This window comes from Strongylocentrotus purpuratus, unplaced genomic scaffold, assembly GCF_000002235.5.
Source record: "Strongylocentrotus purpuratus isolate Spur 01 unplaced genomic scaffold, Spur_5.0 spur5_scaffold_5, whole genome shotgun sequence".
Classification (NCBI taxonomy): Eukaryota; Metazoa; Echinodermata; class Echinoidea; order Camarodonta; family Strongylocentrotidae; genus Strongylocentrotus; species Strongylocentrotus purpuratus.
Window position 1 is genome coordinate 30,937,419 of NW_022145611.1, and position 55,540 is coordinate 30,992,958.

Sequence of the window (55,540 nt, forward strand, 5' to 3'; positions counted from 1 at the left end):
ATCTGCTTGTGTAAAATAGAGGTGGGCATATGAAAAACAAGGAGATTATTTGAAATAAAATTTGGACTGTTTAATATATATTATGTATCACAGTATAAATACTAATATACAGAAAACATTGTTCTCAATATATTCATGTATGGATATACACTTTTATGTATACATACGTGTACATTTGTGTATGTGTATACGTATATACACATGTATATATAAACACGCACATAACGCTCACCCACCCTCATGCACACGCACACTTGTGCTCGTGTATTATGCGGGTGAGCATAATGAAAAACGAGTAAATTCTGGAATACAAATAACAAGCAATTGCATAATCTTAATGAGAGGAATTAGAAAAAGATTGACAGTTCCATATTTAGGCCATAAGCACATTGCCCTGTCTCATATTCCTAACTCTCACTTTTCTCGATTGCCAATTTGAAACGATTTTAATGTTAACCACTTATTTCACTCTCGGTAACAACAAGAAATCCTGTCGGCTCCAGAACATTTACCATACATCAAGGCAAGGAATTGCCATCATTAGTAAGATAAATAGATGCCTTATTAGAATTATTTACAAGATAAAGGAGGTAAGATTTGGGGCTCAACCATGTATTTTTTCCTCATGAGTGGGAAACTATTAAACTGCTTTGATAAAAATGCTTCAATTAATGAAAATTACATTAAATAGGTATTTGTTTCCAAAGGCTAATCATAGCAAAAAACGGGGAATACAAATCTCTTTCTTTAGAACGTATATCCATGTGAGAAAGATAATCCGTCACGATAAGCACTATTTGCAAGAAAAAAGGATGAACGGTGAATTGGGATATTACCTAATTTGGAAAGCGCATGCAAAATTATGAAAACATACATTTATGTCCCATGAGAGATATAAAGAGGGGGAGGGGACAGGAGGGAGAGAGAGAGAGAGAGAAAGAGAGAGAGAGAGAGACACACACACACAGAGAGCGAGAGAAAAAGAGAGGGAGGGAGATAAAGAGAGAGAGAGAGACAGAGAGAGAGAGAGAGAGAGAGTAAAGTAGATTTAAAATGAAATTGAGAGAGAGAGGGGTAAAAAGAAATCAATGAAAATAGAGCAGGAGAATGAGAGATAGAGATATATAACGAGAAAGAAAGATAGAAAGATAGAAAGAGAGAGAGAGAGAGAGAGAGAGAAAGAGATGAAAACAAAAGACAAGGGGGTGGGGTTGAGGCGCCGGGGTATGAAACAGGCTCCTAGTCTCTCTCTTAATCATTCATAAATATCGTTTCGTCTACTCAATATCTCTACTCTTTTAGCTCAATCCAAAAGATCATAATAACTACACTAACTAAGTAAATTGAAACATCCCTTTTAATGTTATTTCTCATGGATTTCAGTCTATCTGGTCGATGACACCAACCACAAAAAAAAAATGTTAACATCTTTTTGCCTGCTTAATTTAAGAGATGTGTGTCCATTATAATTTGTTATAGATATTTCTATGATTCTAATTACAAAACTTCACATTATGAAATAAATCAGAATTACAAAATATCCCAAATTTTTAATCAATTTTTATGAGTATTCATTACAATGTTAATCATGACGTGCTTGCTTAAAACCAAGCGAGCGAGCAAACTATGTGTGAATATGTAATCTTGATTTAAGAGATTTTCTCAGACCTTTACAGAGTCCTTACGCCATTACGCCATTATACGCACACCCACAAACGCCCATGGAACCACCCACGTAATCATGACTTAAATCGTCTGCTTCCTTTACAAAATATACAATTTTTTAAGAAGCTCATAGGGGGCCTGGAATATATAATCACTGTGGTATATATGAATAATCATGTCTCAGATAAAATATCAAAGAAACACCCTCAGAAACAAATCATGATTAATACTGAAATCAATCACCGATTATCCAGGCAAATGTCAAGTAAGACATTACTGAAGGTTGGGAAGAAGGAGAGGAGAACGGCGGCCCTCGAGGGCGGAGAGACAAAGAGCATTCGAATACGAGTCATGTCCTAAAACTAGGGAAAGCATCTTCTTCAGCTCAACCTGATTATTATAATGTTCGCAGTCTAAATCCCAACTTCTCGGCTGGATTGTGAGACAAACCTGGTGAGTGGATGGATGAAATGGAGTTCTTTGTAACGGACCAACATGGGCGAGAGGGAGATCAAGGAGGCTTTGAGGGCGATGCGTAGTATGTTTACATGGACGGTAGAAAAAGAAAGATGGATAGTAATCTTTTGAGTGGCTATGTTAACACGTTTTTCTCTACCGGCTACAATGGCACGGACAATACCTAATTTGAGACAATGTTGTAAGAAGACACAAATATGTATACACAGTAGAAATATTCAGAGAAAAGAGAGGCAAGGTAGACATAGAGAGTGTTAGGACGTTTTTTTCTTCTTCTTAATATGAAAATGGAATAATATTCATCAATAGGAAAGTTTTATATTGGAAATATTTCCCATATAGGAACCCTACGGGCAAATGTTATGTTCACATTATCTTCAAAACCCGATGTTTTAACTGTAAAACAAGAATATCGAATGCAGTAATTAGGTATGCATGAAAAGTTGTCATGGGGGTGGATGGAACATTCGGGGAAGATAAATCAAAGTTAGCACAAAACTCTTTTGAGTTAAGACATACCATAATAACTGTAAATATATCAGCGTTCATGATTACCTATTAAATGCATTGCTGTGTTGCCTCATGTTCTTGCTGATAATGATATATCAAATATGATTGCATTCTTTCCTTTATCTTAAGACTGGTTTTACGGCTAAAAATCTAAAAATGCACGAAATATCAAGAAAGCGAGTGTATTCTATGACGTAATCACTGCTAAACATCATTTTCAAATCTTCGATTCTCATGGCTTTATTCAACTTTATTTAACTTTTTACTGATAGGGGGCAGTCCAACCCTTATAATAAGTTTGTAAGAAAGCAGAAAAACCAGAGAAACAGAATGGCGAAAGTTTAAAATAAGTCATAAGAAAAAGAAAGTTATGAATGTTTAAAATATGAGATCATTATAGCTAGGCGAATCTCAAATTGTTGTCCGCCACTTTATCAGAGAGACATTACCGATTCAGTCATTTCGAGGAGCTTTTAAAATATCGTAACTTTCTCGTTTTTATGTCCGATTTCAATCAACCTTTCGCCAGTATGCTTCTTTGATTTTTCTGCGTTCTTCTAGTCTAAGAATAGTTTTCTATCAAGGTTGGATTTCCCTTGAATTAATGGATTCTTCATCCAAACAATCTTATCTACTTAAAAACCTTCAGTTGATTAGAATCATTGTACTCCATGAAAAAAGTCATTTCCCTACCTGGAGGCTAACATGATTACTGACGCGAAACTAGTCACTCTATGCCCAGTCTTTGCAATATTGACCAACTTTCTTCTCCCCTTTGAACCTGCAAAATGTCAAAAAATGTGTCTATTTTGATAAAATGATTACCTGAATAATTTAATAGAAATCGGAATTATTAGAACAGTTGTGATACACAAAGCCTAATAAAGACGAATCCAGGGCGTAACTATTCTTTCTCCGTCAACCCCTTAAAATCTGTCCCCAAATAACGCTTTGTTTGTTCCGAGGTTGTTGGCACTGACAAATCATTTTGATACATCATTGATTAAATACATTAAAATATTAGAAAAACCGTTGAAAATCAAAATAACTTTTGTTACGTCCATGTCATCATCTTACGTAATGAAGAATGAATTCGCAGTCTGACCTTAAAAACCCTATCTTACCGACATGCGATAATATACAATGGATTTTCAGGAGAACTCCTCAATATTATTACTTTACTAAACAAAAAGCAGCTTGATTTTATACCTATAGGAGGACATTTTGCAGGAACAAGTTGTTTCAGAGGATGTGACAGGAGCCAGACAAACTGAAAGTTGGATAGCTAAAATAGAATTAAGGGAATGTATAGAAACTAAAATATCATGATGGACAAAATAAATAGAAAGGTATGACTTAGCATTATAGCTTCGATTAAAGCTACAGGTCCCTTATATGTCACTCATGCACACCGGAATTAAAGATAATAAATTTGATGAGGTCTGCTAAGGAGGAAAGACTCACCCCCCATCAATTAGAAGTTGTTGTGGATGGAAAGCAGTGCATAAAAAGGTGTCTAAACTCGAGGTAGTATCCATAAAAAGACAGGACGACTTTCATAATCTCCTTTATTCCCAAGATATTTCTATCGTTAGAAAGCTAAAGGATGTGACGACATATACATATTTAAACCGTTCCGTGTGTCAACTTGTGGTAATTACTAATACGCACCGTGTACAGAAGTGATGCATCAGGGATCCCCTAAGGATTTTAAAGATAGTCAACATCAACCCCGGAGAGACATACTGGGGCAATCCCCTTGCTTATGTTTGTTTCGTTCAGTGAACTTGCATTGGATGAGACGAGGTTGAAGAAAATAGGGGTGCCATACTTTGCCACTGCCTTGTTTTTGAATATATTTGTAATCCCATTACTCTTTAACAAAAATGAAACATAGTAATAATGCTATCACGTGGGAATTTTAAATATATAATTCGTTTCCGTGTGTGAGATTCAAACATTCAAAGAGTATAAGTTACGATTGTTACAGTTCAATAGGAAAATGTGGAAAATTCCTTTTTTACAACTTAGAAAAATAAACTTTTGAACTTACTATCTTGGTCAATGAGTTGATTGAAAGACTGTACTCGCTTTCTTTGATGAAAAAAAATTGTTGTGCAAAAATGAATTGTTCAAGGACTGAGGTTAGTCAACATTTTATAACGTTTTCTGCGGGGTTCAGTAGCTAGGTCTCCGTGCAGAGATTTCACAAAGATTTGGTTACAACTATCGTCATCTAATGATCTTGTGTTGATCTTTAGTGGCGAACTACAGACGGAAAAGGGGCGTGTGCCTCCGATTGAATGTAAATAAAAACAGCGAGAGAGGGGGCAGGGAGAAAAGAGGGAAGAAGGGAGGGGGAGGGGAGAGAGAAAGCAACAAAATAGTAAATATAAGATGAGTGCACCCCTTTCCACACCCTCAACCCACTCGACGGGCTTGTTATGTCGCATTTCATTCGTCTAGTAAGACTAGTGGCCCCTCTCAACATCAGTGCCCCCTCCCCACCCTATCACTGGACCAACGATGCGTTATTGAAGATGTATAGTCCATTTATTCTCATCACGTACGTAGGGAAGTTGTATATTGAACATGACAGGCAAGGATGGTGAAACTAATACGCTGTCTATCATATTTCGTAACTATGTTGCTGCAGGGCTATTTCATGGAGGATGAGATATCGCTTACTGGCATTAATGTTCTTGCTTTACCTCTTCGATGTGACAGAAAGATTGATATTGGAGATTAATCAATGTTGGGACATGGCATCACCGGGCAGGGCTATACATCGTTTGTTGACTAGTGGTGGATTAAAAGGGGAGGCCCGTGCCCCCTTTTAAACATGTTATCTATTTTGCCATCTACCTTCCCCTACTTTTTCTATCAGCGTAGTGGGGGGGGGGGGGGTGGATGCGCCCGTGCCACCGTACTTACCCCCTCCTGTAGGCCACATTTTCGGGGAAACATGAGTTACTCCAAGCTATTCCAGTAATATAAATGTAATCTAAAATATCCTTAGGGGAGAGGTAACGATCAAAATGCAGCGTTTCAAACACTTTCAGGCAAGGCGTGAAGATACTCCATGAATATTGACAATGGACAAAAAAGGATTCATAGATGTGTCATGTATCCTACATTCCTACATTTTGTAATAGCTTCATCCCAGACAAACAATATTATTAACCTTTTCTGAATTTAAATTGATTGATGTGAAATTTCTGTGCCGATATGAAACCAGTTGATTTCGAACTGGTTTTCAATAAGCCTACAAGTCGGCCATTAAATCTGCAGTCACGAATAGCATCAGCAATAAAAATTGAAACTTGAAACATGCCTGCCAAAATAATTTTGCAAGACGTAAAACTTGGGAATATTTAAATGTCTACCTGAAGCGATTACGAATTACAGCAATTGAACCTACTCATTGGGTCATCCTAAATGATTTAAACTAAAGAGGTATTTCACTCCTAATTTCTTTTCAACCCAACTCAGGATTTTGTTTAAACGTCTATTGTATTCTGCACAATATTATAATTTTTACCGTTTGATCCAGATGATTGAAATGTCTGATAGCATTAAGCTACAGAAGATAAGATATAAGATTTAGCATTTTTAATTAATCTTGATAATTGGGTAAAGCCCATATCATCACATTGAGTAGAAAAAGCTTGATATGAAATATAATTCCCTGTGTCAATTCCATTTGTCAAGAGATACTTTGATTGCTACTAGACTAGATACATGTACAATAAACGCATATTTTAATATAACTATATGAAGCACAGTATCACAACAAAATAAAAAACAATATCTTAAAACCAGTTCTTAAGTAACATTCAAGTATTTATTTCTCTTATTAATTTTCCCAGACACGCAATATAATCATGTACACCAATTGTTTACATTTGTTCAAAGGTCTCCTCATTCACGATATAATACAAGCATCTTTGTAAGGTATATTAGTCATCATCTATAAAGACTACAGAGAATATCCCCTACACAATACAGGCATGGCTATATTCATTCGGTCTATACGATCAACTAACAGCCTATATCAACTAAATGAGACTTGATTAATACGATAAAAGCATTCGCAGGAATAAAACCCCTGATAGTAATATATCACATTATCAAGGGCAGGCTGTTTAGGATGTATAATCGACCTGACCGCTACACGACATGAAAATGAATTTTTTGACCTAGTACAGGTATACTACCATTAACGGTGAAATACACAGTTCAAAAACCTTCCAGAACTAAAACAAATAAAAATAGAGTTTAGCCTTTTTAGTTTTATTTTCCTTTCACAGAATTAATCAAAGAGTTTGATGTTTAGTACATAGGCTATATAAATTTACCAGTTGTTTTTCTTATCGTTTTACAATTTTGATACTTAAAAAAAAACCTCAAGATAATTGATCATTAGAAAATATTAGAAATATCCATATTCTTCCTTCAGAGTCATTCAAGGGTTAATTAAGTGCGATCTTGAAGTGGACACCTTGTGTTCCTGGCCTCTGCTAATTATTTGATAACCATCATAACCAATAACTATAATTATGACATAACTTACTGAAGTAATTATTTTAAATGACCTTCCCTTCCGCAATCAGTTATAGAACATACTTACCTCACTAAGGCAAGGTTCTCCTGATGGCATTGTCGATAAGGTTTGCCAGTAATGCCAGAAAACTACTTGTAATGCTTGTTACCTGATGTCAATTTGTGATAGCAAGGTGACATTTTCTTAATTTCTTTGATTATAGAAAGGACAGAAGTGCCAACGCCACCCACTTACAACACGGAGCATGATACAAAATCAACTGACACTTGTATCTGATTATCCAAGTCATTTTAGCGTTCAGTTCGGCTGGAAAGCATAATGTTTTATTGCTTCTTTTTCCCAGTTAGAATTAGACAGCAATACCATCAGCAAGCTCTAACTCATTCAAAATTCTGTTTTTAACTGAATCTAAATTAACAATAGAGACTGACAATAATCATGATAATTACAGCTTTCCCCAAATTGTATCTGTTCTTTCCTAGATTATATAACATATTACAATATATATATATATTATACTTGTACGTGTATAATAATGAAATGATGATATGAAATACAGTATATTTCAGGCTATGGGGTTTGGGTGGTACATACTCTTCCACACACTTCTGAGCATATGTATCCAGTATAAAACCTATTCTTTGATAGGTCACAGATTTATAATTGTTATATTATTATATCTGGAAACCTTTCAGATGAACCACCTTTGCCAAATCAAATTCTTTCATTACACCTGTAGGGTATATAAATATTCAATATAATACACTTTTACAATGTATGTAAATACATTTGACAGCCATTATTATAAATCATGTTTTCAATATCTCTTTCTAAATTAAACTTCGATTTTGGTAGCAAAGACTTGTTGTAATTCTATTTAAAATACAACCCTCATCATCTTACAAAAGAAGTTTATCATCAATTAAACTTTGATTTAGTAGCAAAGACTTGTTGTAATTCTATCTAAAATAACTACACTCATCATCTTACAAAAGAAGTTTATCATTAATTAGAGAAGATTCAACATGTTTATATACTAAGACCTGATAAGCATGAATCGCCAATCGAGATAAAGGAGTAATTAGCAGTACTCTCTATGTGTAGACTAAATCAAATCATATGCATGTCTACAATTCAGAGCTGATGAAAAACAAATGAAATTTAAGGCACCATTTGTTATGAAAAACAAAAATCAACCATATATTCATGTTTTCAGTACACATACTATATATTATTTATATTACATTTTAGTGGATTATTGATATCCAATCTACATGTACAAACATCAATTACAAGAAATATTTATTTCTCTAGGAATTCTTGTATGACTAACAATCAAACAGTATAATAAATCAACTTTGAAGAAAAAAACAAAAACAGAAGCAAAACAAAATCAAATAGAATCATATTTTATGTACAACATGAATCTTCAACCTAAAGTGATGATGAATCCTGATATACTTCTTGTCAAGATTGATGCCAACATGGTCATATAGCATTCAAAGAAAATGAAGACATAAAAAACACATTTAATTGAACAAGACACTTACAACAATTCATAAAATTTAAACGACAGATACATAAATATGGTGTACAACGAACGGAACAGACAGTGGGCCGCCACTATCGACCTTTGTCATACAGACAAAATGTATGCAAAATAAAGTGCCACTGTACTGCCACATAACAACACTGTGGCGGTCTCAGATTTGAACACAAAGTCAATAGAGAGATAACTTGTCTCTATCAACAAATGTATACCTTTCTAATATCCTCAAATTTTTTGGGGAAAATAGGTAAATTAACAAACCTTCATGGAACAAAAGTTAAAACTGTTGAAATAGATCATGGTTACAGAGCAACATTTTATTTAAAAAGTTCAGACAAATACACTACCTACAAATACATAATCTACACAAAAAGGGCTAAAATCTAGTCCTAAAAATGGAAAACTAAATGCTTTTTAAATCAAACTCTGTACTAAACATCAAGACAGAAGGGATCATGCAATCAAACCTTACAACCTGAAGTTTAACCTTGTGATTAATTGCAGCTGTAAGGTAGGCATCGCTAGAACTAGCCTCTAACTCTAATCAAAGAAAGCAATTTATTTCCCAGGTTTCATTCACTAAAACTGAAGGGTGTTTCTAAGTAATCTGTGGGGGCGGGAAGAGTTACACATATAACATAGCATGGTGGTAAAGCCGATAGGTGTTTCAGGGATATGAACATATCATTAAAAACCAAGAAATACTTCTTGGCCAATGAAGGGTGTGGTAAGGGGGGGGGGGGGTTACCTATTTTGGCACATGCACACATGAAGCTGTCCGCAACATTTTGTTTTTATTCATTTTTTTGTTTATAACAATGTTAGCTTAATGCTTCTCATTTCTGCATACCCAAAAAAATTGATAAGGAGTACACAAAGGACCTTTTTGCATGCAGCTACTTTGTTTTATCCCAATTTGCTATTCAACTTACAATTTTTTTTTTTTAAATGCCACAATGTTCCATCATGTGTGAATGCGTCATAACTTTCCACATAAAGCTTCCTTACAGAGACTTACATCCCAAGCATGATGTGGAGGCCTTATAAATTGTTATGATATGCCCATTTCAGTAATGACCAAGAGGTACTTCTTTGCCCAATGATAGAGAAGGGGATAGAAGAAAGGGGTTTGGTGGTGGGGGGGGGGGGGGGGTTGTTACACATAGTGCCTCCTCGCCAAGACCAACACCCCAAGCATGATGTTGAGGCCTAAGAGAGCTGTGATGATGTACACATCCCAGTACTGCCCAAAGAATGCATCCATGTCCAGCGTCTTCAAGACATCAGAGTTCTGCACGATACACAGAGAAAAGACAAGAAAATAAAAATACAAAATAAAATATATATACCAGAAACTTTGTGATGCTCTTTTTGAAACAAGTTCTCATAATTCTTGGATAGAACATAGGATGAGCTCTGGAGGAGAAGACTCAAATAAATGGAGGAAATTTCAAGTACACAGAAAAATAAAAAGTGTTTTGATATAAAGAAAATTAAATGAAAATCAAGGACATTTATGAATTCAGTCTAAACATGCTTGGAAAGAAAATTAATGGAAAGGAAGCATGGGTTCCTATGTCTACATAATTTCACTTCTACATGTATCATGTATGAACAGTGACTGATCATGTTGTGGACATTCAAATACTTCAAAATTATGAGTATGCTCTGGTATATTGAATTCATTGACTACACAAACACAAAGGCAAAAAATAGATAACTGCCTGCAGGACATATCGAATCAATAACTTATTTTCTCTCTATGATCCCAATCCAAGACACCAAATATATATATATCAACTGCATGATCTGTTGATTGAAAACTAATTAGCAACCATGAAGAATTCGTACGTTAGGCCTGGAGGGGCGAAAAAACTAGAGCAATAGAGAGGTATTAGTGATCGGTAGCCATCGGCATCTTGACACACATTACAGTGATTTGCATGTGGAGAAGTGTTACGTGGGCTATTCTGTTATGCCCTCGGAGGTAAAGGGTGACCGATATTCTTGCCTGGGTAAAGCACAGATTATTTCATATAAATGTAAATGACTTGGCAGGGGCTGGATAGAAGGCCAAGGCGAGTTCCCCTCTGAATCAAGGCTAAGGCAACCTGGATTCCTGTCACACGGCCTTAAATGTTTTTGATTTCATATCCCATTTCAAATGGTAGTCCATTAAAAGCTAATTTTATATCTTATTACATGAAACAACGCTACATTAGCTGCTTGTTTGCATAAATAATTGACAATTCTTCTACATTCCTGAGTTGAAGAGTTATTGTGAGGGTTTTGACTTTTTTTCTCTCGATGCTATGTGCCAAATCTACAACAAACAGAGTTGACATTTTTTCTAGAGTATATGGACAGACAAGAAAGTTAATATTGGGCACCATGAAATAATTTCTAATGTAAATTATTAAAATATGTCGCGAGATGAAATGTTTTTTTCTTTTTACATAGGGGAGATGAAGAGAACAGATGTGCTTTAATTGAAACTACTTTGCAGGCATCATCCAGGAAAAGAAAACTAAAAGTGACAGCCTATTTGGTTAATCGCTCATCGGGAAGCATTTAAACGAACACATGATGGCTTACGCAAGTCAGGAGGTGTTTTCCACCCTCTTCTTGTTAATGGGTACTGTTAATCATTCACTCATGTTAGAAGTCCATCTTCCATATGGCCATTTACCATTAGAAAGCATACAGGTAAATTAAAAAGAACATAAATCATCATTCAGATCCAGAAAGTTTTTCTTGACTTTCGGCCTTCTTTGATCTTGCTTTCATAATGATCACAAACAAGTTTGCAAGAAACACTGTACATATTGAACAAAAGTTATAATAACAGATACTTCAAGCTTTCTAGACAGCGTGTGACCGAAAAAACATGGTTTATGTTGTAGGGAGATAGGTAGTATACATAATACGTGGGAGTGTTCCATCACAAATTTTTTTTCTATGATAGAATCATCTTTATTCAATATTGCAAAAATATTGACATGAGTTCTTCAATAACAGAAAAATTGTCTGATCATAAATGGTATAAGCAACTTGTACGGAAGGAAAATGGGCAATGGAATATGTAGGAATATAGAAATCACATTATCACACGAGTACTAATGAAATGACATAGATTCATTTATTGCTGGACAACCTGTGACTTTTGACTCATTACTTTAAATCCAATGAGTTCATATCTAAATATGATAAAAGCTGGGGAGAGTGCATTGCAAGATGACTACAATTCTTCCATCTATTCTTGAATTGGAGTATTCTGACGGGCTAAGACGTTTGAAGTTGCCCACACTTGCGTACCGTCGTCACAGAGCCGATATGATACAAACATCTAGACTTTTTCTAAAGGATTGACCGCGGTGACCCTAACCAGTTCTTTCTAAGCCCTTAGAATGACAGAACATGTGGCCACAGCTTTAAACTATCAAACTATCAAAGTTAGAGCTTTCACTTCCATCCGAATGGGATCGTTCTCACAGCGAGTCGTCAATCTATGGAATGCGCTTCCAGCTTATGTCATTAAAAGCCCATCCTTAAACTAGTTCAAATCCAACCTAGATAAAGCATGGAGAGCTCAATATGACATGTTCAACCCAAATGAAATGTTTCTGTGCTATTGTATTGTCCGCTGCTCCAACAATCCCCAGTAGACACAGATCTTAATCCTGCTGCTGAGGGGCATATAGTAATTATACTTGAAGCCCAACATCAAGGTAAAAATCAAGGTAAATCAAGGTAAATCAAGATAATGCAAAATATATTCAAAATGAGTAATAAGATTTAATAAAACATGGCTACCAATTAGCAAAAACAGGGTTAATTGTAAGTTCTTTGTATGTTGTGGTGACTGGACTTTTGCAAATGTGTTTCTTCTGCAAGTTTACATAAATCCTTCAGAGTTCATCTCTCTAATAGCATACCTCCAGTAATGAAATGACACAGACCTAAATTTATGAAAACTGTAAGATGAACTAAAATATATTGCAGAGTCACAGCTCTAAAAAGGAACCACAGAATTTCTATGGGTCCAAAATTTATGTGAGGTTGTCTATTACTGGGAAAGTATATTTGAGTCCTGACAACTATTGAAGAGCGATAATTAGTTTGTGATGGTGGAAATCTCCATGGGGGGAAAACTGCCATATGTGAACCAAGTGTTCCCAATCATCAGCAAGACATGTTCTTTTGTCTGGTGACCTACAAATTCATCCCTTTTCCTGGAACCATCTTGACTCTCAGCTTATCAATGACCTCCTTTCAAGAAGTTCCTCTTTAAGAAAACCCCTAAATTCCCTGAACTATGCACTTCTCGACAGAAACAAATCTAAAGCAACATTCTATGTTGGAGTCCATCTTCAGCACATTATAGTGGATAAACAACACATTACCCCTGAGATATCTCTTATACCACCTGCCCAGACCGTCTGCAGACATGCGAAATTATTCCGCTCTAAAATTCTCCACAATGCCTTGGCCATTTATTAACCTTCCAGAATACTAACATCAGTGCCCCAATTTCCTCCCATTTCATGGTCTGAGTGCCTCACAGTTACAGACGAGACAAACTCTATTTTGACAAGATAATTATTTTGTTAAATAAGCATTACTAAGCAACAACTCATCTTTTCCCCCTTCCTCTCTCTCTCTCTCTCTCTCTCTCTCTGTCTCTCTTCCCTTGAAAATATGTAAAACAGAACAGAATGGTGACCATAAAGTGTTAAAGTATGCAATAACTTTAAAGTGATATCTGTACTATTAGAAAACTAATTTCAATTGCACAGATAACATGATCTGGAGAAGAAAAGGGAGAGTACATTTCATGCAGCCTGGTTCAATATGATGAATGCAAAAATCAAACAACTTCCAGAAATTATGTCAATTTGTTGATGATAGCGGCAGTATTACATTTTTTTTTTTTACTGTTTTACTCCTATTCCAAAGCAATGATTATAATCATGTTTTTTTGTTTCTATAAACAGAATAATCTATTATTTCAAGAAATAATCTTTGATTTTACTACCTGAGAGAAGACAGCGAAAAGTAAATATCTAGTAAATTATAACTTTTAAAAGAAAGAATTTGCAAATAAATCAAGGCAATTTTGTATCAATGTGCATTACAAAAAAACACAACCAAGGAAAAATTAAAACAAAAACAAATATGCTTTAAAAAAAAAATACTTGTAGTAACCAAAAGTACACATTACTTGAAACTTTCTGACATTATTAACCAAACATTTTAACCCATCGTCTATGGGACAAGGTCGCTACTGCATCAAAGTCTACGAGAATGAGGGTATTCAGTAGTCATATATTGTGTGCGGGTAAGCCTGAATCCTATGACCGGGGTAATAATATATATATCTGTAAAGCGCTTTGAGAGGGCCTTCGGTCCTGAAAAGCGCTATATAAGAACTAGCTATTATTATTATTAATGGCTTTAGAATGGTTGGAAAGTCCTAAAATGCAGAATTCAACCACTTTCATTTTCCATTGTAAACATCAAAGAGTTCCTTTAAAATGCAAAGACAGCCCAAGTTTTTAGTGAAGGTGTGAATTTCAGATGGTTGATGATGTGTCTCCAATCAGCGCCTTGCAGTGTGTGATCAACTGGGCTTAACGGATGGTGAAAATAGCCCACAAACATAATGCTTGACACTTGAGCTTTATCCCTGTGGTATCTCCCCCCTCATTCACACCAGCAAAACTGATTGCATAGCTATACAACGAGTGATAACAGGTAATGAACCATTTCTAGGCTGGACATCATCTGTACACTGAAATGTTGTGGGGCGAAATCAGGTTTAAGCATCATAATGAAGGAAAGCTCAATAAGGTTTTAGGTTCCATCACCAGAAGGAGCACCATATGAAATGCAATCTGTATATGATTGGGACTGGGTGAGGATTATCACGAGGGAGTGCTGATCTGACCAACACCAGTTGTTACTCTGCATCCTCAAACAAAGCCCTGACATGAGATAAACATATATATGGATGAAGTAAACTGATCTCCTTAAAAGTAGAACTTCATTCTAGTTTATCTGACATTCTTATGATATATGTATGCCCCTTTCACTACACCACGTTTCTTTATGCAATAAAACATTTCTCAATAAGAATATTGGACACTTTCTCTCTAGTGTGAATAAGCTGTTGATGGTTAACACGTGAGAGGAAACAACATGTTGGGCTCTTTTCTCTTCAAGGATACCATACTGATATTGTCATGGAGCCTTACAGTATGTTGACACTGTGGATAATAGATGCTCCTTAGATACAAGTGTTTGTAATATATAAGGCTGTTGTACTTTAAGTGGCATATCTCAAGGATTAGTGAGTGCTCAAAATTTCTTCACCAGAAACAACAATGTACATGTCATGAACTTGACAGGTTTGATAGTGTTTCAATCTTCTGATATAGGAAAAAACAGCAATACACCTGTATATGTTCTTCAATTCACATTAATTCTAAACATACAATGTATGTTATCATAAATAATATTTCACCCTTTATAACATATTTATATACAAAAGATCTGTTTCGAAGTTGATGTCAAAAGTTTAGCACATAGTTTTTCAATTTTTATTAATAATTTTATTAAAATCCAACAAACAATGGTTGATACCTTTTCTTTTTGGGAGAAAAAATTCATTGTAAGTAATAGTATTATCTGTAACAAACTACAATTTGTTACTCAATATCTCCCAAAGAAAGGCATCAAACCTGATTTGCTCGTCCAGCTAGCTAATACTCAAAAAGATTGATGGAATTTATCATGTCTCATTTTCCAACAAGATGCTTTCCAAATGAATTGTAAACAGACTTTCACACCTGTCAAAAGAGTGAATACTGAGAACATTGTTGTTATATTTTCATACGCCTGTAGGATATATTTCATCCAAAATAAAACAAAATTTGTGCACTTTGAGAGCAAATGACAGCAATGCAGTACAAATGGCTCTATTAAAACTATGCTTGCTTTCTTTGCCTTGAAGTTGCTGCATGGTCACTCACTTGCCACAAGTGCACTTTTGCACAAAACAGTAACCAATGGTCTGAGGGAAGGATTGCTTTGTGCAACACAATGGCTTTGTAAAAGTACCCATTTAAAGTCTTGATTAGCTTCATGGCAACCCTTTTAACAACAGTATACATTAATTTTTCACTTGGTGAATAATTTTGAACCCTTTGGTATATCTATCCCAAGATAATCATATGTACAATATGGCACAGGTATAACATTTGTGTGGCATATAAAAATGTCACGTATGCAGTATAGGTTCATACATGTACATGTGTACATGTAAATCAGGCTTGAAATTTACAACAAGTTATCTTTCTCTTACTTCTTTATATTCCAAATACATTATCTGCTGAGAGCCAGAAGGGCATTAACTCTTTGAGGACAGTACATAAGATAATGCTCCTCTGACTCTCAGTGGACAGAATCATGATTAGATGTGAACATACACCCTACAACCCCTTCTAAGTTTCCTTCTCCCCCCTATTCTAAAGCGTATCCCTTCTTATCAAATCAAATCGAATCTCCCCTCTCATCACCATTATCATCATCATCACTATCATTATTACTATTATAATGATAATAAAAATAATAATTATATAATTATAATTATTATTATTAATTAAAATTATAATTATAATTATAATCATCATCATTATGATCATCATCATCATGATCATCATCATTATTACTATTACTATTATTCTTTTTTATTTTATTATTATGATTATGATTGTCATTATGATTATTATAATTATAATCATTTTCATAATCATCATTATTCCTTTTTTTGAGGGGGGGGGGCACAACATTGATTTGCAGGCAGGCAATGATAAAAAAAAGAAAAAAGATTGGCTTGGTTTAATAACTGACAACTCTTTTGGACTTCATTCTTATCTTCTTATCATCAAAGTGTGCAAGTACAGGGGACCTGGGCTTTCTTGAAACTGTGTGTGGGTGTATGGGCCGATTCTACCTACCCGGTACATGTATATGTACATGTAGCTGTAGACACATGAAGCAAACTATCCATCAAATTTAAATCTATGGGAAAATTTAGTACTGCTTTTGTCTACTAGAGGCCTTCGTCTCAATGTAACTTTCAACACAATGGTCATTGTTTCCAAAACTTTCCATCAACCATTGTATCCATCAAACATCACTTTAAAAATTAAAAGTAATCAACTTTGGGGCCAAAATGCAACTAAGGGAGGATCCCTTTTTACTAAATTCATTCATTCTCTTACTTCAACTTCTGGGGCAGAACATACCTGTGGGATGATCCTTTTCAGAAAATTAAACAAAAATAATGAATGACATTCTCTTCTTTTCATTTTGAAATTGCATTTGAGTCAAATAACATACATGTATTATATTGTAGGTTTGTATTGTATAGCTCCGCACGCATATTTCCTAAATATCTAAAAGACCTCGCTCTGAACGACCTAACAAGATGCATTTCAAAAGAGCATCTACTAGCTTGGGGATGGGCTACTTAACAGATTAAATACTTGAGATTACGGGCAAACTGAAGGACAAGAACAAGAAGGTAAACCATAACAACCCTTTCTCGAGCCACAATTCTAATTTCAATTTACATGCATATCTTTGGGATCAATATCAAAGCCTAAACCATACTTCAGAACTGACTGGATTACGGAAGGTATAAAGACTAGATACTTACGCTTAATTATGGAATATTTATACTAGACAACATGGCCTAATTAAAAGGCTTTACTTTTTACATGAAACCAAAAACCTTTTATGCTTTCACAGGCTTCAGGCAAAACCATGAACTTTGAAATAAAGTTACATGTACATGTACATGTACACTGTATGAGATGGTCTTATCTAGAATGCATTAAGTATCAAAATTCCTTGAAGAAACAGGATAGAATTTCTAAAAGGGTAGGAGTGTGTAGCTAAATGATGAACCTGAAGACAAAATATTGAATGCTTATTTCCTTACAATGTCTGTGTGAACTATGTAGATGTATTGTTACACCAGGATTTGGTTGTGAATATCCTATATTCCTATTACTATACAGAAGCAGTATTTCATTTGGAGAGTTATTTGAAAATGCAAATACAATAAAATCTACATAAATCATCATCATTAAATACTTTATTTGAATAAAATCAAAGAAAGTAAACACATTAAAAAACAAAGACTTAAAAATCCTTCTTAGTGCAATACTGCACAAATCTTACATCCGCCCCCTGAAATCAAAGAAAACAGACAGAAAAGAAGCAGGAGAAGAAAAAAGCCCTGAGATCTTACCCCATCATAAATACATCTCATATGAGAACAGCAGCGATGACTTCTTCCATCAAATACAATTTTCAAAGCCAGGTCAATCGCTTTTGGCAAAAATAAAGACATAAACTTGCACAAGACCAAAAGAAATCACTTTAAAATCTTGCTAAGGATTGTTAGGGTCTATACTGTAGAGACACAAATTATCAAATATGCTTTTCATGGTTTGAATCTGGATAATGGAATATGAAAGTGCACTAACCCACTCCAAAGATACAAATGTCATCAAGGTAGAGACAAAAAGAGAGAAAAGAGAGAGAGAGAGAGAGACTTCTATTCTCCACTGGTCATATTTTCCATTAAATTAAAGCTATTCAACATCTTCCCTTCCCCTAGCCTCCGGCTTCGTTGATTGGTAAGGAAAGAAAGTATTGTTGGTGCTTTTACACCCACAATAAAAGTTTTCCTGCAATTCAATAGAAATGGAAATGGTGGATACATTTTTAAAGTGATCTCACCCCATGATATATCATGTTCCAGTACAATAGAATGAATACATTAACAATGACCCAAAAAGAAAGGGGGTTGACGGTCCCTATACATGCAGTTAAATCCTTTTTATGCTTTTATAATTTTCTCTTTCTACATTTTCTCATGTTTTTATTATTTGTTTTATGCTTCAATCATTTTCTCGTTAATTTTTGTCCTTATGTTTATCTTTAATCTGATACTTCTATTATGGTGTTTTTGTCTTTCCTTTAAAATGCTATCTTGTATTTATCCTCCTATCATTGTCTCTTCCCTTTCCTTATTTCATTCTTTGTTTGTATTCTTCAATTATTTTCTCTTTCCATATCTCCTTGTGTTACTCTCTACTTTAATTACTCTTTCATCCTCTCTCTTCTATATTTCCATGTTATTCTTTGTTTTCGTTCTATCATTTCCTTTTTTCATCATTTGTTTCAATCCTTCTGTCAGCATCTTTTCAATCTTCCCTTATAATATTTTTTACTCTTATCTGTTTATCGATTTCTCTCTCTACATTTACTTATGGTATTAATTGTGTTTTTCTTTCATCATCTTCTATTCTATATTTCCAAATGATATCCTTTGATGTTATGCTATGATTTTCTGTTTCTATGTTTCCATCCTCTTTGCCCACGGTCCCAATGCCAAAAGCTCAATATTTTCTCTTGATTTTGAACACTGATATAACATGGGTTAACTCATTACAAAAAGTATTGCATTACAATTAAACGGTTTAAATCTAAAACCTTTGTTCGGAAAGTCCAATTTGGTGGGCCTTTCTTAAAAGAAGACCTCAGAAACCATAGGAACAAATGCATATAGCAGATGTGATGTGGTCTTGCTGCTGTGAGCAGGATTTTGGGTGCAGAACTATTGATCTGGACTTAATCCGGACTCAATTTGCTTTCAGCAGTAAATATGAAAAACGGTATCAGTGGAAAGAGCATTAGAAGTGTGGTAAGTAATATAAAGAAATGACAGGGTTAAAAAGGAACCTTTGAACCACTAAATAGAACCCAAATACAAACAAACAAGAAAAATTAATATAACAAAAAAACTTACAAGGAAATAACATTAAAACTGTCTACATATCATATAAAGAATGTTTTGTATATGCAACTTTGAGGAAAACGTCACTACATGTTATGCTTGCAAGTCAAGCCACAAGATACATGTTACACAGGAGGACACAACTGCCAACAGGGTATAATAAATGATATTAGAGATTCATTTAATCACAGCGTGTTATCTCAGCATATCACAAGGGAAAATTCAATCATTGCTTCTACTGAGAATTCAGAAAAACTGAAAGTGACTGAGAATTTTTTTGTTGAAAATACAGAAAACTGTACAGGAAAATAATCCTAAATGGAGACAAGAAAGCACACTGCACTGTATGATGAGCTTATAGATGGTGGTCTATTTACAAATTGGCGAATTTGTTAAAGCTTTTAGTCTTTTGGGCTTTTTCAATCTTGACTACAAAAAGAATATTTTTCCAAAGTCATTTTTTTTAAAAGGAATTGTAGAGGGTGGCTTGAGAAAGTCCACAGGAGTGGGTGCAAGATTTCTTAGTGCTAAATCTTTGAGTTGGTAGAAGCTTAAATCACATGTTATATGTGTGTATTTTCAGCTTTGTGCTCTACATTAATGAAACAACTTAGAGTCCAAAGGATAACTATAATTTAGTTGTAAATTGTTAGTTTAAATTCAGTTTCACAATGAATGAAGTTGATAATTCTTTTTTTCCCCACACTTTTGGCCTGAGTCTGAGTTAAATTATCTACACACAATTAAGTCATATTGCACAAAGAGGTGGGCTTCATTTATGATTTCACAGATAAAAATGGAATACGCATTTTCTGTGATAACTTGAAAATAGTTGCACTTTTGAAAAACAATGTCTTGTTGTAAAAAAAAATAGAAGAAGAAGCTAATTCAATCATTACCATATGCATTGCATTGGAGCCACTGTCAGAAAACACTCGACTCTGCCAGACACAAGATGTCTCCAAATACTATAATGCAATGCATTACAATAATCACTGAACTATTAGAAGAGTCTTTAGATGAAATGCAACGGTGGAAGCCATATTTAGAGATAATTTGCCTCATAAAGGAGCTAGAATTACGCCACTTAGTCGCTGCTTAGGAGTAGAGGCAACTTGCATGTGTCGGTCCCTAAGCTCCAATCAGGGGAGAATTGGTTGATAGCTCTATTCAAGAAGACATCATAACATGGCAGAGAACTCAAAGTACATGGGTATTGAAGAGTAAGGCTACATAGGGGAGGAGAGGGGGGGGGGGGGTGGGGCTATCTCCATGGTCTACTTAAGTAATAGAAGAGAAATGATCAATGGATGATTGTGTTTCTGTGTGGGGGGAGAGACCCGTCCGGCAAAAAAGGGCAAGCTATTTCCTCACTGGAGAGTTCAAGGTCATTATGAAATATTACACTATGAAATTCATCAATCAAAAGAATAAAAATAGTTTGTGGTAAACATCATGGCGTGAATGAAGTCTAGTGTTTCAACTTCCTTTCAAACATTCATGTGCAAATTAGAAGACAATAACAGCTATTTGAGGAACTACGGCCATAGTCTAGACCACAATTGTGTACTGTACCATTAAAATCCTTGTTAGTTTAAATGTGAAGAAGCAAGCATAACAAAGCCATCACAAAAGCAATTTAAGGTCTCTCTCTCTCTCTCTCTCTTTCCCATCTTTAACATTCCCTCAGTACATGTTGTGTTCATGGTGTATCTGTGCTGAAAGCTATTAATGGCCATGGTAAGGTACATGTACCTCTGTTCTTCTTACCCCCGCCAAGAGGATTATGTGAACTACAGTTGAAGCTCTTGGATATGTCTGCATGTGAACTATTAGGATGTTAACCCTGTCAAATGTCTCTGATACCTTCCTGGGATTATATTTATCAATGCCTAAATGCACATAAAAATCACACATTTACATTTTCCCATCATTCTCAATATCTCACAAAGAGGGCAGAGGAAGTCACACAGTTGCTCATAAGTACTGTCATCTACATAACTTAAACAGAATTCATAACTTGGTCCCTTTTTTTCTCAAATTTATCTTTAAAAATTTGATGACTAGTTTCTCTTGAAAGTTGACTGCTCCTATTTAAATCAAGTTAATATTAAGGTAGACGTCCCCTTTAAGAAAGAAGAAACAACAACAACAACATAAGCCCATCATGTACATATTTGTCTTATCATGTGTCCTGTGCCATTTTTGTGAATTTAAGAATAGAAATGGTGAAAGGTGGCCATTTTATATAAAATATAAAAAAATCTTTAAAGGTCCAGTCTCTCACACAATGGGTTATTGACTTCTAATGATTGCACTCTCAGTAGAATGCAGAATGGACACACAATCAGGCATCATAAAAGCCAGAAAGATGTTGAAAGCAGTCTTCAGACTTCCAACCCACATGGGAAAGCAATCTTCAAAAAGAGCCAGACTCCTTTGCTCAATATGCTGACTGATTGTCCTTTTAACATTAATACTCTAATGGACACATGTGAGTGATTTCTGCACGACCATCTAGAGGCCATACACATTCATAACTGGCAGTATTCTAGCATCTGTAGCAGCTTCCCGATAGTAAAGTTTAATAGGTGTATATATGTATATTTGGTCACTCCACTCCCAGAAAGATATCAGAGGCTTTCAAGAGGGTTAACTTCCTTTAGTACACGTCCAGCTGAGCATTGTGACATATACGATATAATTTACAAAAAAAAGGTTTCTACAATGTTTAAAATTGAAAGATGTCTGTAAAGTGAGTTTTCTTAAACTTATTTCTTGAAATGGAAGTAGAAAAAAATGATGTATCACAAGAACAATTTAGCTAGTAAATTAGGAGGGGCAGATAAAAAAAGATTTTAAAAATGGGCAGATTTTTAGAGAAAGATTCACAGACAAAAACTGATAGTGCTGGGTTAGGAAGAGCAACAAAACTTAGAGATATAAGATGACATTGGAAAAGGATTCTGAAAATGAAATATTTTTTTTCTTCACATATCTTTTTCACAAGCATATCTCTAATTTTCCTTTAAAATTTGTTCTTGTGACGCATTTTTCAGCAAATGGATAAATGGTTAATTTCAATTTTGGTTATTTTTCATAGTTCACATAAGCACTGTTAGTCTAAATTTACACTAATATCAATAATAATATCTTTCAAATATTTAATGTGGTCTTACTCCATGTATATCGTAGGAAATGAAAGGTGGCAAAGTGGAAAATAAGGTAATTTAAACTAATGGGTATAAATTTAAAATGAAAGACAAATGACTAGCTAGTCTTCTTGCTGACTTACAATTTATGCAGCCTAATGGGCTATGCATGTACATTGTATGTCAATATTTTCAATCATCATCATAAAGTACATATATCATTTCATATGTAAACAATATGGCTTCTTTCAATAAATGCATCATTAATCCTAATAAAGATTGATGTAAAAGGATAAAATAAATGACCACCAACCTGCTTTATAACATACACAACCAATATTTCCATCAATAAATAACACAGACTCTTGGTACTCACTGACATTACCAAAGTTGCATTTTCTCACCATATAACACTGTCTACAATGGAAAGTGTTTATACTTCTGAGATGGCTCTGTTCTGTTTTGTACAACAGTGCCCTCTTTTGTTGAGTCTTGAATGGTTTGAAAGCCAGAACCTTGAATTCTAGAGTGGATGCCAAGACAAGCAACTTCTTTATTGACCAGAGACCGATCTACAACATGTTTTAACTCACCGCTTGCATGTACTCCCAAGCATAGACGCCACCTAGCTTCATCAAGGCCAGCATAACAGGTACATAAGCATCAGGGCTCGCCTCCGCTGCCATGTCGTAGAAACGCTTCGCCAAATGGATGTCCTAAAAGTTATCAATAAAACATTGTCACAAAAATTAATTCATATAAACATAGTATGTTATAATACAGCTAAATACTTTCATACAAACTGTTTTCAGATTTTGAATTATCAGTATCTATTCATTTTTTTCACAGGTGAAGATTCTGCATGAAATGCATCACAAAGTGTCTATGTGGTGATTCTTTTTAAAAAAAACTGTGCAGTAGTTTCCCAGCTGAAAGCCTGACAATTTACAAATTTTGTTTTAACATGCATGTAATTCACAAGTCTTACTGCTATAACATGAATGCTTTTGGTGGGGAAAAAACCTTCAAAAAAACACATTTGCAGTAAAGATATATGGGGGAGGGGGTCTGCCCACATGCCCTTTTAGGGAATAATAATGAAATTGATTCATTGATAATCATGATCCCTTTATAATTAAAAATTTCACTACAAATAATTCAGATATTATTTTTGGTTTGAAAAACTTTGAATTCAGTATCAACTAAAATATCGAGCAAGAATTACAAGCATATGACTACGCTTCCCTCTTCTGGGTAAACCTTTTAATTTCTAGGTTCACATGTAAATAAACATCAAGACTGTGAATAGTTCTTTGGTTAAAATTCCAATTCCTCCCCCAGTGATTTCCATCAACACTAATTCTACTGATCCAGAGTAAATTGTTTTGAAGTGTATTAATCAGTGTTTATAGGTCAAATGAATATCTCTTTCTTTAAGTTATTAATTCATTGAAAGGGTATGGTAGCAGAGGCAGGAATAATACTGTGAGGAGATAAAATCCAAGGATTCAATTTCAATTAAAAAACCTAAGTCTCAATTAAAACAAATGAAAAATATCAAATAACCAATCAAAATGTAATTACAGCTGATGGGGAAGAGGGCATTGTTTCTCTCTTTTTTTTCCTTGCCATTCTAAAAATTAGTTATTCACCAATACATGTGTGACCCAAATATTGCTAATGCAAGCTTTTTACTGTAATATAAATGAAATCATTTATAATGTTTAAGTACTGTTATTGAACTGCTGTCATTCTTAGATCCCATGTGCGGAACTGTCTTTTTGATGCTAATGTAATTTATTTTTACAGGTCCAACAGGTTAAATAAAGAGGGTTAACTTCATATCCAAGTACCAGGCACACAAGTGATTGTTTATTATTATTATTTTTTTAATGATAAAGTTATGTTATATATATATATCTAGTATCTACACTCAAGTGGACACTATTTATAGTTAACACTTTCAAATAAATATTTGAGGGGAGGAGAGGGGAGGGGAGGGGAGGGGAAGGGGTATCAAAATCATTCACTTATCTAATCAAATCAAATCAAGTCAAATAATTCATATTCCACTACAAAAACAATAGAAAATCTATGAAAAATCATGCTACTAAACAATAGTGGCGGCATCATGAAAAACACAAAGATGTTGATTACAAAATAACTCCTCTATCCTCCGTCCCTTGCCCTGATTTTCAAAGGATCATGGGCTTTTGGAAAGCCATCCCTCTTCCTGGATGCTACATTCCCACTAGATTTACATGTATGTAAGGAATAGGTGCATTTACATTGCATGCAAATCGTTGACTGTTCTCACTTTCTGGTGTTTCGTGCAACTACCAGCAAACACAACAATTCCAATTCCGATTCCAATCCAGGTATTTATAAAGCGCCAATATCTAGTCGCCTAATCAAAGGCGCTGATGAGACTGAAAAAACTACCAAAATGTCTGTTCATGATTCTAACTGGGAAAGACCAAACTAATTAACTAACTGGGAAAAAACCAGAATAAAACATGTCTGCCGAAATTTCAGCGACTTTTGCAGTGTAAATTAAACTTTTTACTTTGGTACGATGCGGGTTTCTCGTCACACGACTATCCTCGCTCTTGTGCGATCTCACGCCGTGTAGCGAAAAGTTGCGCATGTGCCCTTTACTCACCCAAACATCAGTATGAGCAAACACTCAACGCTTTTTATGGGTTCTTCCAATAGTGTAAATGGCTGTCCACAAAACCCAACGATTTTTCAAATGGTGCTTGGGATATGTAAATGGGCTTAGTGAATATATCCAGGTATCTAAACTTGCTTATGTCTTCGACCCCACTTTTAATAACAGGTGCAACACAAAACAGAAAATTTATGACATTAACTATGTTTTCTTTTGCGAGCACTTCTAGGTTTAATGTTTTAATGCTCTAGTCTCTTTGAAGGCTGATGACATACACCTGTACTCAGGTATGTGGAGGAATGCAAGTGATAGATTTGTCTGAGGAGACTGTAAGTTTATTTATGGATTATTGATGTAATAAAAGAACTTGTATCCGGCTCTGCTACATTAAACAGCATGCCAGGAGCTAAGGAAAGAAATATTTTGTACTGTATTACAATACATGTCAATATTTAAGGTATAATCATAAGGGTAAACAAAATAAAAATAGAAGTACAAATATACATATTGTGATTTATGATTTATTGCACACTTTCTCTAAAAATTATTTCAGATCAAATTTGGGCAAAAATCATCTAGGATTACATTTGACAATAAAACACAGTTCCGAGCCTATCTTTATTTAAAGGTTTAAAAAATAAAATTGAAATTAAGCATTCATTATCCATTCAGAATTTTGTTTTTTACAAATCAATTTTTAAAAAGAAATAATCACAGACAGTTACAATAAATATGATTAATAAAATATGATTAACATGTATTCATTACAATTTTCAGAAAAAGATAGAAAGCCTGATATTAAAACAAAAGAGCTAATATTTTCCCTTATCACTCAACTAACAATAAATGATTGATTCAAATCATCTGTTAAAAAGCCAGAAGGGCATTAAAATAATCTGTGTAAAATTGCATCAGTTAACTCCCTTTTGGACCTCATCAAATGAAATGTACTTCCTACTTTGATGTCTAAATGTGTACTTGCAATAAAACAAATACTAATTTCTCATGAAGTCATAGAAATAAAGAGCTTGAAAAAAGGTTACTTAAGTATAAATGGAGAGAAAATTTCATTATAGGAATACATCATTAACATACCACCCGTGATGGCCCCACATGAAAAGGTGGATTCTAGATAAGATATAGGTCTGTTATATTTTCTGAGATAATATTTTCAACATATCTCCTTAATCAGACTGTTTTTAAATTTACCAGGTCCCTAAAGCTGCACAATTTACTTGACAAAAGAGCACAAGGCTTTAAATTCATCCTCTAATTTTCTCAGAGCCCAGATGCTTTTTGTTTTTAAAAGTGTTCATAAGTGTTTCAATTAGATATTAAAGGGCAAATCTATGCTTCTTGATTTTTACTGGGCAGCATGATTTTCGCCAATGGGTAAGCCTCAATAATGTTATAAATTATAATTCACATTAATCTATACAGCCTTAAACTCTGCAATATTGACTGCATGTAAAATAAATCCAGTACCAGGGTATATGAAACTTCACAAAAGGGGCAGAGCCATTTTTCTTCTTAAGTGGACAGCTTTCCCTCTGTCAGTAGTTAAATGCCAGTGTAATAAATTATTCTCTCGTTGCTACAGTAAACACAATAAACCATCTTGGGTCATTTCCTAAGTCTGCAGATAATTTACAGCCACTTGTAAAAAGAAACCTGGATTTTTCAAACAGGTTTTGAAAGGGCCTATTAAATACTGCACATAAAGATATCATATTAAAGCTACATTACCTTTATTCTATTGAACTTTTTTGTCTACAGGCAATTCATATCCAAATCTAGTTGAAAAACAGTTTGAATCAGCTAACAAACATTTGTTATAATATTTGAGCAACAAAAACATACAAATACTTGCCAATCTACTATAAAAAGGTCTCAGACTGTTTACTGGTTTTGTACAGTATGTTTATATTTGTATTGGGCCATATCTTTCATTGTATAACTGGGGATAACAAATTTTTCATCTGACCCATTACCCTAACAACACAAATATACAAGAAGTGATCATGTTTAGGTTGAGAGGTTGAGATCGGAGCATATTTTACACTAAAAATAATAAATTATCTATTGAAAGTTTTCACTGTATGCCTCCATTCCAAATTAATTTGAAAATCTTAATTAGGTCTAGATGCATTTTAGAAATTTTCTATCTGATTCACTAAGTCTTTAAGATGGTCACAAAACAACCCCCGGAAATCATTTTGATCTGCAGGACCAATCAACTCAATCACTGCCCACATGTAATGGAGGAAACATCCACGTGCAGTTTAAACCAAATCCATGTAATTTACATCTTAAGACCATATTATCTCTGACCCACATAAAACCAGGTGATTGTGAATATTTCTGGGGACAGACCTATACGGTGATTAAGAAGGCTTTAATCAATATTAAAGACAAGAGATAAATAACTAAAAGAAAAAATTGATGGGATTCTTTCTGAATTATATGATTGTACTAAATGTACATGTACATGTACTTTAAAAAAAAAAAAAAAAATATATATATATATATATATATATCTACATGTAGGTGTAAACAATTTATTATGAACTGATACTGCACATAGCAAAGATACAAGTTGTAAAACTTCTTGCAACAAGATTTGGGGAACTCATTCAAATGATATTATTAATAGGTTTTTCACAAGATTCTGTTATTAAAACTTAGTGGTAGAAATAAACCTCAATCTAATGGCATCAATGTGTTCTACATGTAGGTTTTTTTTTTTAAAGGTACGATGTACATTACTACAAATTCTACAACATAAGAGTACTTTATACTAACTGAATATATTTTTAAAGCACTTTCTATCTTCTAAAATTCTGAATAATTATAGCTTTGCTTAAACTTGAAATGTTGCTCGAGACAGTGATCCTACCAAACCAAACGTTAACTGTGTGGTCACGGCAGTACAACATGTACAACACTGATAATCCATTCCTTCAACACATGAACTCAATCTGGATGATTATATTTCAATTCCATTTTTGAACACATTAAATGCTGATATTTTTGTACTAATCTTGCCCTTATGTCTTTTTTTTCCTAAACCAAATCATATCTCCAACATCCTACTTTATACCTCAGGAATTACTAGTAATATAGGTAGAAATTATATCAACTTATCCAGTACAATTTCTTTTGCTTGTGCATACAAAGGGATTGTACCTTTTGTATGTAATTGTAATGTGTAAGCTCACATACGAGGTCTTCTGTCCTTTATCATGTCGTTATGATTATGAGATTATAAATGACTCAAAAAAGTATTTATCATTTTGACAGTGGATTGTAAAGTCTCCCATTTAATTCCTTGACAAAGGTTTTGCATGCTTAATGTACATGAAGTCGCTGTGGAAGATTTGTGCAGAATGATCCCCTTTTTGTTAATCCTTCTTTAACATTGTCCTCCATTCTACCACGTGCACTCACAGGATTAGAATCCAATCTCCCTTTATCTCTCTCGATCTTTCCTAACGATACAAGTTATGTAGCAAACTTTCCCTAAGATGCACGTTTTTGTAGCAACCTTTTCTCCAAGATACACGTTTTTGCGTATCATTATTGTTGTTTGTAATTAACATTTTTCATGTATCAGACATAAATGTTCATTTCTATTCTGCACTACCTTTCTTTCGTTCTTTCCTAAGCGCACAGGGACTTTCTTTGTGTTAGTGATATGCGCTATACAAGTAATGTTCATTATTATTATTATTATTATTTGTAGCAACCTTTATTCTAAGATACAGTATACATTTTTGTAGCAACCTTTTCCTCAAGATACACTATTTTGTAGCAACCTTCCCATCAAGAAACAAGTTATGTGACAACCTCCCCCCCCCCCCCCTCCCCAAGATAAATGTCATGTAGCAATCTAGATTTAATACACACATGCATCATCACCTACTAGCATTGATCATACCAATTGGTTGTTTGGTGATCCTTATTCTCTAGAGAGGAGAGAGTTAGATTGACAAGATAGTTAACATTTCAACAGCATATTTGGTAGATCTTGGTTAAGCAGTAGGATTGGTGAGGGGATTTGGTCCAAATAGAGTTATCAATCGCCATCAAACATTACTTCAAGTTGATTGAACGTGAATTCAAGTCAGCCTCTTAGAGCTGCTCATAAACGAGATATTAGTGTAGACATTCATGTCTTTGTACAAACATTCTGAGTGAAAATTGTTTATTGACATGACGTGATTAATAAGTGTTCCCCAATTTCAACTCATCTATCACTTCTCTGTTGAACTTCCTGAATTTATAAGAGCTAGGAGAGAGTATTCTAATGTATATCATATACCTGTCCATATCTTGAGTTAGTCTCAGGCTATTCTTTTATCAGGTACAGATCAATAATGGCTTTTATTCAAAATCCATCTTTCATATATTTCCTAACATTCTTCGCAATATAGACTAAATAATTCAAATAAAAGCACAATGACAGTCACTCATAATGAGGAACCTAGAAATAAATGTTTGCGTAAACACATCATTACGCCTGAAATCCCTTTAGACATGCACCTCAAAGATTGTGTCTCTCAAGTTCATCAGGAGGCCATATAACCACAATCAACTTTTAAACGTTTGATGTGTTGTTGTCCAATCCCTGCTTTTCATGGCAAAACAGGGCCTATTTATAATAAAATTGGATCAACTTTCCACATCTATGAAGTTATGAACCCTTACAAATGTGTATTTTTTCCAAAAGAAAAATCTTGCTATTTTCACATCAAACAAATCATACACCAGCTTACTCCCTAGTGGCACTGCCATCCTTGGCACTAAAAGTCTTAAGGATTAAGGTCATCAACAGGCCAAGGTGTACTCGTAATGACATACAAAATCTGCTGGAGATACACCCACCAGAATGAACATTACATGTATTTTTACATCTAGATTATCTAGAAGCAATTTGGACCTAAGATGAACTTGCAATTTACACTACAGCATGACTTCAAGTTGCTCACTTCTAGACTACTGGTAATAGTGGTATAGACTTTCTCTAGATCATTCTCTAATTCTCTTAAATTAATTTTTAGGTCCTAACAAGAAATGAACATTCTCGTCACAATGGGGGCGTTGTGGCGTGCACCTGTAATCCAGCTTATAATGGAAGTTACAAACTGATTCAGCTGAGGACAAAGATTTGAAAACTGAGTCACGTCTTTCGGATGGTGATGTTAAAAGTCGGTCCCCAGACGCAAATAATCATATGTGATTGATACATACATGTCTGTAAAAAATCAATTGCACACACACACACAACATTCTCTGTTTGAAAAAGTGATACAATTAATGTTCAAGTTTTCTTGAAATATACAATTAACTCAAAGTTAGCTGAAATTTCAAAAGCGGAATTAGATTTCACTTAGAAGATGAGCATCAGGTTGTGTTTATACCAAAACATTTTTTATTAATACCTTATATGTGACAACATAATGACAGATGAACCGTAATATCTTGACGAGAAGAATGAACAGGAAAAAAACCTCTGAAAATAGGTGAATCAAATACAAATTATAAAAGGTACAATCCTTTCTGTAAAGCTAATAAGCAGAATGACTAGAAAAAGAAAGGGCAATCAGTGGGAATGGTAACAATAGTAATTGTAGACTTGGTAGAGGTTGAGGTGATTGTTGTGAAAGTGATGATGATGATGATGTTGAGAATGGTGCTGGTGGTAGTGATGACAGAGTCTGGTGTGGTGGGGCATTGTAGATGGTAGCAGTAGTTTTGGGGTCACACTGATGATGATGATGATGATGATGATGATGATGATGATGATGATGGAGGTGGTGAAGGTGAAGATGAAGAAGATGATGATGATGATAGTAATGATGTGTATGGTGATATCAGTGTTTTTAATAACAGTGAAGATAACATGCCAAAGAAAAAGAAAGTCACTCTACTTACTTTTTTAAGGCCTAATCCTTGCTCATGCATGTAGCCCAGGTTGAACATGGCTTGTGCATTGTGCTGCTGTTCAAATGCAAGTCTGTAATGCAGAGCTGCGGCCTCATAATCCACATCGGTCCCGTAACCATAATAGTGATAGTCACCTAGCTTTACTCTAGCATGGGTGTAGCCTGTTCAAAAGAAAGGGAAAATGGTGTTTCAAAATGATATCTCACATACAGTTTTACAGTTATAACACAAACACGTCCATCACCAAATTTTTAGGTGATCAAAAACATTCACATTCTCCACATTTGTTCATTTCATATTAATCTTTGATTGCAGCATTAAATCTGTCAATCCAATGCAATGAACAGTGCCACTCTCAACCCAGGTGTTACATTGGTACCTGTACGAAGGAATTCCTTGAATGCTGTGAGCGCCGAAATCGGCTGCCTAGCAGAGCCGGGTAAAAGTTGGAGTGCCTTGAGCACCATTGCATGGTAGATATGTGCGCTATATAAATATCCAATATTATTATTATTATAACTTTAATCAGTTACCAAATGCGGATAAGCCTGAATCCGATGACCGGGTAATAATATGTTCCGCGCCTAAAAACAAAGAATTAGGCGCATTATAAATGTGAGCTATTATTATTATTATTATATCATGAGAAATCTTATACTATCCAGGCATCGACACTGATCTATCTTACCTTGTGCAGCGGCTCTCTGCCAGTTGAGCAGAGCTCTCTGGTATGTCTCATTGAAGCCAAACATGTTTACTTCACCTGATGAAATTAAAATCATATGATATAACATTATGATAATACTACATATTGGTTTAAAATGCATGATTAATCAGAAATATCTAACTTAAATTGTTCACTACAATATTTGTTCAACACTCACGTAATGGTAAATCTAATGACACACTTACATGTAAAACAAAGTTGATAATAAACACTCACAAACTATCATTTCAAAACTAATTTTCAACTATATGACAGGGAATAATTTTACTCAAATTTTTTGATTAGCAATTTCAGCCGATGGATAAATATTTCAAATGAAATTCTGTACATTTCTATGGAAGAAAACTGCTACACAAAAGATATTTTGTATAGCAGTCATGCAAAAATGCATAGCAAATTGCGATGCGATACCAGGAAAATTATTCCCTGTATGATAACATTTCTATTCTCTATTGGTGCCTAAACTACCTGCCCAATGCATGAAAAACTTAGATTATTTTCTGTCACTAAATATAATAGACCAGTATCCTATACTGCTATTTTTCTTTCCTCATGGATTACATAATACATAAGTACATAATAATAATTGCTTCTTGAATAGCACAAAGTAACACTACTGGCACTGTCACAACCTTACCCTTATGCTAGCCATGCTGCTAAAAATGCACCCAAGGCACTTTAGTAACCATATCTGGGTCAAGTGGGACAAGTGAAGACAAAAATGTCTTCTAAAGACATGATCAAGGAAGGATTCAAACTAGGAGATCTTTTTTTTAACCAAAAGGCACTTTAAAAATAATGTCATTACCACAGTGCCCACAAAACAGGTCTTACAGATGTGAGCAGTTATGAGATTGCTGCTGTACATCAAATTGTAAATGTACAGGCTTAATTTTACTTACTAAATTGTGCCCCTTTAAATTCTTTATTAACGTTCCTGCTGATCTTAGTTGCTAGAAAAATTCCTTAGAACCATTTGGTAGTATCATATTATGAGGGTCAGAGACTGATGTTATAACCCCTTCTACAGTATGTGCAGTCTTCTCCCTCGTCTTCTTACCTCTGTCCAATAGGTAGGCCACATTGCTCTGAGCGACTTCGTATCCAAGTTCAGCAGCGAAAGAGTACTGTAGCAGAGCTGTATGGATCTTCCTGTCCACGTAGGCTTTCCTGGCTGACTCCAGGAGTCTGGACCACTCTCCTCTCTCAGCAACATTCTTGTACAGCTGAAAGGCAATAGGAAAATGTAATGATTTAATCAACAGTTAAAATTTGGAGCATGACAATATAAATATCTTTGATGTGGTAGGATTAAGTTCTTTCTCTTTGGGAATACCTGGAGATTACTATAATGCTCATGTTTTTAAAAAAAGGCAATATTTTGTTGCATATACGTACTTGAATGATGTTTAGTCTGACCAAGGTAGCTTCTTGCAAATTAACTTCATATGCAGAAAAAAAGGAGCAAACTTTAACTGCATCGAACACAAACACTGCAGGAGTTGTTAATGGGTACCTGGTTGGAATTATTTCCTAAAAGGCAGTGGGTTTACTAACAATAACGCAGCTAAATATGGAATAATTTGAAAGTGCCAGAAGTTTCAAACCTTGGTAAGTCAGCACAATAGAAAAGTGAATATATGTGTTAATATCATTATTAGTCTCACCTCGACAGCAGTATGACATGACCTCATAACCCCTGTACCCGTAGCATGCATCTGAGCTAGGTTATAGATGCCTAGGATATGACCGGACTGAGAAGCATGGTTGAAGTACTTTACCGCCATCTTGTAATCTCGCTTTACTCCCAATCCACCTGAATAGGTAAGAAGAAAAAAGAACACTCTGCTGAAAAATGTCTTTATTGATCTAAGGGTATACATGTAGGTATCACTTTCTGAATATTTTGTGAACATTGGATCAAATATTGCTAATTGTATTGCGGAGGATGAAAATGCAATTGATACATTTAATGTTTATATGGGCCAACCATCGCCACATATATTATTTTTTAAACCAGTTACAAAAGAAGAAATAATAGATATTGTAAAGTCAAATCTTAAATCTGGTAAAAGTTGTGGTTTTGATGAAATTGATTCAATAGTTGTGAAACATATACTACCTTTTATTGTTGAACCACTACTTTATATTTGTAATTCATCATTACGCACTGGTTGTGTTCCTTCTAAGATGAAGATATCTAAGGTTGTGCCAATTTTTAAAAAGGATGACCCGAGTCTTTTTACAAATTATCGACCAATTTCAATTTTACCTTGTTTTTCTAAAATTTTGGAAAAGTTAGTTTTTAATAGATTATATGACTATTTATTGCAGCATAACTTTTTATATGATAGTCAGTATGGCTTCCGACAAAATTACTCAACAGACATGGCAGTCATTGAAATTCATGATAGAATAGTTAAAGAACTTAATGAAGGTAAAAGTGTTATTGGCGTATTCATGGACCTATCCAAGGCCTTTGACTCCCTTTCACACGATATTTTATTACAAAAAATGCAGCATTATGGCATTAAAGGTCTTTCCTTAAAATGGTTTCAATCTTATTTATTACATCGACAACAATTTACAGTTTATAACTCACATAATTCGTCTTTCGGTAATATAAACACAGGTGTCCCTCAAGGGTCAATTCTTGGACCATTACTATTTTTAATTTATATTAATGATATTGTGAATTCTTGCCATGAATGTGACTGTATTTTGTATGCGGATGACACCTTACTCCTTGCCTCTCATAATGATATTGAAGCTTTAGTTGAATCTTTGAATACAAGTCTTGCCCACATATCAGCATGGTTTAAATGTAATAAGCTCTCTTTAAATACTAGTAAAACCCAATGTGTTCTGTTTAAAAAGGGTGGTGTGCAATTTAATGTCGATGATATATTGTTGAAAATAGATGCAGTTCCTTTGAAATTCTATGATTCTGTTAAGTTTTTAGGTGTAGTATTAAATAGTAGTTTGTCTTGGAAGGATCACATTGATTTAGTACGCTTGAAGATTTCACGATTCATAGGGATTTTAAGTCGATTGAAGTATGAATTGCCTAGTAACATATTATTTCTTCTTTATAATGCTTATGTTTTGTCACACTTGTCGTATTGTAACTCAATATGGGGTAACACATATTCGAGCCATTTACATAAACTAATAATGTTACAAAAGAAAGCCATACGAGTATGTACGAAGTCCGAGTATACTGCTTCTACTTCCACATTATTTAAATTATTATATACTCTCAAATTACAAGATATAAATAAGATCCAAATTGCTTCGTTTATGCAACGTTTTCACTCTCAAACACTCTCCCCATATTTAATGAATATGTTTGTAAAAAATAGAAATATCCATAATTATAATACAAGATCTTGCAATCATTTTCACCGTTGGACGTATTTAAATAATAAATCAAAATACTCATTACGCCACACAGGCCCAATCCTTTGGAATAGTCTAAATTTAAGTAACTTTAATATTCAATTTAATAACTCATTTAAAAGGCAATATAAAAAATATTTGATTGTAAATTATTGATTTTTTTTGTTGTTGTTGTTTTTGTTGATTTTTTATTTTGTGTTTTGGTATATGATGATACAGTATTGTTGGTACTTGTTATTTTTTTGCAATATATATTCATACATTATTTAAATTGTAGGGTCGTACACTCTTACAAGCCTACCCTTGGCTTTTTACGTACGCCTCCTTTTCCATTCATTTTTACAATATTATTATGAAACTTATGTATTTATTTTTTGTACCATTTTTACTAAATGTTGTATATAATGCTATTGTGTTTTATATTTGATGTTGTTGTATTTTTATGAATTGGAATAAAGATTGAAATGAAATGAAATGAATGAAATGAAATACATAAAATTGAAGCTGTAATACATTTCATAAATCACTCTTAAAAAAGCATTGGACATAACACTTTTTCATCATAGATCCCATGAATAAAGACCACAATGTTTTATAAGATGGAGAGTAGACCTTAGAAAAGGATAAATGAAAACGGATGGCTAGCAGTAAAGTTGATTTTGTCAGGACTATCAGTTAATGCATTCTTAAACAAATGTATGTACCTTTAAAGTATTATTAAGTGAAAAATGGTGGAATGACAGAGGTGGAAACACAGAACTACATGCAAAAGTAGAATAATAAACATAAAAAAGAAGGAGAGATATATTATAAGAAGGAGCAGAAAGAAAGAAAAAAGAGCAATTATTAGTTGAGAGAAATGGAGAACTGGGGAGAGGAAGAAATTAATTCAAACAGAGTTACAGTCTCTTTAAATGTGTGAGGATGTTTGAGGTACTTACTGTAATACATGGTTCCAAGATGAAGCTGACCATCTACATAACCCTGATCTGCCGCTTGTTGAAAGAATTGGAATGCTTGTACATGATCCTGTAAAACAATTCATAGAAAATGATAAAAATATTAAAATAAACCCAAGAGCAACCATTTAAAGGTTTTTGCATTAAAGAGAAGGTCAAGTTCTGGGAAGAGGTGAAAAATAATTTGTGAGCGTTATCATTGTTATTATGCAAGTGTGGAAGAACATCAGAGAAAAAAAATGTTCCCTGAAAAGCATGCCTTCATATTCTAAATATGACAAGTAACAGCTTAAAAACGAGGCCCGACTTTTTTGCCACATATTTGTGTAGTCCCATAGTCAGCTTTCTGTATATAAAAGTGCTTGTTACTTTATCAAGACTAGGCCAAATTTCTTATCATTTTGATGACTCCAAAACCTTGCAGTACACACCAATACTTATATGCTACATTATCAACTTTTTCTGATCGATTCCACAGCATTTCTTTCACAATGAATCGCATGACCAGAACCCAACTTTATCTTTAATATTAAGATACTATTCCATATTTAAAAAAAATATATACGTGTACATTGTATTTTTCTTTTCCTGTACACTGTATCTTCCTCGCTACGCCATGAAAACGTGTAAACAATGTTACCTTTCCTTTTGTGAACCTTTGCATTTTGCAGGAGTGATGTACCTTCACCTAGCCCAAAGGATTACAGAGATGTCATTCTGATAGCTTACCCGTTCGACTCCTTGTCCATGCAGGTACAGGAGACCTAGTCCACTCTGTCCAATGGGGTTGTTCTGATCAGCTGCTTTCTTGAAATACTTCAGGGCTGTAGCGTTATCCTGCTTCACTAGAGGGCCTCCTTCAGAGTACATCTGAATAAAAAAAAAATAAAAAAAAACATGTTATTATAGCGTAGAATAAATCATACAGCCCAAACAGAAATGTGGGTATTCAATGAAAACAGGTAAGTATTAAATGGATTAAAATAAAGTTACAAATTACTATTAAAGTGGAGGTAGATTATTTTAATTAAGCTTGAATGAAAGTTTTTCTTTTCTAAGTGACATGAATAAGGACAGACTATCAATAATAATACAAAAGAAAAAAATCTTTCATATCGTAAAAAGACTTGATGTACTACTTTTTCTACCTTAGGAAAATTAATGCTTTCTCTACTTTCATATAATGTTGATGTGTTGACATATATATGCTTGATGCTAATACACCCATTGCAATACACGATGCAGCACCTTAAGATTTAAGATCCCGACTACAATGGTAATACTCACTTTTCCCAGATAGGCTTGAGCTGTAGCATCACCAGATTCAGCAGCTTGTGTAAAATATTCAAAAGCTCTCTGTATCAAAATAAAAAGTAAACAATGGTATTTGACTAATTTGTTATTCATATTATTGTAATTTGGCCAATTTGAAGACCCCATATGTATATTAATTACAAATTTGAAAAACAAAATCATACCTTTCTCATTGTCTCTTTCATTTAATTTTCATAATTTTACAAATCTGTCCTTCTGATTTCTCTGCTTCCCTCAGGACAATTTGCTATTAAGGTTGGATATTCCCTAAATTAAAGTGGATATGAAGAGACGATCTGTATTCTGGTCAGGGGTGACAGTCCCAACCTGCAATTTACAAGCTATTTTCCCATTCTTGTAGGAAAAAGACATTGGATAGTTATTATGTGTAAGATGCATTTTTAGTATATAAATGTACCATGCTAAGGACGAAGAAGGACATATTAAAGTGAATGTGTTGTGGTAGAATGCTTTGCTCTAAAGGATTTCATATATTGCACACAGCGCGCAATCCTTGCAAATTACCCAATTGTTTCAGCTTTACTGTATTCACATATTGCCTGTGAACCATGCCGGTTACAAAATATTTGAATTTTGTTTTTAATTACTTTTACAGCTTGGTGGTCTTTGTATATGGACAATTCTACCGTACTTTGAAAACACTCTTCTCACAGAGTCAAATGGCAATGTATTTCCTGCTTACCTGATGGTTTTGAAGGACTCCTCTACCACCTTGGTAGTTGAGTTGCCCCAGGCCAACCTAGTTGGTGTGACAAGAAAAATGACAGTCAGCACTGAAATCTAACACTCAAATTTTGTCAATAATAAAATTAATAATAACGTTTTATTTACCCAGGGTAGCCACTTCAGTTATGAAACTGCTCTTCCAGCGGGCCCTGCATAACATAATATGTTATTACTACCCTTCTCCAATCTAATATGCTGAGCACCTAGCTAGAAGGCAGAAGGTCCCATTGTTATAAGTCTTTTATGAGGCAGGCGCTCTAACCACTGAGCCACCATACCATGTAATAATTCATCTTTTCTTCTGCGAGCCAAGGGCATCTTGACCAGTTCTGTTGCCCCTAACTATGGGAGATTTTGGATGCAGCAAACATTTCAAAAATAAGTGAAGGATAGTAGTTCTTTTAAAAATCTGCCAAGTTGACAGCTCAACTTTGGATTTAAAAAAAAAGACCAAATAAAAGCATGCGTATGACATTACTACTTAATTTAAATTTAAGTACCCCACGTAAGGTATATCTAGGTATTTTGTTTTGTAAAGGCCAATTAAAATAACTTTTAAAACTGAACATCACAGATTCTAATGCATTTTCACTTAAAGCTATACACTTTCTAGTTACATGCCAACCTCACTTCTTAATACACAAAATACATTGCTTAGATGTAAAACATTGATGAAAGCATGTGCATAATGAGCCAAAAAAATTATCTTGGCTGATCTATATGAAGAGTAGTAGTAGTAGTAGTAGTAGTAGTAATTGAAATAACTAGATGGAACTTCGACTGCGCGCAGTCGAAATGATGCCTCCGTCATAGAGCAATTTTACAAACCAAAACAGAAGAAATTCTTCAAATTCAAGTTCAATTGTAATCCATTAACAGGTTCTCAGAATATCGTGATTACAAGCAATTTCTCATATACATATATTACCCTTTGATCTTTGACCACATGACCCTAACATCTACTCAGTTCATTGGCTCTGCAAGATGTCCCAAGTTAAATAGTAATCCATCTGTCAGTTCTAATGAGAATGCGTTCACAAGCTATTTTTGCATACATAATGAGCCCATGACCTTTGACCTTTGACCTCATGACCCAAGAATCTACTTAGTTCATTGGCTCTGCAAGATACATACATGATCTAAGTTTGGGAGGAATCCATCAATCTGTTCTAATGATAATGCGATCACAAGCTATTTTTGCATGCATAATGAGCCGCATGACCTTTGACCTTGACCTCATGACCCTAAAATTTAATCAGTTCATCGGCTCTGCAAGTAACATACATGACCTAAGTTTGGCAGGAATCCATCAATCGGTTCTTCAGATAACGCGATCACGAGCTGTTTTTGCATACATAATGAGCCCTGTGACCTTTGACCTTTGACCTCGTGACCCCAAAATCTAATCAGTTCATCGGCTCTGCAAGATACATACATGACCAAAGTTTGGCAGGAATCCATCAATCGGTTCTTCAGATAACGCGATCACGAGAACGGGACGTACGGACGGACGTACGGACGGACAACCCGAAAACATAATGCCTCCGGCTACTTCGTAACGGAGGCATAAAAATCAATCACGGTTCGAAAGCCGAATTACAGGTTTTGTACAATATACAAAATAAACATCAAAATTACAGGAAACAAAATAGGTAATAACATGTAATAATTAAAGCAATTAAAGTAATATATATATATATATATATTGTACCTGTGCAGTCACATCCCCCTTGTCTGCTAAGAACTGATAATACTGAATGAGATCATCATCAAGCATTCCAGCATCGGGGTCTGGATCTTCATTCTCATCAAAGAGACGAACTCGCACCATGATATTACCTCCAGAAATCACTACATTGTCAGCAACTGATGAGAAAGAGATGGAAGCGAAACAAACATTTTACATATACATACACCATCAAACTATATAAAGTATCAAATGGGCCTGTCTACAGGAAAAAGGAGTAAAACTGTATGATTTTAAAATGCACTCTCACCATGGGAAGATTATTAAATTTGATTGAAAAACAAGGGCATTTAGATTTCAAATAGTAAAAACTGCTCAGAAAGGTTTTCAAATATATTTACAATCTGTATTTATTTCCCACAATACAGAGTACAGTGTAAAGGGACAGACAGGCATGATTATGTCATGTCACTAATACATGTATGATAGGCTAAGAACAATCAGTGGAAGCTTGAAAAATGTTTATATTTTTTAAGTGAAAATGTATACATCTGTTAAAGAAGTTGAGAGATACAGAAAGTGAAGATAAGATCGTATACAAGGAAACATGACATAAAGATGCATGCAAAAAAGTGATCATTGATGGAAAGTCATCTTACCTTTGCTGGCTACTCTCTTATAGTACGACATGGCAGTCTCACAGTTCTGAGCTACTCCTACGCCAGACCAGAACCGGTAGCCCTACAAAGGCAAAGCATATAATTCTGTGATATTCTTACTGTCTGCTTATATCTATCATACAAAAATCTTTACTGAGGACTAGAGACAAGCGGAGAGCCAAGGGCAATGATCGTACATTGTCTTTGAATGATCCTTTACAAGAAAATTAGCATAGGATCTTTCTCCACATTAACAATCAAAGAGTCAGACAATGACATTATAAAAGATATGAAATTAGCAGCAGAGTCTTTGGAAATAGAATGAAAAATAAAGACATTGTAGTAGATAAAAGTATCATCACCATTTAATAGCAATGACAGACAATCAATTATCATTTTTCACTGAACAAAAATAAAAACAGCAGAAGATCTTTCCTTGAAGACAAAAAGGAAATCTCAAACCCTTTCAGTTAGACATCATTCGAAAACTAATTTTGCAATCCATGGAGTATTGAGTGTCAGTACACACAATTAAATTGCTCCTATCACCCTTTTGTATCAATGTTCTGCTAGAATTCTTTATACTCACCATCATCATTTGGCCAAAAGCATCGCCACCAAGAGCTGAGAAGGTGTAGTAGACCAGGGCTTTGGCTTGACTGGAGTTGGATCCTACACCAGTAGCATGGAGGAAACCAAGACCCTGAACAAATAGATATAACATAATGGTAATCAATTGGATAGTCCATTGTACAATCCAATACCAGATTCTCAATAAAACAACCATTTCGTTTTTCTTTTCATATATAATCAAAGCACTGGTCAGACACTAAATATTATGAAAAAGCAATTTCTTAAATTGTTCTGTATGCTAAAATCCAACTTGCCCTTTTCTTAACCCAGGTAATAAATGTATTACTATTAACAAGTTATCTGTTTGGATTAAAAAGGATATCAAATTATTTGGATGAAAAAAATCACTGTCCTTTTGGCTCCAAGCAGATTAAATTAAGAATGCAGCATCTCTACCCGGCAAGCTGTATCACAGTTTTTTATGAAAGTAAAATGATAACAGGGAATTAGATGGAATAAAACAGACGCCCAGTTAAACATATGTAAAATTCTATCTTCATAGCACACCCAACACTTACCCAATTCTATAAAATACATGAAAATGGAATGTCTTACTGCTTGACCACGTGGATCACCCTGGTCGGCAAGACGGGTGAAGAGATCGTGGGCTCCGGTCAGGTTCAGGGGTAACTTGTCACCAAACAAGAAGGAAAAACTGACCATGGACATAGACTTGGGATGCTCTAGGTAGGCAGCCCTCACAAGGATCTTGTAGGCCCTGTCAAATGAAATTGAATTAGAATCATTTTAGAAAAGTATGTTAATTCAACATTTAAAAAATTCAAATAACGTCGAGTAGAACGGCGATGAATAAATAACAATACAGTCTTTTCTTTTTCCCACAGCAGAGTCAAGTACAAGTAGTTTGAAAGCTAGAAATGAGGTAAATTATCCTTCATATAAAGATACTATGATGAGGTTTTAGTAACTGCTTATTGCCCAATTTTACATTTTCATCTCCATTTTGTAACATAATGTATCTATCATCTGCTAAAAGCCTAAAATTCTTAAATTTATCTGTTTCATTTTTTGTTCAAGATTTCAAAACCCAATGTTGTGACTTGCATTGTAAACATGAACATTTAATTCATAAAATACAATACAACTAAAATCTTAACAAAACATGTGGATAAAGATGACTGCAAAACTACATTCACAGCTTGCTTTATGTAATCATAATTGCATCATATTTCATGATCACTTTTTTGTTTGCATTACAGGGACTTACAGATCCGACTGGTCTTCAGTAGAATTGATGAGCTCCAGAGCTTCCTGATAAAGCTCCTCACCTGAAAGAAGATAGTGAGAATAGGCCTTCCTTAAATATAGAAAGCTAAAATGTTTATGAATTTATTACATTGATAATTATAAGAAACAGCTTGCACGTATTATCTCATGACCTTAGGCCACCGTCATTGTGATTTTCAAAATAAACCAGCATGGGCCATAATTGCCATGAATAGTTGTGAATCATACCAAATTTGATCTGCAATTCTGCATGTATACAGTTCATGTACCGGGTTTGCAGAATGCTGTTAAAAACATTTCAATGTAAAAGGAAACGTTTTCCAAAATCGGGCAAGTCTAAGGAATTTGGTCATTTTGTTGTATATGGAGTATTATCAAATATGAAGATAATTTTGATACATTCATATTAAGGTCAAGGTTATTTTCCTGAATAACTTCATGTTCATGTACTTGTTATGTCTGGATGATAATAATTATAATAGCAATAATATTTGTTATCAGTATTAATACCGTTCTCCCTGAGGGTCCTGCAATCATATTATTAAGATTTGATATAATAATATCAAAAGATCAAATCTCTAGGCACTTCAATAAAAACATATATTTAATTTGAATTTGATAATGACCTACCTTTCCTTATTCTCTCTTGTGTTTCAGGGTCTACTGGTATTTCAACTTTCTCTTTCTCTGTAACAGAAACAGAAGATGTAAAAATTTATCGGTGCTCCCTGTTACAGCTTCTTACCGGTACCGTATATCAATTTTTTGGTTAATTAATCTTTCACTAAAAGTGTTAACAGATTTGAGAGTCTCCTGATAAATCGCAACTAAACTGTACATAACTATAAATCAAAAAAATTACAATGTAAAATTTGTTTCCCCATCACATTATTCAGACTAATACATGTACAATTGCATAATTTTGTTCAGAATCTTCAAGCCCGTTTCATTTAAAAAAAGATTTTGGTTTTACAATGCATTTTTTTATGTATGTACTCCAATCTGAGTTATTTTGGGCTTACTGACCGTAAAGTATTCATAAAATGTGAATACTATTGTTCCTCTCACTTTTAATACTATATGTATCTGTTCTTAGTGTTAAAAATGATATACACATATAATTTTCATTCATCTCCTTGAAAAAACAAAAACAATTTGAGTCTTCAATTGAAGAGAACAAAAGAAATACATGTAATACTGATTTGTGAAAGAATTAAAGTCATGAATACAACATAAGGATCAACAAGAAAATCCAAATGATACTAAAGAACACAGCAAGACAAAACATTGAAAACAAGAATGGCAAAATGAAGAGTTGTGAAATTAATCATTAGCAGTATCATTTTACCCTTTTCCATGTTCTTTAGTGGTGGACTAGCCAGAGGTTTGATGTCATCTTCTAAACTCTGTTCTTGCTCTGTTCCGCTGGTCATACTGGTGGCTGTATCACCCTTGGTTTCCTTAGGATCAGAAGGGCTTGCTGGAGTCCTCGAGGAAGGGACAATATCAGCTGACTTATCTGTGTGGACAACTGTTCTGGAGCTACCCTTTACATACTCATGTGTCTGTTGCTCATTCTCTTGATTATGAACAGACTGGGGTGCTTGGGATTGTGTCCGTGTTTGTTGAGCTTGTTGCTGTTGAAATTGTGAAGTTTGTTTTTCACCAGTGGATTCTGTTTGTGGCACTTGTTGCTGCTGGGGTGGGGTTTGTTTCTGTTGATGAACTTGGGTTTGCTGACTAGCTTTTACTTCATGATGTACTGTTGATGACTGTTGCTGTTGCTGTTGTGTATTCGGCTTTTGCTGTTGTGTTACAGGAGGTTGTTGTTGTGGTACTGGCTGCTGTGGTTGTTTTGTTACTGGCTGTTGTTGTTGCTGTTGTGTATTCGGCTGATGATGTTGTGTTACAGGAGGTTGTTGTTGTGGTACTGGCTGCTGTGGTTGTTTTGTTACTGGCTGTTGTTGTTGCTGTTGTGTATTCGGCTGTTGCTGTTGTGTTACAGGAGGTCGTTGTTGTGGTACTGGCTGCTGCGGTTGTTTTGTTACTGGCTGCTGTTGTTGCTGTTGTGTATTCGGCTGTGGCTGTTGTGTTACAGGAGGTCGTTGTTGTGGTACTGGCTGCTGTGGTTGTTTTGTTACCGGCTGCTGTTGTTGCTGTTGTGTTACAGGAGGCTGTTGCTGTGGTTGTTTTGTTACTGGCTGTTGTTGTTGCTGTTGTGTTATGGGCTGTTGTTTTGCAACATTTCCTTGTGCTTGGGAAGATACTGTCTGTCCTTCCTGATTCTGCTGCCCAGATGGCAGATTTTGTTTTGATTGTCGTGTAGGATGGACATGTTGCTGCTGTTGCTTTTGAGCAAGTGGTTGATCATTACCCTTTTGAGCGAGTGGTAGATCATTACCCTTTTGAGCAAGTGGTTGATCATCACCCTGAGGAACGTGCTGTTGCTGCACCACATTGGGTTGATTTGAACCCTGGTTTACATTCTGTTGACTAACTTGCTGACTGCCTGCTCCTGACTGGACAGTTTCTTTAGGTGGGACAGGAGCACCATTATTACTGCTTTGTGGGTTATTAACTGTGGTTGTATCACCTTCTTGGTGCACTTGCTTATTAGTCCTTTCATCAGTTACACTCGCTTCTCTTGCTTGCTTCTGATTTAATTTTACATTGGAAGATTGATGTTGCTCAGAGTTTGATGATGGTGCTGAATGATGCTTTCTTATCAACTCTTCCCCCACAGTCCGCTGTTGATTATCAGTTTGCTTGGGGATTACATTTAAAGGGTCTCCTTCACCTGCTTTTGAGGGCACAGGTGAATCTGCAGATTGCACATTTACATTCTTTCCAGAGTTCAAATTTGAAGCAGCTGGGTTTATGTTTGAATCACCCTGGGGTGAGAGCTCCTTAGTCTCTCCAGAACTTGGATTTCCTTGAGGGCTACTACTGCCTGGGTTCACTCCCTCAAGAGCTAAGACGAAGGTTGTAGAACCTAAGAGGAAATTGATAAAGAAATTGATAAAAGCTGAGAAAAGTGAGACAAAAATTGCAACTTCAATCTGAGGTCCCTTTTCAATTAAGAAATGGAAGAGTTCCAGCCTGTTTAATATTTTTCAGAAAGGTCAGGAGACTCAGGACACTGTAACATGAATATTGATTAATATTTATTAGTTACATAATATCCTATCTCCAATCTTTCTACAGTCAATTGATTGTGTCTCACATGCATTGTATCATCTGTAACATAAACTAAATTGTAGGTTAATTCATGATTGCTCGAAAGAAATACAATTAATTTGGAAGTAATACAATCAATCATAACTTGTTATGTTACAAAGCTCAGTTTATTTTGCATTGCCCAGATTATGTTATAAATCAATCATAAACTTCCAATTTTCTCACATTTTCCTGGTTCTGTCCCATGTTGCGAAAATTCCATCGATAAATTACAAAAGTTACATCCTCAATCATTCATTACATCTATCATCACTCAATTGCAACAAATAATTATAATTTAAAAATCCTGACCCCTAGAGTACTCATTAGACTTTTAATATCTAACTTTAGTTAACCCTACTAAAATGACAACAATGTGAATGAAGATAAGTCATAGACAAATTATGATACATACATGTATATTTTAAATCAGTTATTATAACATTAAAAGAATTGAGAATGTGATATAGTCTACGATCCATCATATTCTATGGCCATACCTCGCATTCTAGATCTAGAGAAATTTATTAAGATCAATTACAACCAAATGGACAGCAAAATCATAGACTACAATGGTGCAAATAGAACATTAATTGTCAAAGAAATCCCAACAATGTTGCAATATCAACAATTTCAGGAGAAAATTCGCTAGATATAGTAGAACCCCTCCCCCCTTGACCTTGTGCATGCAGCAGCCTCACTGGTCAAGGTTTGTGTGTGGGGAATAGACCTAAATCAATGTAAGTTTTATTAAAGAATTACCCGCCATAGTCCCTACCATAATGTTACTTCTGTCTAGCGTGAACACGATCACACATAATCACACCATACTTACTGTTAGTGTTACTGTAATACTTATAAACTTCCATTGATTTATTTAATATCAAAGAACATGTTCAAATTAATTCAATGCACATTTCACGATTTCTAATTAACATAATCTAGGGGTCTAGGTCTAACAACACTAAGGAATCTTACCTGGTTTTTCAAACCCTCTGAATGAGAGGTATAGCACAAAAACAGTCAATTGGTTAATGCACTTCATGACGAAGAATGGCTTTTCACCAAACAATAAAATTAAAAACGAATTCAATTCAAGAAAGATCCGTCTCAGCAGCTGGTCCTCACCGTCATAGCAGTCTTGCGCTGCCGGACTTCTGCCGTGGCTCTAATGCAAGAGTGTACTCGGACGATTAAATAACGGGGACCGTGTGGCGCGGCGAAAGACCTACAATAACATGACGTTAAGAAGATAAACACCTTCAATGAAACTACGTAAGGAAAATCTACAATTTCTTAAGGTCTTGAGTTGACCTTAGAAACCCAGCAAGTCGATATGTGTGAGTTATTTTAACTATAATTCACACGAGTTTCAGGGATGAAAATTCATCGCGATACGTAAATACCCGATAACATAACGGTAGTCTACTTAACAGACGTCCTTGTAATAATTTTATATTTGGGTAATATTAACCAAAAATAATAGTTTGTAAATAGTAGCAACCTAATTTCCCTTTTTATTCGGAGCAAAGGAAAAGGAGCTCCATTTAAATTTATTTTCGTTTTGTCTAAACAATATGTTACCGGAAATTAAGAGACTTATCTAATCTTTCTGTGTTTCATGAGTTTTCGTTTCATCGTACGTAGACTACGCCCACAAGATTATAATACACGGCCAAATTAGTATGGATATATCGCATTAATCAATTATTTTTTCAATTTTTGTTGGCTGCATCGTAATTATTTTCACATGAATTCCATCACTAATAACCTAAATATAATGCGTTTGGCTGTCTGGGTTGTTTTTACCTTGATATATCACTCTCATCCCCGCAATTATAATAAAGCGGCTCTTGAAATTTCGAAGCGCCCGCTCGTGCGTTTACACTGACGTGGCATAACCAATGCTTGCCACAATGCAATGCATAGAATCGATTAAGTTGGAGAAGGAAATAATAATTGATATTCAATATTTTGTCTTGAAGTAAAGATATTTAACAGGAAACAAATGAAATATAATAATAAGGTTAGAGGATTGGATTATATCATGCTCGAATAGCAGTGGCGCATACGCAGGATTTTTTCAAGGGGGTGTTTTAAAATTACCCATGCAGCGAGGTATATAGCAAAGCAACCGTATTACAGGAGAGGGTGTGGGAGGGGTTATTCCATCCAACGTCGTGACTTTTGTTATCCAAGCTTAAAAAAAGAGTGGGGTTTTCCTGCATTTCAAGGTTTCACGTTTCTAAATTCACATGTGAGTAAACTGTGAGGTACCTATTGAAAATTAAGCGGTGCTTGTAGGTTCCTGATAAAGGTAAAAGCAGTAGAGAAAGACGTAATGTAGAGGGGGGATTTAAAACACAGGGATTGAATCAATTTGTATACAAAATACATTAATACCATTACCCAGGGGCGGCGGAGCGTGGACTTCCAAAGTGGTGGGGGTGGGGGGGGGGGGCACCAACAACAAAAAAGGCACTTTCTGGAGAAATAATGAGCACCTATACAGAGGGAAATCTCAAAGCGGAAAAAATATTAAACATTGGTATATACCCCTACATTGTGATTATAATTTTTCTTTAGGATATGTGAGGAAAATGCTCTAAGTAGCTTGAAATTAATTAATGATGAGAGGAAAAGGGGACACTTATCAAAAGGGATAAGACACTTATTAGAAAAGAAAAGAAGCACGTGTCAAAGTACACAGGGTAATTTTAAGGGTTGAAAATGGGGCACTTCTTACAAAAAAAGAGGTCCCTACGCAAAAGGGCACTTATGAGAATTGGAAATGGATATTTGTCGAAGAATCAAAAGGGGCAACCATCAGACTTTGATGGGGGCTTTTATAGGAGGCAAAAAGAGGCATTTATGAAAAGGGAATATGTCCATTATTAGAAAGGAAAAGGGGCACGTATCATTGTTAAAAGGGACACGTATCAGAGGTGAAAAGGGGCACTTATCGCATTGAAAAGGGGCATTAACCTGATATGAAAAGGAGCACTTATGGGAATGAAAAGGGGGCACTTATGATAACGGAAAGTGTGCATTAGTTGAAATAGTTTAATAGGGGCAATTATTGGAGGTAAAAGGGGGCTTTTATGAGAAGGTGGAAGTGGCTCTTATTAAATAGAAAAAGATGCACATGTTCAAATAAACGGGGCACTTATCAGAGATAAAAAGGGGTATTTATGAAAAGGGGGAGGGTCACTTATACAAAGGAAAAGGGGCACGTGTCAAAATAAAAGGGGCAGTTATTAGAGGTGAAAAAAGGGGCACTCATCGAGATGAAACGAGCACTTATCAGGAGGGTGAGGGGCACTTGTCAAAGTAAAAAAGTATTAAGTCTCAGATTTGAATTGGGGCAATTATTAGATTTTTGTTGTTGAAAGACATACTGAGAACGTATTTATGAATTACATGTATATGTATGCTTTATGTGTTTTCACTAGATTTCACTAGAATTAAGTTGATATTATCACGCATTTTTAAAATTACAATATTTAACATTTAGGCAGGATTTGTTTGTAGAATGTTTAATGTAATATTCATGTTTCTTGGTGATACAATAAATTACTTTGAGGCAGGCGCGTACGCAGGGGGGGGGGTTAACCCCCCCTTGAGTTTTTATTATGTGTGTATATTTGAGCAAACCCCCTCCCCCTTTTGTGGATTTTTAAAAAATTATGCCAATGGCTGACCTAAAAAAACTGAACTTACCCCCCCCCCCCCCCGCCTACGGAGCAAAATGTCAAATTTTCAAATTTCGAGACCAAAAAAAAATAAAAAAATTATGCCAATGGCTGACCTAAAAAAAAATCCTCTTATCCCTCCCCCCCCCCCCCCCCCCGCTTATTCAGCGGCTGGCTGAGTCGTTGCGAAATTATTGGCCCGATTTCAAAATTTTAATACCTCCCCCTTGAAAAAATCCTGCGTACGCCACTGCTTTAAGGTATAAAGTTAGAGTTAAAGATCTATTTATCCCCCTCCCCCTTTCTCTCTCTCTCTCTCTCTCTCTCTCTCTCTCTCTCTCTCCCTTTCTCTCTCTCTCTCTCTCTCTCTCTTTCTATATCATACTGGAGTGAATAGAAATAGATCTCAAAGCTGGAATCAAAGTGCAATCAGGAATTATTTGATTTTACACATTGTCTTCTAGTCAGGTCAGAAGATCTTTAAAAAAAATTGGAATGATGAGTTGTAATTGTCAACTGAGATCGCAAAAATCTTCAAAGAATCGGAAGGATTAAACAACGGCAAGACACTAGCTTAACAATTATTATTGTTAATAATTTGACAATTTTATATCGTAGACAAATCTCTTTTTAGTTTGTAGATAACGAGACGCTGATTTTGTTTCTCTCAGAAAAGAAAAGCTATAAAATACGATCGAAAAGACCTCCGAAAATTAAACCCCTTGCAATTTCAAGGCCCTTCTCGTCACCCATTGAAATATGATTACATTAGTGACATGTATTATTCTAAAGTACATGATTTCTAAGATACTGTATTGAGGTGTCTTGACTTGATTTCTCCAAAGATTTCTACCAGGTCTTTGCGTTACTGTTGTGAATATTAGGTTAACTTTACTAATATTAGTTTGACGGGGCACTTGTCTGGTATATGAAAAAGGAAACTACTTTAGAAAGGACAAAAATGACGAGGCCCATTTGCGAAGTGTAAGTTTTTTTTTTTTTCTTCCTGAGACGAGACTCCAGAGTCCAGAGAAGGGGCGGGCGTAATACTGCTGCACTCAGTGGGACTCAGTGTAAGATATTTACGCCCATTGCCCATCAAAGAGTGCATAGTCATGACAATGTCAAGCTGCGACCTATATTATGACGGTCCTAAGTAAATTAATATAATCAATCTTATCGGTGTTTGCTCAAATTTTGGTTGGCCTTATTTGATTTTTAAACAAATTCTTAGTCATAGAGTGGCAAGATCTCAGGAAAGTTTGGTGAACTTTGCTTTATAGAAGTGTTGAGAAGGCATATATGTTTGGAATCACCACGTTATATACAGTGTAGATCGTTGTTGCTAAGTATACAAGCTTCTGACAAGCTTTTGCATCACGAAGAGCACTGAACAACAAAAAAATAGCCTAGCAGAAAGGTAATTATAATATGTCCGACCAACTTATTGGCAATTTTATTCCCGAATAAGGCGATCTTTTGTCAAATCATGATGATGTTTTTACTTCGTTGAGAAAAAAAATGCGCAAGTTAGCCTATTATAACCCGCGATTAGTCGAACAATACTACTTTTCTTTTGGCCAATGATTTACCCAACATTTATATATATATTTTTGGTTTAGATTGACTCAAGATATCACCAACATGTCCACCAATGGATCACCGGCGGTGAATGATGACGGCAACCACAGGAACCCTCGCGTGATCATGTGGTGCGTGCCGCGGTCCGTATCGACGGCAATGACGAAATGTATGAGCTTCGTCGATGGCGCCGAAGTCTGGCTCGAGCCGTATGTCATCAGTAAGGCCGCCGACGATACCCATCACATATACCACCCCGAGAGCAGCTTCCCTTTGGAGCTGGAGGGCAACGAGGACGTGTTTAGAGAAACTGCGATAAACTTGACAATTGGAGGGGATAATTTCGATCGCGATCATCTCGACTTGTTATCGTAAGGAATATAACAAAATGATCCTTTTATATGATTTTTAAATAATTCATGGGGGGGCGGCATGACTCAGCATAGAGGAGCAGTGGTCTCGTCGTAACCGGGAGGCCCTAGTTGGTTCGAAACCAATTCGATTCAGTGATGCTCTTTGATAAGGCATTAATCCCGAGGTGTCGTGGTTTATAGTGGTTCATTCATTTGACTCCCAATTCAAGTCCTGAGGGTTCGAATCCCAAAGCACTAATGTCTTTACATTCAAAATTCCAAATTCAAATTGTAAATGGGTACCTGGCAATTGATTTATTTTATTTATTTATTTCTGATCTTTTGACAGGGTAGCCCATTCACCAGCAAGTAGTGGTCTTCCATGGGGCCCTGAATGAACATATTTACATCGTTTATAACATTTATACAGAACAGTTACAAAAATAATACTCGTTTGCAAAATAAACATATATCATAAACCTAGTAAACAGTAATGTCAATAGGAAAATATTAATTTAGTCGCAATTATGTGAATAAGTCATGTAAATATTACAAAACATGCACGTAGTGTATATACGGCTGGGCCATTCACAAATTACAACTTTGTTTAAACAATCTCTTAAATAAATTGACAGAGGAAGCCGTTCTCAATGAATTATCTAGCTTATTCCATTCAAATATGGAAGAAACAATTGGGCTACACTTATAACAATCAGTGTGAAATCTAGGCACACGTAAACATCCACTGTCTATTTGCCTTGTATGATGCTCATGTACATCATTAGGATTGATTAAGCCTACCTGAAGGTAAGAAGGTGCTAAGTTATGAACGCATTTATATATCATCATAACACGACTTAACTCAAACCGCTTGTCTAGTGTCATCCATTTAAGACTTGTGAACAAATCTGCCGACGGTGTGTCATATGTCTTGTTCAATATTATTCTTGCGGCCCTCTTTTGAATTTTTTGCAGCTTAGTTGTATGAGAATGAAATCGGTTCGACCATACAACAGAGCAGTAATCTAATCGTGGCAACACTAGACTGTTATAAAGTAACTTTAAGGATTTTTGAGGCAAAAAACTCTTTGCTCTCTTTATCATGCTAATGTTTTTCTGGGTAAGTTTACTGACGTTTTCGATTTGTTTAGACCATTTCAATTCTTCATCTATAAAAAGTCCTAAGCATTTGGTGAATTGAACTCTTTTGATGGAGTAATAATAATTGCAGAGCCCTCAACTTAAATGCTGATGAGGCTTAATCCCTGGGTAAACCAAATCATTATTATTATAATTATTATTATTATCATTATTATTATAACAAAGTTCTGTTTGTTTAAAGTAGTGCTTGCATTTCCAAAACTTGATTAAACGAATTCGCTTTCACTGGCTGCCTGCCGTATCAACAAACGAAATTAACAAAAGACCTAACTCCGTTTCGTTGACAATCAACCGTAGACGAAATACTTCATGTATGGCTGATTGTCAACGAAACGGAGGTAAGTCTTTTGTCAATTCTTCCTTTTGCTACGGCAGGCAGCCTGCAGTGAAAACGAATTTGTTTCCTAAAATTACGAAACGTAAGGCTACTTCAAACAAACAGAACTTTGTCATTCCTAGCTCATTTTTCCTGATTGAGGAGTCATATGAAATGGCAGAAACCCAACTTTCTAGAAATATGATTTTCTCTTTGAAATTCAGATACCGGCCGCCAAATGACTTTTCGGTTCCCTCTCTTCAAATTGATTTAAATTACTCACGCGTGAAATATGCATCATAATGAGTTGCATTAATGAAAGAGGAGGATCTACGCTTTCCAAATATGTGTCATTTATTAATTATAAATGTGATTAAGTTATGATAAAACATCGATAATTCTCGGTTTCGTTTTTTTCTGGGACGCACTGTATTTCTAAATTATTCAACTAATGCCCTAATACAACCAGTCCACATTTTATTCTTGAGTTACAAAAAAAATATGTAGACTAAATTGAAGCACAAAAAAAGGATGTTATTCGTGAATGCCATATTATTCACCTCTGTTTTACACAATTAGTTTGGCGGAATAATCATTTCCAAGTTTGTTAGTCTGATCCTAATTTATATTGAATCGGATATTTTTATTCTCCTGATTATCTTTCTCTTTCCTGTCATATAGGCCGGTTACACTGAAACGCTTATTCGACAATTTGGACCCCGCTAAAAAATTTGTCTTTATCAAAGACATGGCGATTGGGATGCCACCGAGTCGCTATCCGTACCTACCCGACCGATCAAGTGGTATCAAGCACTTCTTCCTCATCAGACATCCCGTCAAAGTTTACAAGTCGTTGCGCGAAGGTCTGCTCAATTTCCTTCTAACCGCTGATCCTGCGACTCTTAAGGGTATGAAAATTCCCGATAGGAAGTCTTTCCATGTCATCAAGGACTTGCCTCCGCCGCGGGAAGGAACGCCGTACAACTACCAGGCCATTCACGAGCTCTGGAGCTACATCAGGAAGAGGGTGGATAAGGACCCGGTGATTGTAGACATCGATGAGGTCCTGGAGAACCCGTCGGCGATGCTGCCGCGGTTGTGCGACGCACTGGAGATCCCGTACTCCGAGAGTCTACTGTCATGGGACGCGTCGTCCGACGTCGTCCTGAATTGGAAGAGCTCGTGTGCGAACGTCCGTGATTCTCCCAGGTACGCCATGTGGTTCGCCAATGCCTTCAAGAGCTCCTGTTTCAAGGCGTCGTCGACCTCGGCATCACTCGATGACGCCACGGATGATATCAAAGAGATTGTCGAAAAAGAAATGCCTTTCTATGAGGAGATGTATGATTTAAGATTAACCATTTAACGACGTTTTCCAATGGTATCCCTGGGTTATCCCCCGGGGTATCATATAGCTTGCAAGACCTATGTCTTGGTTGGTAAAGTGTGGGTCAGGAAAACTACACCACCTAGATCCGACCCGGATATCTATCTCGGATAACTACCTCCCATATATTCAGGTGGCTTAGTGAAATTATCGTTACTTGCCGGATAAAAGCACCATTTTTGATACAGGGCTCCCTTAGGACCTACTAAACGATATTAGGCTAGAAGCCCCCGGCAACAAATTCAATTTTAGGGTGTGGGGGCGGGGGCGTCTTTTGGAGCCCCCAAATAGTTTTATAACATCGATTTGTTGTTGTGCAAATACCATTTTTGATACAGGGCTCCCTTAGGACCTACTAAACGATATTAGGCTAGGAGCCCCCGGCAACAAATTCAATTTAAGGGTGTGGGGGCGGGGGCGTCTTTTGGAGCCCCCAAATAATTTTATAACATCGATTTGTTATTGTACAAATGCCATTTTTGGTACAGGGCTTCCTTAGGACCTACTGAACGATATTAGGGTAGGAGCCCCCGGCAAGAATATCATATAAAGGTGTAGGGCGGGGGCGTCGCTTCGTAGCCCCTAAATAATTTAGAAGGTAATAATTATAACATGTATATGTTGTTGTACAAATGCCATTTTTGGTACAGGGCTTCCTTAGGACCTACTAAACGATATTAGGGTAGGAGCCCCCGGCAACATATCATATAAGGATGTGGGAAAGTTGCGTCGCCTCGTAGTCCACAAATAATTTGTAACGTAATAAAACATTGATTTGTTGTTGTACAAATGCCATTTTTGGTACAGGGCTTCATTAGGACCTGCTGAATGATGGTAGGGTAGGAGCCCCGGTATACATATTCATATATGGGTGATTGGGGTCCCATGGCGTTTGTACAACAACAAATCAATGTTATATTACCTAATTACAAAATATCCTTTTACGTGTCGCAACTATCTCTCTTAATATGCTATAAGATATATTATCTCCCTCTGTAGACCTGAGAACAACAGAGTTATCATTCTGTACAAAGTTCTCGTAGGGATTGGTCGT

At 35.3% G+C, this 55,540-nt stretch overlaps 2 protein-coding genes across 3 annotated transcripts; one reads left to right on the forward strand and one right to left on the reverse strand.

Moving 5' to 3' along the window:
• Nucleotides 1–8,953: 8,953 nt before the first annotated feature.
• Nucleotides 8,954–47,421, reverse strand: LOC577484 (protein sel-1 homolog 1). Of its 2 annotated transcripts, none has more exons than XM_003727108.3 (18): nucleotides 46,975–47,421; nucleotides 44,129–45,772; nucleotides 43,411–43,467; nucleotides 42,761–42,821; nucleotides 42,088–42,250; nucleotides 41,489–41,602; nucleotides 40,900–40,981; nucleotides 40,265–40,419; nucleotides 38,510–38,566; nucleotides 37,780–37,848; nucleotides 37,222–37,362; nucleotides 36,475–36,562; nucleotides 33,802–33,950; nucleotides 33,195–33,360; nucleotides 32,096–32,170; nucleotides 31,396–31,568; nucleotides 23,384–23,506; nucleotides 8,954–10,056 (listed from the first exon to the last, which is right to left on the reverse strand). In XM_003727108.3, exons 1-18 carry the CDS (start codon nucleotides 47,039–47,041, stop codon nucleotides 9,922–9,924), a joined length of 3,519 nt encoding a protein of 1,172 aa, XP_003727156.2. In that variant the 5' UTR covers nucleotides 47,042–47,421; the 3' UTR covers nucleotides 8,954–9,921. The 2 variants fall into 2 exon arrangements, with proteins under 2 accessions (XP_003727156.2, XP_030854231.1); XM_030998371.1 differs by having other exon boundaries at nucleotides 43,411–43,469; nucleotides 44,125–45,772.
• A 3,611-nt stretch (nucleotides 47,422–51,032) lies between these two features.
• On the forward strand, nucleotides 51,033–54,748 carry LOC105446448. The gene is made up of 3 exons (XM_011683332.2): nucleotides 51,033–51,108; nucleotides 51,311–51,640; nucleotides 53,781–54,748. The coding sequence occupies exons 2-3, from the start codon at nucleotides 51,333–51,335 to the stop codon at nucleotides 54,463–54,465; spliced, it is 993 nt and encodes a 330-aa protein (XP_011681634.2). The 5' UTR covers nucleotides 51,033–51,108; nucleotides 51,311–51,332; the 3' UTR covers nucleotides 54,466–54,748.
• Nucleotides 54,749–55,540: the final 792 nt, after the last annotated feature.

What these genes read in the sequence shown, in the direction of transcription:
- LOC577484 (XM_030998371.1), bottom strand. Translation starts at nt 47,041, where the DNA reads ATGAAGTGCATTAACCAATTGACTGTTTTTGTGCTATACCTCTCATTC. An exon ending in GGCCTACCTATTGGACAGAG is followed by an intron (nt 32,171 to 33,194) that starts GTAAGAAGACGA and finishes TAATTTCATCAG; the next exon opens with GTGAAGTAAACATGTTTGGC. An exon ending in CTTGGGAGTACATGCAAGCG is followed by an intron (nt 10,057 to 23,383) that starts GTGAGTTAAAAC and finishes TGTATCGTGCAG; the next exon opens with AACTCTGATGTCTTGAAGAC.
- LOC105446448 (XM_011683332.2), top strand. Translation starts at nt 51,333, where the DNA reads ATGTCCACCAATGGATCACCGGCGGTGAATGATGACGGCAACCACAGG. An exon ending in GATCATCTCGACTTGTTATC is followed by an intron (nt 51,641 to 53,780) that starts GTAAGGAATATA and finishes CCTGTCATATAG; the next exon opens with GCCGGTTACACTGAAACGCT.